The 71,606-nt window shown below is 42.1% G+C and overlaps 1 protein-coding gene and 1 long non-coding RNA gene across 6 annotated transcripts; both read right to left on the reverse strand.

The window, feature by feature from the left end:
* Nucleotides 1-201: 201 nt before the first annotated feature.
* Nucleotides 202-25,388, reverse strand: LOC147650943 (uncharacterized). 5 transcript variants are annotated; one of them, XR_015274935.1, is made up of 4 exons: nt 25,252-25,305; nt 5,332-5,564; nt 3,224-3,352; nt 202-3,066 (listed from the first exon to the last, which is right to left on the reverse strand). XR_015274935.1 is itself a non-coding variant. In XM_086845762.1 (3 exons), the coding sequence occupies exon 3, from the start codon at nt 16,819-16,821 to the stop codon at nt 16,030-16,032; it is 792 nt and encodes a 263-aa protein (XP_086701888.1). In that variant the 5' UTR covers nt 16,822-18,903; nt 21,346-21,426; nt 25,252-25,305; the 3' UTR covers nt 14,266-16,029. The 5 variants fall into 5 exon arrangements, 3 of the variants coding, with proteins under 3 accessions (XP_086701888.1, XP_086701890.1, XP_086701889.1); XR_015274934.1 differs by lacking the exon at nt 5,332-5,564 and having other exon boundaries at nt 25,252-25,349; XM_086845762.1 differs by lacking the exons at nt 202-3,066; nt 3,224-3,352; nt 5,332-5,564 and adding exons at nt 14,266-18,903; nt 21,346-21,426.
* A 4,579-nt stretch (nt 25,389-29,967) lies between these two features.
* Nucleotides 29,968-36,030, reverse strand: LOC147650944 (uncharacterized). The gene is made up of 2 exons (XR_015274922.1): nt 35,633-36,030; nt 29,968-33,411 (listed from the first exon to the last, which is right to left on the reverse strand). It is a non-coding gene; the product is annotated as an uncharacterized LOC147650944 (long non-coding RNA).
* Between the last annotated feature and the right edge of the window lie 35,576 nt (nt 36,031-71,606).

The raw sequence follows: 71,606 nt of genomic DNA on the forward strand, positions 1-71,606 counted from the left end.
TTGGATCAAAAGTCATGTAAAAAATTAATTTTTAAACTGAGATTATCCTTGAAATTGTTGAAGCTGTGGCTTAATTCCGATCAGGGTTTCCCAGAAGCCACCACAGAGAGCTCTGTGCCCATTCTGCCTCTGCTCCCAGCAGAAGAAACCTGAGAGAATCCCCAAATGTTTCAAACCTGAGCGACACAACATCAAATATTCGTTACTTTAATGCATTTTATTCACATTTTATTTTATTACCCCTTTAGAGCCTGATCAAAGTCAAATAAAACAAAGAACAAGAGGTGCAAAACACCCAATTCCTGCTCTTCAAAGTTCTGGAGCGCTTCTGGTTATGGCAAGGTAATCAAAGTTAGCACAACACTTCAGAATTGTTACTAACTCTGAGTTATTTAACAGGCTGGAATGAAACAGCAGCACTTTATCATCCCAAAAAAAACCCAGCAGCAGGAGGGGATCCTGCCAAGCCAAAGGTGGAATACAGATATTTACCAGCAATGCCACTGGGCTGCTGCTGGTCCTGACGTGATTAAACAGAAACTCGCAGTGCAGAAATTAATTACTGCCAAAAGCTGCAGAGGCACAGAGCCCTGCCATCACTGCAGCCAGGGATGGATAATGTGGATAATAAATGCTAAAGCAGCAACCCAACAGCTGGGCAGGGGAAGGGATTTTATGGGGAAGAGAGGGGTAGGATGTGATCCCAGCTTCCAAAGCCATAAACCAATGGATGGTGGGGTCATAAATGCAACATCAACAAGGCACACGTAGAGCTGCTGCCCCTCACTCCTGGGGAATATTTTTATTATTCCCAGGCTTAGAGCTTAGGGCTGGAGTTGGTGAATTGAGTAAAAGCACACAGCACAACGGAACCATCCATTTCACAAAATGTCTTTTTCCACAGGGCTCTGTATCACCTGACAGGTGCTTTGTCACAAGAATCCCATTACCTGCACGCTGCAATTACAGCTATTTTCTCTAGTTCTCAAAATTACATTAATTTCTTTTCATAAAGCGGAACAACATCCTGAAGGCCTTGTAAATAAAATGTCTTTCTTCTAAATAAATACCTAACTGGAGTCTTGCCTTGATGCATCTGGAATAAAGTACAACGTTGTTCAGTGTCTACTTAAAAATACAGGGAATGGTACATAGATAATGTATCATTTTTACATATTTTTGTGGTAAAAAAGAAAAAAAGAAAAAAGAAAGAAAAGACAAAAAAAAGACAAAAAAGAGAAAAATAATAATAAAAAAAAAAAAAAAGAAGAGGAGATAATTTAGTGCTGCTGTGTTAGAAAGAGGTTGTTCCCTCTGTGAGGGTGGTCCTGGCACAGGGTGCCCAGGAAAGTTGTGGCTGTCCCTGGATCCCTGGAAGTGTCCAAGGGAAGCTTGGATGGAGCTTGGAGCAGCCTGGGACAGTGGGAAGTGTCCCTTCCACGGGGCTGGATGAGATTTAAGGTCCCTTCCCTCTCCACCGTGAGCTCAGGATGGAACAGGAGTCATGGACAGGCAAAGAACTCTGGCCAGGATCCCGCAGGATCTGGCACAATCTGAATTCCCTGTCTCACCTCAAGCCCTCTTCATCCCACTGTTCTCATTTCCAGCTCTTTGCAGTCACGAAGTGAGTGAAAACTTGGCCAAAATTAAAGCTTGTGGCTGCACTCAGAGGACAATCGTGAGCTGCTCAGGCACGTGGCCTTTCCTTCTGACACCTCCTCATCTCCAGGAAAATGGATTAACTGAGAACACCTTCCCTGTTTCCAGCAGAAACAACTCCCAGAACCATCCCATTATTACTCCTGGAACCCATTTTCACACCAGCCATCATACAAATGTCATCCTCTGCCCATTTGCTGCTGGCTGATGTAAAGATTGAGAGCAGTGATTCCATAACAGAGCTGCAAAGACGTGGCAGGGGCTGGGCCATCCACGCTTTACATCCCATCTGCAACTGAAAAAATGCCTCAGTTTTTAAATCTAGCAGTGTTCTTCCTTCAGGAAAATAAAGGGTCTTAATCCATGTCCTGAATGTTCATAAATCAAAATGGAATTGCTACAATAATTTCATAAATTCAGGGGTTTATACACAGAAATATTTCAAATAACTGGTAAAGAAATATCAGTGTGTTTAGCATTATTGTATTTATGGTAGAATAAAAGTTCTAAAATATGCTGCAAGGAAGAATAAAAACCAGTGTTGGATAAGAGAAAAGCATTTTAGCGCTTTCCAAGGTTTTTCTTGATAATCTTGCCAACCTTCAATAGCATTTTATGGGGAAGAATTTTAAATAAAAACAGCTCCAGAATAGGTATGGATTGGGTTTTGAAAATTCTAGCAACGCTTTTTCTGACACTTCCAAAATATTTCTAATTTTTGCATTATAAACTTGACAAACTTATTGCTCCCTATTAAAAATTCCCTTTCTTTCTGGGTGAAACACTGAGTTGCAGCATCCCTGACCAGGGATTTACACCCAATCTGCAGAGAGTCACTCCCAAGTATTTGAAATTTCCTTTACAAAAAGTTCTAACCACCACATCAAAAAGAACTGATCAATACCTGGGAGAGCAGTTGCCATCATTTCTCACACGATGCAGACATTTGAAAGTAGGTTACATTTGTTTTTTTTCCTTCCAGAACTTGCTCAGTGCCAGGAGACCAAAGGAGTTGGGTTTGTTCTGTTGTTAAAAACCAGCAGCACTTTGTGGTGAAAACATTCCAGGAGGATTGGTGGGGTGAGGAACCACAGCACAGGAGTTGGATCCACTGGAATAACTGGAATCCATAAGAGAATTCCAAATAAAAGAAATTCAGATACTCTGAAGATGAACAGAGTTTCCTCTTTAGAGACTCAGAGCCTCAAACTGGAAGTTTAGGATTTAGTTTAGGAACAAGATTCAGAAACTGATGGTTTATTGGGGTTTTGCCTCAAAACAGCTTTTAAGAACAGAGCCTTAAAATGCCTGTTAAGTCTTGCAAATATGCAGGAATTGAAAGTTTTGTCCATTTCCCTCCTGTTTCCATCACAGATCCCACTCCTTTTACACATCAGCTGGGCAAATCTGCAAACAGCAAAAAACAGCATCAGGCTATTGAGTGGAAAGAAAAAGTGAGGATTTACAGGAGCTGCACATCCAGCATTTAACACTTCAGTTCAATTCTCTTCTTTTTATCATTCTTTCTCCATTTGGTATAATTTTGCATGTGTTCTCCTATTACCTGGTGAAAGTTAAAATGCATCCATAATTTCCATGCATCATTTCCAGTGCTAGCTGTATTATTCTTCTTTGGCCTAAAAGAACATTTTCATGGCTGTCCCACTTTTCCTCAAGTCCTTGCCGGAGCATTCTGTGAAAAAGAGCAACAAACTCCCTATTCTTCAAAACTCCAGTGATGTTGCACATTAAAAAATTATATGTGTTAATCAATAAAGTGTGAAAGGGCTGATGAAACAGACTGCCTTTTTCTGGGACAGTAATTTTGCTCCATGAATTATTTATCAAGGCCTACGAAGCAGAAGCAAAAAATTGGAAGGCACAGAGCTTACCTTATCACTCATCATCTTGCAAACAGCTACAATGAAACCATAATCATTTGCTACATGCTGGGACATCAAAGAACACTGGAATATCCTGGCATGTAAAAATGTATTTTAATATATTAAAGAAATTGGTCCCTGGTGAGTTTCTGTGTTTTTTTTTCCCTCTGAGAGCCAATACCATTTTTGCTGACGGAATGAGAGTTTCCTCTGAGCTCTCCTGGAGGAGAAAAGTTGGAAGTGAGATGTGGAAGGTCGACTCTGCAGATGATTTCAGGCTTGTGGTAGGCAAAGAAAGGGGAGATGGAAAATGACTTCCCAGATGTTGTGCAGCAAATGGCCACAGCTTTTAATCTTATTATTTATAAATGATGGAAACCGTTTGAGGGAACAAAATTAAAACGATTTATCATGGTTTGGACTTGGCTTATATTTTTTGGTAATAATTCTATATCTTTTGTGTTAAGGAGGAAATCTGAAAACAGTATATAGACTGCACATTGTTGATACAAATCCCTCATTTTTCTGACATCTCTAGTAAAAATTACCACCTGGCAAACTAAAACACATCTGAAGCCCTTGAGTTGATTAAATTTTTCTATCTATGTTGCCTGTGCTGGTTCTTTTTCCTCCCCACATTTCTCAGGTTGGAGGTTCCTGGATGTATTTCTTATTATTATTGACTTCACACTAAAGGCACTGCTGGATCTCCTAAATACAGGCCCAAAGAGGACATAGAAATGCTTATTTTCATACAACTGGCTACCTGAACAACAAAAAAAACCCAACAAAATACCCTTTTAATGCTTCTGTATTGGCTTTACAATAAGCTGGGAATATTCTCCTATTGATAATTCCTGAATCAAGCACTGCAAGTTTGGCAATGCCAAAATATCTCACATACGTGCACCGATTTTCCTTTAGAAACCCTGAAAGTGTTAAAAATATTGAAACATTCAGATTTTCTATCATCTAAATAAAATTCTTGAAGAAATTAAAAAGGCTCTGGGTTTGTAAGGATATTTGCTGGGCTTTATTAAGCAAACTGGCAGGGGAATAATATATATATATGTATAAAAAACTCTTCCAATACTCCCTGCCAATGCTTCATGTTGGATCAAGGATATCTTAACTGCATCTTTTTCTGTTGGAATTTCGATTCAGTATTAGTAAAACTCAATAAATTTTTTTTTTTCTCTGATATACACCTAATTACAAGGCACCAAAGAAATCAGAGAAGACATAAACCTGATATAATTCCATGTTTGGAGAGGCAAACCTCCCAATTTTTTGGGTGCATACATTAAATTCAGGTTAATGTAGGAACAGTGAAGTTTGCTGGGACTGTGTATGCACTCAGATTTGTCACTGTCACACACTCACATGCAACTCACTGCAAGAAATGAGCCTGCCCATAAAGAAAAGATAAATAAAAGCTGCAGCTGTGTGAAATCCATCCAGCTGAGGAGCTGGATAGACTGAATTGCCACGTTTCACTTCCCTCGTGTCACAGCAGCACCAGCACAGAAAATCCCATCTTTGGGTCAAAGTGGGTGAAAGGATGAAAGGAAAAGGAAAAGCTTTAGGCAAAAGTCCATGTTGGATTAAGGAAGGCACAGTCACAACTCCATCCACTGGAGGAGAACTGGGTTTGGCCCCAGCCTGAAGAACCCACTGGGAAAAATATCAAATATGTTCCTTTTAAGGGTGAAACCCTTGGCACACACAACAATCGTTTCATCTCCTTGCACCTTGTTCTTAAAATTGAATTTATCTAAGGAAAACCTACTTCAGACAGGAAGATAAAAAGCTGCCAAAACCATCTGAGGCTCTCCTGTTTGTACCTCTGTGCAACAGCCACACCTTGAACGTTCCCAGGGTTGGCATTCCTGAGGTTGCAGCCACAGCTGCCACTGACAGATGGAACACCTGGGACTGTGATCCTTCCACAGAAACATTCACAGAGCAAAATGTGGCAAATTCCTTGTCATTTGAATTCTGTCTCTTGCTTCAGAACGCTGCCTGAAATCAGAGGAGATCAATTAAAATCACCTCGAAATTACTGAGGACAAGTTCTGCCCAACCCTCCTGAGCTGTAAAATCAAGGCAGACTACCAGATTTATTCTTTTGGAGCAATGGTAAATATTTTTAGTTATCTTTAGAACCCTAAGTCTTTCTTGAGATCAGTTTTCCATCACAGCCACCTCTTTCTGCTGGCAAGGGCACAGCTCTAAAGTCTATTTTATTCTATTTTATTTCTATTTTATACTTTATTTATTTCTATTTTATTCTATTCTTTATTTTCTTCCTCAGTGGGACCCAACTTTCCCAAGTGGATTAGAACAACTGCCAGGGAAAACTTCTGCAGCACCTTCTGCAAGCTCATCAATCAACCCTGAGACAAGGCTAACATCACACTTAACCTTTCTTTCTGGTTTTTGCCATCCAGGAATTGTTTGCAGGAGAACTCCAGGTGTTATTCCAACAGGTACTGTCAGCCTGGGACCCAGGAAAATTCCTGCCAAAATGTCCCTGCTGCTGCTGCTGCCTTCCTGCCACGGTTTCCCTCCTGAGAAGCTGCTGATGGAGCTGGTAAAGGCTCTCATCAAGCACTGGATGTGCCTGACAGCAAAATTGGGCTGGTGACAGCTCAATGTCACAGCATGTGAACACGCCAGCAATATTTCCTCAACACCAAACCAGAAACAAAAGGGATCTCCTGAGAAAAAACACTTCCAAAGAGGGAGCAATTCTGAAGCAATCCCTGCTTAAGTTTCAGAAATAAGCACAATATTAAAAATATATATATATATATATATATAAATTAATACACTGGAAAGTGTGACTGCATTCCTGGGCTCATTCATCTTCAACAGCAAAGTGATCATCAGCCCTTAATGTGACAAGCTCTGAAAGCCAAACTGTCCATTTAATGTGATGATTCCAATAACTTTTAGCTGTACCAAGATAAAGTTGTGGGGAAAAGCTTCAAACGCTGCTTCAAGGATTTTTAGTACATAAACCCACCAGTTATTTTGACATTCCCTTTTATTTTCTTACATTGTTTGGGTATTTTTGCATTTATTCTTTGATTCTAAACAGATATTTAACATTTAAAGTGTCCCTACACCCGTTAAAACCTAAGCTGAAGTACTTTTATTGCACATTGATCCTTTCCAGCTCAGGATAATCCACGATTTTAAGAACCCACTGGCAATAGGAACACAGAACTACACATTAATATGGTTTTAATCAACGCTGCAACATTTGTTTTCCCTTCCCCATCATCAACAGAACTTTGTTAGTGCTGTGCCCTGCTTGGTGTTTTGATTTCCACCCCATATTTTTCACCAAGGATTGTGAACCACTTATTCCTAAAAACGAGCAACATTTCCCACTGGGCACCAACAAAATGCACAGAGACATATTTTAATTGCCTATGAATATTCAAGCCCTCATTATTGTTCCTAGTTTATAATTATCACATTCCCCTGACAGAAACATGCAGCACACAATAAAAAATGCAATCCATTAAAAATGTTGACATTCATGTTCAACAGTTTTCTGGAGGTTTTTCTTTTCCCTTTATTTATTAACTACCAGGCTCTTTATATTGGTTATTAAAATCATTCCTGGAAGGAATTTTGTTCCAAATTTAGCACAGTGAATTCCTCTTGTAAAAAGAGTTACAACAGTTTGGATAAGAATTAACAGAGTTGTCTGTTACAGCATCCCTTCACAATTATGCAATATCATAAAATTATGAGAAATTCTCTGGAAATCCACTTTTCAGGAACAGAGATTCTCCTCTGCAGCTGAGATTCCTGACTTTTCATTTTCCCAGGCTCCTAAATTCTAAAATAACTTAGAAATGAGCTGTATTTAAGATTCCCTCATGCACCTGAGGAAAAGACTGTCAAAGCTGCCCTAAAAACAGAGCTTGAACCCAAGTTTGAATTGTTTGAATTGTCAGTCTTGGTCAGTTTTGGGGTTGTCACCTGTACTGAAGAAGCTCATTCCTCCAGGAATTCCTTGCAGGAAACAGCTGCTTTTCTGTGGAAAAACTTGGAAAATGAGGATCAAATCTTGTCAACAAGAAAATCATCCCAATGCATTGGAAATCTGGAATCTCAGACTGCCACAGGAGGATTTGGAGGATTTACAGTCTGTCCTTTTGAGCTGGATTTTCATAGCTCAGGCAGCTGAAAGCAGGGAGGAGTATGGATATTTAACAAAATTTGGAAAGCTAATTAATGGCACAGAAATCAACTTCTAGTTGTTTCTAAATCAATGGAAGCTTCAAGTCCCAGAAGCACAGAATGGCTTGGGTTGGAAAGGACCTTAAAGGACATCTCACTTCAACACCTCTTGTCATGGGCAGGGACATTTCCACTGGATCATTTATTCAGAACCTTCTGTAGCAACACAAAATGCAAAACAATTGCAGAATGATGTACAATTTAGCTGAAACTGCATCAAAATATAGACCATTAATAGAAAATATTACTGGGGACAGATCACTCAATGAAAAGAGTTTGCTCTGCCACGTAAGGAACTGAATAAACTGTGTCTGCTATTCCCCAGCAAAACTTGGAATTCCCATTTGCACAATAGAAGGAAGGAGCAATGAGTGGAAGGGGTATTTCCATTGCACTGAAAATGAGCTGCTCCAAACTGAAATTAAGTTCACAATTTGGAAACGCTGGACGTAGTTACAGCAATGTTTCCAGGACCCAAATTAGGATGCAGAAGTTCAGGCAGCTTTCCCTGAAGTTTAAGTTTAGACAGAAATCAGAATGTGGCCATTATTTCCAGCCCAATAAGGTGAATCAAATCATGCCAGGATACTAAACTGTCTAATCAAAAAGGATGCAGAGTCAGACAATGATCCATATTTAGCACTGACAAAGCAGAGGATGATACCAGTGAAGCATGAATTAACACCTGAGGCATTTTATTTCATCGAAAATTGAAAATTATAAACTTGCTGTTGTTAAAAACAGATGGCAGAGCAAGAGAAAACAGAAATCCAAGGCAGCAGATGTGGCAAAAGGAACCAGAAAGCGCCTGCATTTCAAACAGAACTGAAACACTAATTTATTATGTCATTTCTGCTGAGTTCTACTAAAGGAGAGCAAGGCAGACTGCCTCATATTTCCTGAAGAAAAGCAAAGAAAACTGAGACAGGAATTTTCCCTAAACAGATTTCTGGGATGCAGCAATCACAGAGAGGAAAGAATCACAGCTGACTTTTTTAGTCTCAGGAACACTCAGAGGGAATTCTGAAATTATAAAGTAGGAGAGAGTTTAAAACCAAAAGTCAGGATGTTTGATAGGTTACTTTTCAGACCTTCAAAGGAATTCACTTCTTTTTTTAAGCATGGATAGGAAAAGCCACCAAAATACTTTGAAGAGACAACACAATCCAATGGGTAGTGGGAACTGGAATATTGAGCAAGGCTGTCTATAAATCAATACATCTTTGTATTAAATAAAATATTGGATATTTGCTTAAACATTGCAGAGCTTACAAATGTTTTGTAGTCCTTGTTGGGTTTCTCTTTGCCAAGACCAAAAAGATGTTTTAGGGTTGTTTGGCAGCTTTTCAACTCATTTCTTTCTGACCAGCCTGAACCCAAAGCTGTTGTGAGCAGGATCTCTGCTCTGGGGACCACCAGGTGGATTCTGCACTCTGTGCTTGCTCTTATTTTATTTATGTACAATTGTCTGGCTTTTTAAAAGAGGTTTCTGCCAATATTCATCCCTGAGCCTGTCCTGGGTGGGTACGAGCACAGTGACCTGCAGTGACAGCTGCAGTCTCTCACTCAGCTACTGAATTTCTCTTTGATAAGACAATAAATCTCCCTAAGTGTTCTTTGAGCAATCAATTGATTCATTAATTAGTAATAAATGCTCTTAAAATGCAAATTAAGTGCCAATCTAATGCACCCATTTAAAGTGTTACCCCTATTTTACAGGTGCCAAAGCACAAATTTGTATTTCTGTCTGTGGGTAAGCCTAGGTTTAAAATAAAGGTTTCTCACAGAACACACTGAGGTGTTATTGTGCACAGTTTCTTAATTATTTGTCTCAAACATATAAAAAAGGGGGAGAAAAAACCCATTACTAAGTGAATATGTCCCCTGCAATGCAAGAAACACTGACTTGATGCATTTCTTGACAGTCCCAAGATATTGGGACTAAAATTTGAAACAACCCCCAAAAAATACAACCCATGAAAACAAATTTAAAAAAAAAACCAACTAACCAGTCTCAATACATCCAGTAAGAAAGAACAAGGGTGGATCCTGACTGAGCTGTACAATCTGCAGTTGTCCCTTTCCCTCCACAGCTCCCAGCTGTGGGATGTGAAATCAGTTCTGGTAAAACTGATCCCAGCACTGAGTATCTTCATTTTTATTTTTAATATTATTTATTTTTATTATTTTCATTATTATTTTTATTATTTTATTTTCATTATTAATATTTAATTATATATTTTTATTATTAATATTCTTTTATTTTAGCTTCTCTTTATTTTAGCTTTTCTCTAAAGCAGAGCCAAAATCTTTTGTCCTTCCATGGGATTCTCCACCTTCCAGGAATGGAAATGTATGAAAAGGTCAGGCCTGGGGCAACTTTTGGGTGCTAATTCCTGGAATTCTGTGGCTGTGGTGCTAAGGAAAACAAAGAAATGAACCATAAATGTTGGTACTGCAGCTCAGCTGTGCCCCTCCAGAAAGGATCCCCCACATTCCTGTCCCGACATAAACAGTGATCAAAGGCTGATCAATCAGAGCAATGATTTTAAAAGCTTAGAAAACCTGAATTTTGAGCTGTTGAAGTGAATCCTATAGGATTTATATGAATAATTTCTTACCCACTACTGATCTCATAAATTTTTTGACAATAATGTTTTCATGCTACTTTGCTACTGCTTAGCTTTTCAAATAGTACACACTGAGTAAATTATTTACTGGTTTTCCAGCAGCTAGTGAATCATTTTGGTTGGAATAATTGTTTGCATGTATTGGCCTGTTCTGTTCAAAGGTGCTGTGCCTGACTGTGACCCCCATGGGACACTTCAGGGGGACTCCCTGGGACAAAGACTCCACATTTATGTCATTCATACAGATTCATACAGATCTGCCTTGAAGCACAGTGATGTCATCATTTTCTTTAAACAGATTAAGGATGGGTTTTCTCCCATCGTGCAAAAATGCAACCAAATGGCTAATGAATTGAAAAAGGAAAAAAAAAATAGAAATAAAACCCCAAAACCCTCTGATGTGTCACCCTCTGAACAAAGCTTTGGCATCAGCAACAGCATTGCTGAATCATTTCCTGATGAGGCAAAGGCATCGAGGGATGGGTGAGTGGGACACTTGGATTTTCCTTCTGTCACTTCCAAGAATAAAAATCTATAGAAGAACTTTATACCACAGTGCCTAATATGTATGTTAATATACAGAAATAATTTATCCAGCACAAAAAGTAAGAGTCACAGGACTTCCTAATAAATTTGTTTTTTCCCAGCAGCAGGTGCCAAGCTACATAACACTGGTGCACACCAAGCCTGGCAGGTTCCCCACTCATAAATTACCTGAGTTAATCTGGATGGTTTTAGCTCATCTGGAGCATTTAGAATTTACCCTGGAAGTTCCATTTTTATCCCCACATCACATTAGTGTGTTTATGAGGAGTGCCACAATGAGACTCAGGTTTTGCAGCACAGGTGAACTTGAAAAAAAGAAAACCAACCAAATATAAAAAGGGACTGCATGTTTAGAATATTACAAAGTGAATTTTGTACTCTCTGTTAGCACAGCATCACTTATTTATGTCACTCTAATGTGTATCAATAAACAGAACTAGGTCTGCTGACAGAGCTGTGGGATGTGGAGGGTGACAGTGTCCCTGGATATCTGTCCTTAAAAGGATGGAAGCAGCAGCTCTTTGAGCGTGGTGAGTTTATTTACCTGGTTTTTAACTCCTCTGGAGCAGCTGTGTGGCATCACACCCAGACCTGTGTTTCCTCACACATTATAAACAGAAACACCAAGCCACAGCCAGCCAGCCCTCAGCTCACTGTGGCCTCACACTGCATTAGAAATGTAGTTAAAAAAGCAGATTAAACTGAAGCTGTGCCATCCCAGTATCCATGGGAATTCAGTGCTCCAGTGGCTCTTTTCTCCTTTTGGACCATTATTCCTTGAAAGGCCCACAGTGACAAGGGCTACTGTGGTTTTTCAGAGAGTTCCATGGGATCTCATAGGGATGTGATAAATGAATATCCAATTCTTACAGGATTATATTAACTATGGGAGATGAAACGACAGGGAATTCTCTGGGTCCACACAGGAAAAGAAGTCAGGATAGAAGCTGAAAGGGAATAAGGGTATAAATGTTGGTGGATTTGAGCACATCCTTTATTTCACAGAGTCTGCAGTTTTCCTGAACTGTCTCTGTTCTCTCCAGTGTCACATTCCAGCTGCCCAGGCTGGAGGGGGCCTGGACCCAGCTGGTCCAGTGAGGCTGGAATGGGATGATGCTTAAGGTCCTTTCCAACCCAAACCACTCTGGGATTCTGTGATTACATCATTTGTTCTGTCATTATTGCAGACACCAGGACCTTCCCAGACATCTCCAGCCCTTTCCCTCCCATCCTCCCCCTCTGGAATCAGGATAATTTTAAGGACAGTCAGTACATTCTGTTCTATTCACTACCCTATTCCCAGGGTATCCCCTCAAGTGCTGGGGGATAATAACAATAAATTGCAGATAACAATCAAGTAAATTATAGAAACATGGCATTGTATTTATGACTCTAATTATGAAAACATGAAGTTGTATTTATTACTCTAATTATATTGTTTCCATGACTTAAGTGGCCATTAGAATTCAACATCATTTTGTACCTATGGGAGCAAACTGCTGATATTAGTCAAACAACACAAGGATGAGCTCATGAAATGGCCTAAATTATCAACCTGAACTTGAAATTATCTTTGTTCACTCTGCTCACCCTGCTCGAGATGTTTCTGTGCACAGATATTTTTGTGTTTGCTTATTGCATGAGTGCACATCCTAATTGTTTTACTGCCAGTTTAATACACACTGTGCTCTTCAGTGAATTCCTTTCTTATATCATCTGTGGTTTTCCTCCATTTCAGTGCTTTTGCTAACCTCACACAATCAGCCCAGAGATCAAAAACCTGATATTCCATCCAGGACAAATCATCCAAAATTACCCAAGAAGGAGGTACAGAGTCCAAGAGGTGCAAATGATGCTTGTCATGAAGCTTCCAGTGTCCAGCACATTATTTTGTTTAGCTTTTCTGGAGCAAATGTCTTTGCAAAAGATAATGAACATGTTTGCCATTATTCATATAAAACACTGGACATTATTTGCCAAGAGAAAAGATTGTTGATCCCTGCTGCAGGACTGAAGAGGGAGCCATCGCCTAGGAATGGCTTGGAAATGGCTGAGGATAAAGATATTCCCAGAAAGGTTTTTATCTCTCAACATCAGCTGTGATATTGATAGGCAATGACACACTTAATGATCCTGTGCTTCTAATAGACACAGCACTGGCATTCCCTGACTCAGGTTATGTTTAGAGATTGTTGCTAAAGTCACATTTAAACAGCTCAGAACATTAATTTTTTGTTTGATTGGTCTGAGCTCTCCAGCTCTGCCCAGCACAGACAATGGTCAGAGCAGTCATGCAAATCCTGAAGTTTAGGAAGCACTTGTATTTCAGGTGTATTTAAAACACTCAAAGCACACAACACCCTGAGCATTTCCCAAGCAGCACCAAGCCCTAACTGGGTTGTCTTTTGCACTTCAGCCCCGCTCTGGGTTTGATGGGCAGCGTGGGCAGAGCTGGCTGGGGCTGTTCTGGTGACTCTGCAGCATCTGAAGTGTTTTCATTCTGCTCATCAGCAGGCCAGGGTTATCCAGAGGGGATCCCACACTGCTCAGGGAAGGAGCAGCTGTAGAATTGCTGCTCAGGGCTCTACTTGAGGCTGATGGATTTAGCTTTTCTATTTTTCAGGTCCTGTACTGCTTTGGTGTATAACTCCAAACTCATCACATTGTGGTCAGACACAGCAATTCCTTTCCAGGCCTGGGACCCCAGGACACCTCAAGGGCTCAGGCCCTGAAAGTGTAAACAAAAGTGAATTGGGGAGGGGCAAACTTGGGGTAAATGACTTCATTACCTGAAGCTGGAACTGGAGGATTAACCCTGATGTGTAAATGGACCAAACTTAGAATTGACTGAAAAACTCTGCGCCCTCATGGGTGCAGCCTCAGAGGCCTTGGACTGCCCAAGGTGTGCCTATCACAGGCCTTTAATAAATACCCATTTTATTCTCTTAATCTTGGCCAGCCTCTGTTCTAGGCAGCCTCTCCAAGGCATCAAGATCATTGTCTCCTCCTAAATTTCATATTCCAGGCAAAACCAACTCATTTCCTTTGCCAGCTCATTTCCTGATCTTCTCACCAGGAGTTTCCTCACATCACTCACACCCACAGACCCGAGCAGACATTTGCTGCTGGGATTTTTTAAACAGCTCATATGAAACCTTTTACCTAAATTGTGGCATTTGTTCCTCAAACTGGTTCAGAAATTTTGTGTAAAACAAGTAAGGATTGTACTTATCTACAAGCTGCAGTACGAGGTACCACAGTAGGAAGCAATTATCTTTGGATTCTGATTCAAGTGTAAGAAATTATCAATTTAATTATCAATTAACAATAATTATCAAAAAGGGGTGAGGTTACAAATGGCAATAAAAATTTTTGAGCACAATTCATTTCTATTCATAGTGATTCAGCTAATTTTCTCTATGACATATTAAATTTTTATGTGCCAAATTCACCACAGAATTAGGTGAGAGACACCATAAAATTTGCAGCTAAGTGTGTAACTATTGGTAGCACCACCCTTCTCTGGAAAAATCCCTGAACTGATGGTTTAAGATATAAGATTCCAAAAGTATTGTCTGACCACCAGAGGGAGTTCAGATTGCTCCACAAATATTCTGATATTATTGAGAGTGATTTGGGAAAGCTAATTAAATAGAAAAGTTAATGAAAAAAAAAAAATAGTGAAAAATACAATCAAAGAGTGAAGAGATGCCCCCTCCTTATATCAGTAAATTATATTACAGAAGGAAAAAAGAAATAGGAGAATCAGATAAAAAATATTACACTTTGAATTCTGAAGCTGTGATTAGGACATTCCCTACTGATTTAAGGGAGCATCCCTTTGTATATAAACCACATATTTCAGATAAATCTGTTGCAAATTCACGTTGTGGTCCGATCCTATATGCTGCTTATCATTCCAGGCCTTATCTGCAGCTCGATGTGCTGGGATAAACACAGAGGTTTCAACAGAATTTACATTTTCCTCCTCAGTGCTTCTGGATTGATCCTTGGGGGCTGGTCCCTGGCAGCCTTTAATGTTCTTTATTTCTGTGGGAGTCCCAGCGGGGTCCCAGCACTCTCTGAACACCAAATTCCTGCTTTTCTCTCACTGCAGCCCAGCCATGGGAAGGAGGAAGCAGGAGACATGAAAAAGCTGATAACTGTGCTGGGGACATTGGGGAGGAGTTAATTCCTAATTCTTTTACAACAGTAGCAAACCTCATTTTCTTCCAGGGGCTGCAGCAGTGAGAGGAAACAGAAGAATACAGGAATTTTCTGTCAGCAAATGATGCCTTGAAGAGGCAGAAACCAAACTGATCCAAACCAAAACCCAGTTAAGATCTCCAGCCCCCAGCACACCACCCTGTGCTGTGTACAGGGCGTGAATTTCATGGAAAAGCTATTCCAGAAATGGTTTTGAAAGTTTAGGAACTATCACCAGTATGGACAGCTCAATACAGACAGATTAATAGGCTGTATTAATAAAAGATAATTCCTCTGTACACAGAAAGATCAAGCCTTCTGAACATTTATATTAAACTAAAGATATGGGAATTTCATGGAGTATTTCAAGGGGAAAAAATGTCTGATTTAATATGTACTCTCTCCTTTTTGATTATTTTTGTTTTAAGTTGCATGTCATTTTTTTGATCTCCCTCTCCAAGTGTTAGTCATCTTCAGGGTACCAAATAAATATCCACTGGCTCCTGAATAAGAAAATTATAAGAAAATTATTTCATCTTCTACCACATTTTTGTAGTTTCCAGGTCAGTGTCAGAGCAGAAATAAAGAAATAACTCATTTATTATACTGAGGAGGTACATTTTTACAGTCACAAAAGACAGGCCAGAGGGAGTACTGTAATTCAAGATGAAATTTCAGATGTTATCTCTTCCCCCAAAAACTAATCCTAAGCAAAGAAAATTAACAATATTTTTTTCTCATTAAGCAGCCTCATGGTACCTTTTTCAGTCCAGGTCCACATTGATAGTTGCTTTTAAACCCAATGATTATATTTTGCAATTTATTATCTATTTCCATAATCACTTTTATTCAGGGCAAAGAGAAAATGATGAACATTTCACTTCCACTTCTGGTTTCGGTTTCACTTTCACTTTCGGTTTCACTTTTGGTTTCACTTTCGTTTCGGTTTCACTTTCGGTTTCGGTTTCACTTTCGATTTCACTTTCACTTTCGGTTTCACTTTCACTTTCGGTTTCACTTTCGGTTTCGGTTTCACTTTCGGTTTCGGTTTCACTTTCGGTTTCACTTTTGGTTTCACTTTCGGTTTCACTTTCACTTTCGGTTTTACTTTCACTTTCACTTTCGGTTTCACTTTCACTTTCGGTTTCACTTTCGGTTTCACTTTCGGTTTCAGTTTCACTTTCGGTTTCGGTTTCACTTTCACTTTCGGTTTCGGTTTCACTTTCGGTTTCACTTTCACTTTCGGTTTCGGTTTCACTTTCGGTTTCGGTTTCACTTTCACTTTCGGTTTCACTTTCACTTTCGGTTTCACTTTTGGTTTCACTTTCACTTTCGGTTTCACTTTCACTTTCACTTTCGGTTTCGGTTTCACTTTCACTTTCGGTTTCACTTTCACTTTCGGTTTCACTTTCGGTTTCGGTTTCACTTTCGGTTTCGGTTTCACTTTCGGTTTCGGTTTCGGTTTCACTTTCGGTTTCACTTTCGGTTTCACTTTCGGTTTCACTTTCGGTTTCACTTTCGGTTTCACTTTCGGTTTCACTTTCACTTTCGGTTTCACTTTCGGTTTCACTTTCGGTTTCACTTTCGGTTTCACTTTCGGTTTCGGTTTCCCTTTCGGTTTCACTTTCGGCAAGCATCTGGAGGAATGTTTTCCTTTATCATTACACTTTAGGCCTGGGAGTTTCCTGTTTGGTTTTGGACAGCAAACATTTCACAGCCCATCTCTGATATCTGGGCCACTCTCAGCTCTGCAAATATTGACACCAACTGGATTTTCCCAGTAGAAATGGTGGTGAAGACCATGAAATCCTTATGAAACCATTGTCAAGCCTTCAAAAGAAAATGTTTCTGTGTCCTGAGTTTAACCTCTTCTGCCAGACAGGGAAATGGCGTTAGAAAATCAAACTGTGGTAGAATCCCTGACCTTGCTCTTGTCCCCACAGCACTGAGAGCGTGAACGTGGCACAGAATAACCCACGGCCTCAGGACCCAAAGGGTTCATTCCTGATTTGGATTTTGCCCCTCTAGGCGCAAAAGTCATGAAATGTTAGCCCTGGAATAGAACTCACAACTCTGTTGGGTGCTCAGAGTTGGGGGCTGTAAAATTTCAAATTTCCTCTTAGACATGGAAAGAAGAAAACCCTGAAAAATGATAGATTAGAGCTGGCTGGAGCTTTCCAGGGATGGGAAATGCCAACGAGGGACTGGGGCAGGTCCAGAGAAGAGTCAGGGATGTGGGGAGGGACTGAGGGAGATGGGAAGGGGCTCTGCTGGAGAAAAGGAGGCTCAGGGGGAATTTCTGGCTCTGCAGAACTCCCTGCCAGGAGGGGACAGCCGGGGGATCAGGATCTGCTCCAGGGAACAGGGACAGGAGGAGAGGGAACGGCCTCAGGCTGGGCCAGGGGACGCTCAGGGTGGACAGAGCAGGAATTTCCCCATGGAAAGGGAGCTCAGGCCTTGGCAGGAGCTGCCCAGGGGTGTCTGGAGTACCCATCCCTGGAGATGTCACCTGGAGGTGGCACTGGGTGCTCTGGGCTGGGGACAGGGCATTGGATACTCTTATCCTGGAGGGCTTTTCCAGCCTCAGAGATGGCCAGGGGTGAACTGTCAGCACTTCAATGCCACTCCAAAGTCACAGAAGACATCCCTAACACCTGCAAACATTCCTTATCTCCAGCTGCATGCACATCCCATAATGCTCTTGCCCATCTGTATTGAATGTTATCATGTTTACAGAAAATATAGGTTTCCTTAGACCCAGAGTCTGTTCTTAATAGAAATTTTTAAGAGCAGGTTTTGGTAAGCAATTCCTAACAAATTATTAGTTTCAGTCCTAAATGGCTCCGTTACAGCTTTCTAATAGTAGCCTTTCTTTCAGATCTTAGTCAAAACATGTTTTGCTACACTACCAACACACACTGGAAGGGAATTTGCATAGCAATAGGTCAAAGTGGTGGCTCCTTGTCTGAGACCTGAATTGTGCCTGTGACAACGGGATGGGAGCACGCTGCTGCTGCTACTGCCTGACACGGATGCTGGCCACATAAAAAAAAAAATAAAATAAAAATAAAATCAATGCGAGCAATGACTCATTTCTGAATTGCCAGTTTGGTTCAGAAATCACTGATTACTACTTCTACAACCAGGTATTATGGACTATTAGCAAGAATGTTTCTGACAGGTTTACAAGGCTTCAAGAGAGCTGATAGCACATGGTGTTACTGCTCTGTGCAGAGCTCCCCATTTTTCATTTTCCCCTCCTAGTCCAGGAATATTTGAATTACGCCTCCTTCCACCGCTGACATGTTCTGAAGGCATTAAAGGCAGCTCCAAGGAGCAGAAGGGAGGCTGGGTTTGCACTGCTCCAGACCCTTATCAGGCTGATCCCAGAGGTCAGATATTTCTCATCCCTCCAGGATTCACACCCAGCTGTGAGTGCAGAACTTTGCTGAGCCCATAAACAGCAGCTGCAATCACACAGTGACATGGGAACAGTGTCAAGCTGCTGCTTCTCCTGATGTTTTAATGAGATGGAGTTTAAAGTACACCTGAGCTTAAAGCAGGCCTGAAAATGTTTGTGCCAAGAGCATTTGAGAAAACTGCAGCTAATTACAGATTACAATAGGTAGATAAATGGGAATGAGATGCTGAGCTGAGCTCTGCCTTGGCTGCCTTTCCCATTTCCATGGAAAGCTGGATCACCCCTGACACACAAAAACCTGCAGAACAGAAACACAAATCAGGAAGAGAGGAAGAAAAAGCATCCACTGGACCTTCTCTGTGCAGTTACTTGAATTCTGTCTGAAAATTCATCTCACCAAAAATAACTGATGAATCACCTGCTTTTCAAACACAAAGATTGCCAAGATATCTTATCTTGCTATAAGAATGGAAACATCTGGCCATCACGTGGTCATATTTAAATTTCTGCTGATAAATACATGTTGAGTGTGTGGTTGTTATCAACTCTCATTTTATGACATTGTTGGACAAGTTTTCTGTTAACAGGTGGTAAAGTATCAACTAAAGACTAAAACCAGATATTTATTTTTCCAGAGAAACTGCATTTTAGTGAAAATTCTTTTTCAGCTAAAGCAAACTCTGTATTTACAGGTTGAGTTTTCTAAGTCCAGCATCAGTCAAGAAACAAAGGGGAAAAAATAGAGGCTGAAATGATTCACTATGTCCAAAATGAAGGAAAAATTTCTTTCAGAAGTGTTTTTAAGCTCAAAGATTTCATTCTTTAAACCAAAAAAGAATAAACACATGGGCCTACATTTTTGTCAAATCCACACAAAATTTTCTTGTTCCAATATCTGGAATTCTTAGGAGAGGGAAAAGAATGGATATTTTGGAGGGAGAGGGGTGGCCTACATTTCTCAATGAACCATTTAGGGCAGGATAATATTCAAGCACCCTTTGGAGACAGAAGATCACATCAGCAATAAATAGATTCTGCCTGCTCCCCCCAGAAGTAACACTTTGGCCAAAAACACCACAGCCACACAGCCATCGAGGCCCTTAATTACTATTTCCAGAAGTTTATTATGCTTGACTGGATTTGGCAAAAAGTTTTCAATCAAGCACAGAAGGACTGTGAAGAAAACCATCCAGGGAGAGCCCTCCATGCCAAGTTCCAACCCAGAGCAGATTTTTATAGCTAAGTAGGTCTAACTTACAAATAAATCTATTAAAGGCAGAATTTATATTGGAAACACTGACAAGCTCATCAACCATCCCTGAGCTGGTGGCCACAGCTGTTAGGAGGTGATGACGTTAATTTAGGGAGAGGATATTGCTTCAAATCTAAAGTGTGATGGATGGGGGCTCTCTAATGCAGCAGCTCCTCGTGGTGCCAGGGCTGGGCAGAAATACAGCTGCTGGTAAATGCATTTATAGAGGGTTTGCTGGCTATAAGATACAATTTCAGCTAATCAAAGGTAATAAAATAGTAATAGTGCTGTTCCACTATAGAGCATGACAGCTGCAGCTACTGCTCATCTATTAAATACTGGAGCTGAGAGCTTCAGGCCCCAACTACTTTAATATCCATTAGGGAGAAGCCTGGAGTTTCCACCCTGCTCTCTCCCCTCTCCTCCTGTTGGATATCCACCTCTTTAGATTCCCCAACTTTCAGCATCCCACTCTACAATTAAACCACATTAAGCATTAATCTCCTTCACACTGACCATTTCTCTAACTGTTGGGTCCAGAAAGAGGGCTGGAATTTGGGGTCAGTTTAAAAGTCAAGAAGCTTTCTACACCCAAACCTAAACCCAACATCATTCTTATACCCCAGAGACCAATATCCAGAAAAAATTAAATATGGCCAGCAGGCTGGGATGTGAGAAGACACCAGCAGCTTGCCATGCAGTTTCCTTGTTATCATTAGGAAAAACCAGACAGAAATGGAACACAGAGGGAGCCTGAGCACTTCTGAGGGCAGTCACTGTGAGAAGACCTGGCCATGCTTCTCTTCCTTGGCTCCTAACAATAAATAACCTCATTATTTAAATGCTGCAACTATGCCTGAACCACTGGTCAATAACTTCTTAAATCCATAAAGATACCAAAGATTTTATTCACAGCCAGTGCAAAACAGCTCAAATGCTGACATGATCTGAAGGTCACTTGGCAGCCTGACCCGAGATTAAACTAAAGCTCGAGATGTTCTGGTTTGGAGCTAGTGAAGAGAAACTCATTCAGCTCTCAGTATTCCATGTAACTGGAATTTTCCTGGGCCAGAAATGCCATTGTCCCAGGCCAAGCAGCTGAGAAAGCAGCCAGAGCTGCATTTCATCCCCATCCAGCAGTTTTGGGGATTTCTCTTTAACGCAGCTGCCCCTCAGAAGGACAAGTGAGGAGACTATGACTAAGTGTCCCTTCTGATGTGATTGAAAACCAAATTTAGTAAAACTCTTCCATGTTGTTATCTATCCTCATTAAAATCTCTTGGAAAATTTTAGCTTAGCCATTTATAAAATGCCTTTTTTTTCTTCACATTAATATGCACATATTTCCTTCCATCCATTTAAGAACGTGATAAACAAGCTGTGCTTCTCACTGATGAAGAACTGAACTGGTTGGAAACATCAATTATTTGAAATTCATAAACCACTGTGAGCATAACTCCTTCTCCCCTTCCAGCCCCTCACCCTCACCTCTGCTGTCACTCAGGAGGCAGCAACCAGCCAGGAGTGTCCTAAGTGGCACTTGGAGCTCATTCCCTCAGTCCTCAGGAGCTGGGAGAGAGAATTTCTTGTCAAAATAGATTTTCTCACCACCTACAAGGCTGTTAAACCTGAAGATCGAGGTCTTCATGTAGTATAAGTATTAATTCCTTTTTCAATAATAGGCAAATTGAAGATTTTCTCAAAGTATGTAAAGTTGTAAATTCTATTGCATTTAAAAGAATTAGGATCTTCATATTTATGTCCCTATCTGACAAGGAATGAGAAGAGGATGAGGAATTGTGCATCTCTTCATCACTGAAATAGTTACACCAGTGATACCACACTGGGTGGACAATACATTTTGACTCTGTAGCCCTCAGACCACGTGTATTGTAAATAACACAAATTACCAAGAATGCTCCCAGGATTGACACTCCCAACTCAGTTCCTCTTCCCAAGCTTCCTTCCTCTTCCCCAGAGGCTCCCACACATCTTTTCCTCCTTTCCATTGCACACCAACTTAACTTAGTGGCTGAATTTTCCATGGCACAAATAAATCAGCACACCCACAGATGTGGCAGAAAAACCATTCTATGATCCTACACCAAGAAAAAGATTGATCAGGAAAACCTTAAACTAAGTCACAAGTACCACGAGCCTTTGGCTTCAGGAGCTCCTGGTGCTTTTGCCAGACAAAGAAACATTTTCCAGGTTTCTGGAATTTATCATGGAATTCCAGAAAGGTCTGGATTGGAAGGCACCCTAAAGCTCATCCAGGCCCATGGCAGGGACACCTCCCACTGTCCCAGGCTGCTCCAAGCTCTGTCCAGCCTGCCTTGGGCACTTCCAGGGATCCAGGGACAGCCACAACCTCTCCAGGCAAATTGATCAAGTGCCTCACCACCCCATCAGCAAACACTTTCTTCCCAATATCCAGTTTAACTCTGCCCTCCTCTGTCCTCTCACTCCATGCCCTTGTGCAAAGTCAGAGCTTCACTTCAGCCCATTTTAAATGAGTTCAGCTTCTCTTGACCTTTTACTTAAAAAAGACATCGCACTCGCAGCGAGCACAATTAAAGCCAACTGATATTCCCAATTCCCTCTGGAAATGCCCATGGGCAGCACAGGGCTGCTCTGGATCCACAACCTCTGACATGGGACTCATCATTTCACCCCCTGACACAGCCACAGCTTGGCTGGGAGGAAAAAGAATGGTCAGAAGGCAAATTTTATATAAAACAGATCTAAAATGCAACAGTTGCAACTGATGCAGATAAAACACTTTAGAGTGGTTTATATGTGCACATCCCTTTCAGCACATTGATGGAAAAGCTTTCAGATTTATTCCTAAAGCAGATCTGGATTCATAGCAGCAATTAAAACTGAGCTACAGCAAGACTGAATAACAAAACTTAACACATTTGGCTTCTTGGAGTATCTGTTTCTATCCCAGCTTCTTCCCCAACTCACTCATCACTCCAAAACAGGGAAAAATTAATTTATTTCCCCTAAGGACTGGCAGAGTGGCTCAGTCCATGCTGCTTTGGGATAGCTGTGACAAAGTCATGCATTTATTTCCACAAATCCTTACACAACCTCAATTTTCCAATCATCAATATCTCCATGTGTGGAGGTATCAGGGTATGGAACCAGCAACAACCTAAATAATTGTCATTACATCACATCATCCCAATAACACACAAAACCCCCCCAGTGTCAAAAGAGCAACAAAATTAATTTCATTTAGTGTAAATTAAAGTTTAGATATTATGCAGGCTGCATACATTTTGATTGATACCTGCAAAACTAGAATAAATATTCAGCAAGATATATTTACAAAAATAATTTCCACAGGAATTATGCATCACAGATTTTTTGCTGCTTTTTCTGAATTTTCTCAAACCTACAAAATAAAATCCCCAAAGCCACCCCAGCACCCAAACCCTCAGAAGCCCAGCTGAGACAATATTTTTCTTGCCTGTTCTCTATTTATTCTAGCCAAGCCATCAGATGCTGCCAGTGCTTTCCACACTGTTATTCCAGCAGGAGTTTAACCCTAAAAACAGCATCAGCCTTAACCCCTGGAACACAGGGAAGACATGAAATAGGTGCAGATGAGTCAAGAAAAGGTTTGTAAAGCACACCGTTGGGTGTGTGTCCAGGAGAACACCACTCCTACTGCAAGAAGAGCAGCTGTTGGGCCCCCAGCATCCTTCCAGAGATTTAGATTTGCTTTCTCACACCATGAGGGCACTAAAAGGGTTTAACTTCCCTGGGCAGCCTCACCTGGCTCCTCCCCAGCCCCATTTCAGGGGGAATCCTCAGCCACACCTGGGCACCCTCCTGTGCCTGCTCCTGTTGCTGACCCTGTCCCCAAGCCTGGCTCTGATGGCCCAGCTGGACCCTCCCCTTGTCCCTGCCTGTGGCCAGGGGATGTGGCTGGTTCTCACCTCTGGGCCTGCTCTTGGCTGGAATCCTTGCTGAGCTGCCCCATCACTTTGATTTTTGGCTTTTGGTTGCCCCAGGAATGTCCTTTGTGTGCCACAGAGCCTGTTCCTGCAGGAGCAGCCAACCCTCCCAGCTCCCTGACACCTTCCCCATAAATTTTCATTTGCTTTCAAGCTGCCAGAAATCAGAACAAACAGAAACCTTGGAAGAGCTGTACAGAAATCCCTGTCTAGATGCACATCTCCTCCTCAGCCCTCCACCCCACAGCACTCTGATATATGGCCCTGGCTGCCTGCTTTGCTGTATCACCACGTCCCAGTAAATGAATTCTCTGCTGGTCCTCTGTCAATGTTTCCTAATGAGAGCTTTGTTTGAGTTTCTCTTTTCAAGTATGTGCAGAATAATGGATAGACTACAGTGAAATATGTCCCTCGTGCTCTTTGATGGAAATCATAAACTCTGACTGCAGAGCTCCAGTGATTTACAGCCCTTCCAAAATGCAAAGCAGAATTCATCCTGTGCCAGCCTGCTGCAGCTCTCATTTGTTTTTACCTTTAAAATGCAATGTATAGATTCATACACCTTTTATATCAATGAAATATATATGTAAGCATTTCACCTGGCCATGCAATTATGCAAAATGCAATGTTAATCATTTATCTGTGGCATTCACACGAGCTTAAGGAAAGCTCTACTTCCTTAAGTAGGAGAATTAATAATTTTAGATCTGAGGAGCACTGGTTTTAAGTCTTTAAAAGGATTTATTTCTTACAACATAATGAAAGCCTGTTCATCTAAAGTAATCATGGGTGAAAGCTAAGCTTCATGAATAAAGTTTGTATTTTTTGACAAACATCTAATGAACATACATAAATTAGATTCTCCAAGTTCCTGAGTAGGAGCATGATTTGCTGTTGAGTAGACCCACAGAAGGACTGTAGGAGGATTCACATTATTGTAACTGGACACTCAAGAACATAAAATAACCCACAGAGACTTTAGGAGATGAAAGCTCATGAGTTTTTCAATATTGTCAGCCTGCCCAAACTTCCCAGGTTGACAATTCATATAAAAATTTGTTCCTTAATAGACATGATTGTGTTATTTATCCTACAAACTAAGCAGGACAGATGTCTGTAAAAGAACACCATTCAAAATGAAGCCCCTAAATGTGTCCTTACCATAATTCATGTTATTTATCTTGCTCTACAAACCCCACTCTATGCATTTACAGTCAGGTGAGGGCACTTCTCATCCCTAAATATTTTTTAAGTCTAATTGCACACTAAGAGGAAGGGAGCTGAAGAATTAAGAGGGGAAGGTAAAGAAGGCAAAAAGGAAAATTGAAGCAGGAAGACGTAAGCTACCCAAATCATACATTCGAATACATGGGTCCAGCTCTGGAAATTCAGGACAGTGTTATGATTTTGGCAGGCTCCTACTCACCAAAAACAGATGTGCAGGTGTTAGCAGAGCAAGGTCTGGTGCTCACATGTGAGTAGCTGACACAAACAGGAGTTATTTAAGTACTGCATGCATTCCACAAGAAGAGGCTTCACCTGGGATCTGACAGAAATAGTACTGAGGAACACCTTCCATGAATCCAAATAACATGAACCAGCTGCTTTGCAGGCTTAAACAACAATCAGGCAATGATAAAAGCTGCAAATGCAGCAGAGTGGGCTCACCTGCAGTGCCATGCTTGCCTTTAAATCCACCCTTTTGCACAGGTGTGCAGTGCAAAGCCACACCTCATGCACTGACTTTGCTGGGACTGTTTTTGTGAACACACCATTATGCAAGGAAAAAGAAATCAAACATGAAAGCAATGGCAATTAAAGAAAGGAAATGAAATTAAATTCTATTCCGAACTTCTTCAGCCTCAGTTTGTTCCTGCATTTGATGAAGTGTCTCTGTGTTTACTTACCTCAAGCCCCAGTAATGAGGGTTTGAGATATTCAGTGTCCTAAGTTTATTAGTGCATGCAGAAAAGAGTAATCTTATCTACTTCTACATTTTTTTTCATTATGAAAGTGGAAGGGAAATTTGGACAGTTGTGTTTTATCCCAAGAATTGTTGGAAGCCAATATCAAATGTCCAATGCCGTTGGAAGGATAGAAAACATCAAGAAACCCATTTGTACTCAAACATAAAAATATCCCTTCCAAATCCCACTTCCTCTCCAGAGGTGTTTATTAAATTGGGAAAGAAGGCTCAGTGGGTTATCCTTAACTCCAGAACCATCCTTCTCCCCATCCAAACATTTCCATGGGGATCTGCTCATCACATCCCTGTGCTGGATACTCTGCTCTGCTCCCAGCCCCGTGCAGATCCAAACATGAGGTTTTCCTGAAAGCTACGCCTGTCAAACACTGCAAAAAACACCCCGAGTTTTGCTTCCTTCCTGACAGCCTTTATTGCATTTCAAAGTTTACATCTCCCAGTGTTCATCAGCCTGTTTTTCCTCTTGACAGTGTGTCACACAGTGCTTTATCTTCATGCCTGGATCACCCACTGACCTGCTTGGGCTGTGGTGATTTATCCTCATCACACAAATAAGAAATAAGGTGTGGAAAACAGAGATTTCTGCTTCAAATTCAGCCAGTCAGTCCCTAGGAGCAGCGCTACTCTGCTTGCTTGCTCCACTTTTTATTAATAAAATAAACATTTTCTGTGTTCATGCTAATTTATACACAGCTCTCCCAAAGTGATACGCTAGGACTTCTAAAATATTAAACACTGCAAATATTCAGAGCAAATTTCATCTTCTCTATGGTATTTTTGGCTGTGGAACAGCAGACTGTGATATGAAGTGACTTATGACTCAGATAAAAGTCCTTTATTTGTAGTTCTTCTTGGTTTTCTCCAACAGAAACAAATCGTTTATGACTATTAACAAAGGGTGGATAATACAGTCAATCAGATTGAGCCTTCAGGCTTCTCAAAACTGTTTAGGTTTACAGCTGCTTTTGTTGATTTGTTGAGAAACCATAGGAGCTGGGGGAAAAAAAAAACAAACAAAAAGTACCCCAGCACTGAAAAGAAGATCCCATTTTGGTTATCATTTTAGTAGATTAATGTTGCTTGTGGCATTTCTCCTCTACACTTTATAGATTATGAAATCTTGTTTCTTATGGCAACCACAGCTGATGGTGTTGACTCATTATTCACACTTCAGTGCAATCCAATGGGGGTTTGTAGCTGGGTTTTTAAATGGGTTTTAATTCACTTGATTTCATGCAGAACAACGGTTCAGCCAGCACGGGGTAAATTTTGAAGGTGGTGAGTAGGAGGTACAGTGCAAGCACAAATCCTGTTATTTGTTAATAGGATTTGTCTGCATCCCTGTGTTTATGGCTTGGGAAATGCAGGGCTGTGCCTCATTTGCAGAATAATCCCATTGGGTTGGTTTTGAGCAGCAGCTCCAAACAGACCTGGAGTGTCCTGCTCCTCACAGGATGGAGCAGCTCTGAGCAGGACCTGACCTGGGGTTAAACTCCCAAGGAACTACCAGGGACTCCCATTCCTTGATTTACTCGGGTGCCCCGGTCACTCTGCTCTTTATCAGTGAGTTTATCAGCTTTAGAGGCAAAGGGCTGGCTAAAAGCTCCCCTTAAAGGGTGATTTTCTAATTATTCACACCATGCTCTCTTATTAGTGTGATAAAATGTGAGGAGTTCCACTAAAACAAAAGTGTTTTCCACAATCCAGCACCTAAATAAGTGCCAAAGAGGGCTTCACAAATCATACATAGAGAGCAGCCCCAAAATGAGCTTTTCTGCCACTGGTGGAACTTCCACTGACCATTGTGGCTCAGTAAATTATTTTATTTTATTTTACCATTTTCATCCCCCTCCCTCTTACAGATCCTGAGCAAGGAAATAGTTGTTTTCCAGGACCACTCTCCTCAAAAGCATAGAGATGATGCTTGAGCTCCTTCCTTGCTCTCCTACCTCTCTAAAAAGGAAATCAGGCAAAACTTTTGATGGAGGAGGAAAAGACCTCCCAAGGGTGATATCAGCAGAGAAAATGGGGTGCAAATCACCAAAGAAAAGGAAAACTAAAAGCAACTTAAAAAAAATAACCCCAAACCCCTTAAACCAAATCACTGCCTCTGAAATTTTCATGACTTGATGTGCACGGGGCGTGTGTTCATGGGAAGAACCTCGTCTGTAAATAACAATGAATTTTTTTTCACTGGTGGGATATTATTTGTAGTGAGAGCACCATCATCCTTAAATCATGCTGACAGCCAGGTTCCTTAAATCAGATCCCGGTGCTGTGCTCTGGGAGTGGGAATTGTGCAATAATTGGCATTTTTGGCTCGCTCTGAATCCTTCAGATTCAGAGTAAAAGACCTTTCTTCTGTCTTTCATATCCTTGCATATAATTAAATATTATAGAAAAAGAACAAGTCCATTCCTCCTCAGGGTCATAGAAAAGGGTGACTTTATATTAAAGTGAGATTCACAGGTTTAAATATTTTCTAATATTTTTCTCCTGCCTGGTATGACACTGAGGTTTTTTTTTCTAATTAAAAGAAAAAATTGTATCTTTGCAGTGTTTAATTCCAATTCTCTTCCCATCTTGCTGCATTCTTGAAAGAGGAAATCATGTCAGACCTTGGTGCCGTACCTCCAAAGAAAGAAAAAAATCATATTTAAATCAAGTTAATGAGTCACTCTTCCCATTCTGTGCATTTTCTTCCATTACACTTGGTCCATTGGTTCATCCATTTTTAAAAGGTTTAATTTCCTGTTGGATCATTGACTGAATTTCTAACAGGTTCTCCTTGCACTGTGAGATCATGAGGCAAGCAGCATTCTGTTTGCAAGCACACAGGAGTGCCTGCACTAAAGGCAGGAGCTTTTCTTGTTGGAGACCTGCTGATAAATCATTTCCACACACCAATAAAATGAAATAATTATTACTTTGGATGCTGAAGTCATATCAAGGCCTTTCATAACACCTCTCCTTCCTCCTCACAGGTACTTCCCCTGTGGTAGCAGTGTTTCCAGCCGAGGTGGGTGTACAGAAAATAAAGCTAATTTTGGATTCAGGTGCTGGAAGTATTTATGGTGGCTGTTTAGAGCCCCTGCTGCCCTGAAGTGACAGGCTCAAGATGCCACCACAGTGTGAGCTGGGCCTTAGAGGGAAATCAGGGATAATTTCTCCCTCCATCCTCTGGTGTCACAGAACTCCACTCAAGATCATGATGCATTTCAGAGATGATGCCATGCCTGAGCTTTTTGAAACATGGAATTATGGAATAGCCTGAGCTGGAAAGGACCCACAGGAGCTTCAAACCCAGCTCCTGGCCCTGCACAGGATAACAATCCCACCCTGAGCACCTCTGGGAGGGTTTTCCAAAGGCTCCTGGAGCTCTGGCAGCCTTGGGAATGTTCCCATTCCCTGGGGAGCCTGGGCAGTGCCAGCACCTCTGGGGGAAGAACTTTTCCCTAAAATCCAACTAAATCAGCCCTGGCCCAGCTCCAGCCATTCCCTGAGGTCCTGTCCTTGGCACCAGGGACAACAGATCAGTCTCTGCCCCTCTTCCCTTCTTCAGGAAGCTTTAGATAGCAATGGCTTAAGAACTTCATTGGAATATCCTGGGGGACAAGGTCTGATTTTCAAGGCCATGGAAATAAGTTTATGAGACATTCTTTGTGATGCCAAGAGGTAGCAGAATATCAAGTAGGCCAGAAAACAACGTGCCAGGTGAAGGAGGCAATAAAGAATTGCTCCAGACCACAGATACCATCTGAATAATGATCTTCATTTTTGGGAAATAAGGCCAGAGCTTCTACTGAGAATATGTGAGGACTTAGCAGCTGCATTTTAAAAGGAGCAAAGCAGCTGTAAGGCACAGGGTGGGATTGTTGGGGTGTCCTGTGTAGGGCCAGGAGCTGGAATTGAAGATCCCTACCAGCTCAGGATATTCCATGATTCCATTCCATGGCAGTTTTTCAGCCTGCTGGGTTTTGGAGAGGGAACAATTGAGGGAAAGCAAGGTCCCTGTGCCAGTTTTAAATGCACATTCCTGGTTCAGTACTTTTGAGAGCCATCGGGAGCTGCCATCAGGCTCCTTTTGATAAGAGAAAGCTCAGAAGGGTTTTCACAGAAGCTGTAAGGATTGCACAGGCTCATACCCTGAGAAAGGTTGGAAAGTTAATCCAATTTGGTGATCTATCATCTTGTCAAAGTTTTCTGATTGTGTTTGTAGCAGTTTGGTAAACAACCTATGTCTAAAATCAGAGCATAGACGAGGCAAATTTATCCCCCAATATAAACCTGAGTGACACAACACCAACATCTGTGGGGGTTATACACATTAAAACAGCTACATTGTTTTGGCAGCTCACAGGCTATTCCTGACCAAGGTAACCCTGGATTGCAGGAAATCCAGCTCCTCTGCAATATTCCAGATCATTAATGCAAGAAAATATGCACAGAAGGCCTTCAAAGGGGCCTTTTTATTCTACATTAACCAGGAACGCGATGTTGGTAACTGCAGCTCTCAGTGCAGAACTGCAGCTCGTGTCAGACACTGCACACTGACCTGGAAAAGAGCGAGGGAAATGGCACAAATCCCTGAGAAACCTTGGAGGAGTCACAACCACAGTCAGCAGATCAACACCTCCACAAGAGGCTGTTCCCAGTGGGATCACCCCCTCCTGGTGGCTGAGAAAACACTTCAGGCTCTGACCAGGAGGAGGAAAAGGAAGAACAGAAAAATTTGTGTCCATTGCAGTTCACTTGGTTTTGTAGGCATGGAAAAGATGCAGAAGAGCCAGGTTCCCATAAGGAGCACGCAGGAGAGTACTTCCCCACCCCACTTGGATTTGGGGGATTAATCTCTGGAACCTCTGGATCTGCAGCTCCTCTGCAGGAGCTCAGAAGTGGCTCCTGTGCCACCTCCTGTGCTGCTCAGGTGTCCAGCAGCAGCAGGGTGGAGGTGCCAAGGCTGTGGCTATCCAGAATCCTCATCTGTGGCAGGATTCAAGCCAACCAGAACCTGCTGGTGCCAACATCAGGCTGGCCTGAAAGCCACCTGCACACCCCACATATCCCAAAACACTGATGGAACAACACTGCCAGTTTTTCTCACAGCCTGGCTCCAGCCAAATGAAGATTTAGGATTTTGGAAGAGGAAATTTTGGGTTTCCACAGCACTCAGGCTGTGCCAGGCACCAGTGTTGTTTTTCTTTTTCACCCTATGTAGGATTTCTTTTGGGTTTCATTTACATCAGCCACACTTTCCCTGAAATTATTATTTAATATATGCAACTCTAATGGTTATCTTGATAAAAAATCTGGGGTTTTACCCAACTGTGGCCAGTGCCTTGAGCAAGGGCCTCTCACAGCTGGTGGAGCAGATCTGCAGTGAGAACCACCCTTACTTTAAGGACAAACTGAATCATAAAAAATGGCAATAATTATTAATAATTCACGTAGGAAAAGGGAGAGGAAGAGGCAAGGTTTTATTGTTGGATCACTGCCTCTTTCCTAGCAGGATTTAAAACAATGAAAGCAGCCAAGGCTACAGCCAGGTTGTATTTCTTCCCTCAATGGCTAAAATCACAGGAAGAGGGACTGCAAATATTGAAGAAGATTCACAGTTACGCTCATATTTGCATAATATTCTTCACTCTCTCTTTCCTGGCTCTCTTGAAACCTGAATTGCTTTTCACAGCACTTGGGAAAGGAAATACGTTATAAACACTTTTATAAATATTTTTTTCTAATTTAACACTGAGGCAAATCTTCATCCATTTAGTTGAACACTGACTGCAAAAGGATGATAAAGACATTTGTTTAAAGTCTAATGCTCCTACAGTGTGAGAACTTTGACTCCATGCTCTTTATTAGGGGGCTTTAAATAAAACACTGAGCAACTGCAGAAAAAAGATACTCAGAGCAGAACTCGGGGAAAATGTAGAACAAATTATGAAAACAGGCTTTAAAAATATAAACACATATTTAACACTGAGGAGAAAAAAAGAATGACAGTCATGCCCTGTATTAGTCACAAATCCTTAAAGCTACTCAAAATTATGGGCACAGAAGACACAAATATGTGACTGTGACTCATATATTTGAAAAACTAAAGTAAACAGATTAATATTCCCTTGCACTCTCCATATTTTAAGGACTTTGAGAATTTAACATAACATTCTAATGCTAAAGTCCAGCTAAAAACACCATTTTCGTGTAAAACTCCTCCTTCTCTAAATTTTTAAATTATCTGCTCAATTTCATGGGTGATATTTGGTTTCTAAAAGCTGGAACAACTTTCACATTGAGTCTTCCTTATTGCCTTTAAAATATTATTCTAGGAGCTGCATATTTTAAAAAGAAACTCTTGCCACCAGCAGGTCCTTTTATCACATTACAAACACAAAAGCTGATTTTTAAGAAAAACTTCAGTTGTTCTTTTGCACCCTATGTAGGATTTCTTTTGGGTTTCACTTACATCAGCCATACTTTCCCTGAAATTAGAATTTAATGTATGCAACTCTAATGAGCGTCTTCATAAAAATCTGGGGTTTTACCCAACTTCAGTCAGGGAATAATGTTAACTTTCCTGGGTTTTAAAGAAATGCTAAAGTTCTCTGCTGTCGTGATGAGCACTGTGAATTTTTTTGTCTCGTGCAGGTTGAATCAGCCTTTTTCCTCCTTTGAAGCATCAAGGTGGGCATTGTGATGGTGGAAAAGTTGTTTAAATTTGCAATGTAGGTGCACTGCAATCAAAGGAAATTATCCATTCACCTGTTACGCTCCAAGGAAGGTTTTCAGTAGAGCTGGAGCTTTTCCAAGGACACCCAGGACCAACCACCACCTCCTTCCACATCCTTGAGACACGTGGGAATCACAGCCAGACATCAGCACAGCTTCACCCTCCCCTTTCCATCCATTTTCCATTGACAGGGAATGCTGGCTAGGAAAATATTCCTCACTGAAAGAGTGAGGACAGGAATTGGAACAGACTGCCCAGGGAAATGGTGCAATCACCATCCCTGGAAGTGTCAAAGAAGGTGTGGATGTTGTTCCTGGGGACAAGGTTTAGTGGTGGACCAAGAGTTACCTCCCAGGAACCTTTCCTGTTCCTTGGCTGATGATGGTGCAGCATAATTCATTCAGCTCATTCTTTCCCTCAGGTGTTGCTGCTGTTCAGGATTTCCACAAAATTCCCCCCACACTGATCCATAACAGCTGAGAAATGCAGCTTTCTACAGGGGGTGAAATTCCCTTTAATTTTGGGGCTTTATCAGCTCTGTGCATGAAGCTCTGCTATAGCCACATTTGGAAGATTTTAAATGGATTTAAGACCAGGGATATTTCTTGCACTTTTTTACAGAGGCTTGAATTGAACCTTCAGGTGGCTGCTGAATTGAATCCTTTTTATCCTGATTTTCAGAACTCTGAGAGTTCCTAAGGTAGGAGGTTTGTAGACAGAGCAGATGGTGCTGTCTTTTCCTTCAAGGACAAGAAAATAAAAACCACTGCAGTCAGATCTGGGCTCCTGAAATGGAGATTGTGGGGCCTCCCTGTCCAAGGCAGAGCTGTCGGGAACGCTCTCGGCTCTGAGGATAGCAAAGGATTATCCTGCAGGGAAAAAACCTTACAGCATTTCAAAGATAAAAAATAAAATTATTTCATCCTGAGTACAAAGCAGAGGAAGACAAAAGATTTTTCAGGAAGGAGTGGAAAAGCTGTGTTCATTGGAAATTTAGGCTGGATATTAGAATGGAATTGTTCACTGGGAAGAATTCCCTGGTGCCCAGAGCAGCTGGGGCTGCCCCTGGATCCCTGGGGGTGACCAAGGCCAGGCTGGACACAGGGGCTGGAGCACCTGGAACAGGGGAAGGTGTCCCTGCCATGGCTTTAAGATGAGCTTTAAGGTCTCTCCCAACCCAAACCATTTTGGAATTCCATGATTTTATGAAAATTGCCGAGCAAAAATTGTTGTAGTCTGAAAGTAAGGGGAAGCTTACACCAAATAAATAGAGCTTATTAGATTTACTTGCACATATAAATGGGTGTCTATGAGGTTTTCCTGAGCTTCATGCAGGAATCAGGATTTGTGGAATATGGAAGAATCAGGATTTGTGGAATATGGAAGAATCAGGATTTGTGGAATATGGCTTTTTATTTTTAACTACTTCCCAGAGTGCTGCAGTAAAGTGCCAGTTGTGTTTTTGGTTTCTGGAACAGGGACACCAAGCCTTTTTCCAGTAGATATTTTTTTAAAGTTCTCACCAGTTTTGGCACAAAGAATTGCATTAAAACCCAACAGGACTTCATAAATTTGGCCCCAGTTCCATTATATGAAATAGGGATTACAGAACTGGTAATTTTCCATTATCCAGGAATCATGCTGACAGATATTTAGGAGAATGGAGATTTTCATGCATAACTCACCCTGAGTTAATATATCTTGAGGCAGTTTTAAGCCCCTGATGATTCACTGTGCACACCTGGCTCATTGATTTGTCCTTACTCTGCCCCCATGAAGCTCATACATCACTGGGGAAAAATACAGAGCTCCATATTCAGGAAAAGAGGAAAAAAAAATATGAATTTCCAAACCTGGAAGCATATATGAATTTTTTGTTTGAAAACCAAAGTCCTGTAAATATAACTAAGCACTCAATAAATAAAAGGGATTTTTTTTTTTTCAGATACAAGGTTGTACAAAAACTTTTGCATTTACCCAGCTGCAAACATTCCTGACAAGGTAAATCAACCAGAATCGATCAGGTTTTTATGAGAAATTAGATGTAAACTCAACCTCCCATTATCTGCCTCAATTTGAAACATTTCATGTGGAATTTGAGCTTTCCAAGAACAGAAAGAGTAAAAATTGTAGGATTAGTCTATTTTCTGTTTATCATTCCTGAAAAGACAAGGAGCACTTCAACAGGCTTCAGTTCTTGGTTATTAAATCCCAAAACACCAATAATTGCATTGAAATAAAGCTTTAAAAGCTTAACTCAGATTTTATATAAATCAAAAATCTATACAGACACTTAACTAAGTAAATTAAAAGAAACTTGTAAATATTTGTCAAAATTTCCAAGTGAAGTTCAAGAACAGAGGAATTTTTTTTTGCGGGCACAAAAAATATTCTGTAATGTCTCACTAATTAAATATTAGGCTTCAAATGAAGAAATTAAAATTTTGCTGCTCATTTCAGTGAGAGCAGGAGACAAGTCCAATGCTGGAAAAGTAAACCAATGAAGCTGAAGGTAGCAAGAAACACAAGTTAAAATTGAGTGAGGGCTGTAATTCCTTCTATAAATTCTGCACATGCTCCTGGCTTGGGAAACTTTTAAGCAGGACAAAGGATGCTGATGTTGAATGAGCTGTTAAATTTGAAAGGAAGAAGAATTTCTGCTTTCATGAGATCAGAGAAAGAGCTTTTTTCCTTGAGTCTTGTTGAAATCATAGCAAAAGGAAAAAAAACCTTTAGAAGCATTTGTGCTTTTGGAAGCGAAGTTTGTTTAGTCCTGCATAATTTCCCCTAAATTAAATTTTTCTGGGGATTACTAAATCCTGGAGAGAAATCTGACAAGGAAAAGGCAATTTACTGAAACTTGGTACCTCGGGGTTTTTTCCTCCATCTCCAGCTTTGGGTTGGTTGTTGGGTTTTTTTTTTACTCATTTGGGGTTGAAGGTGGGTTTTGGTTGAGATTTTTTTTCTGCAGTGCAAAACATTTCCTGTGAAATTTAATTTAAAAACAAAACTCTAGATGAGCACTCTCTGTTGAAAAATAAAACCTATGATTAGATATTTTTTTTCATCAAACCACACTAGGAACCCTACCTTTCGGTTCTGTGTCCAATTTCTATTTGCACTAAATCTGTTTTAAGGTTTGAGCTGTTGAGTTGCTTACCAGAAATTTCTCAGCACCAGTTTACACATGGATATTTTGGAAGTTTCCACTTCCAGCATTTCCTGTGATTTCACCAACAGAACCTCTTCTTTAGAGGATGAGGAGAGGCTTCAGGTCCCAAGCACAAGGTGAGCTGCAGGAGGTTTGCTCCTTCCATTCCCTCATGGGTGCAGAGTTGGAATTTCCATGGAGGAAAGAGATCCTTTGGTGCTTTTACCAAAATTTCCTTGCTGGAAGGAGGAGGGAACAGAACCAGGCAAGGCCCTCAGTCCCAAAAAGCTCCTTGATTTTCTGTCTTCCCAAAAACTCCTGAATTTGAGCCTCCTCCACACCAGTTCTCACCTTCCCTCTTCGCTGAGTTTGAGGGCAGCAGCTGAGCCCTGTTTATTCCAGGGATAAGCTCAGCTGCTGATTGGGTTGGGGAAGGAAAGGGAGTGCTGGCTGATGAGCTCCTCCTGACACCTCCAGCTGAGGCTGACATTTGTTTTCCAGCTCTTATTGGTTTCTAATTATGCCTGGATATTCAGAGGATCAGCTAATTTGCACTGTAAATTTTTGGAGGCAATTTTTAATTCCCTTCGCTCCGTTCGGAAATCGATGGTAATTTCATGGAATTAATAAATAATCAAACAGGATGGGACTAAGCCTTTTGGGATGCCCTGGAGATTCAGCTCAGGTGTGGCTGTAGCACTGCTCTGCCTCAGAAATCCAAACTTCCCAGTCCTGCAGGTGGCACAGACAAGAAAAATGAGGAGTTTTTGCTTCTCTTGTATTATCCCACTCACTGCAGGGAACCAGTGGCTCCTTTCTGCTGTGGGCAAGGGCAGAGAAATAAGGAATAGACACCAAAACTGGAGTGTGTGGGGAAACTGATGCCCTTCTCAATTATTGAAATCATGGAAAGCACCAATATCAGCACCATGGAAGCAATTAAGGCACAATGCTCCCATTTGTGTTTCATTTTTCTTTCCATTCCGTGCCAAAAACAAGAAAAAAAACCCCACCAAAACCTTATCCTTAAAATTCCAGATTCAGTGGTGTGTCAGGGATGATTTCACAGGAGCAGAGGAAAAGGATGAAGTGATTTTGTGTTGCTCACTGAAAACACTTCCAGTGTTGTTTCCAGAATGTTTCCAATAAACACATCCCGAAGTATCCCACAGGGGTATCCCTGTATAGAAATATTCCAGTTATAGATTGGAGTTGTTATTGCACCAGCAAGAATCCATCAGCATTTCAAGCTGTTTGTAACATTTAGCTTTCTACATATTCCAATAGAAATTCTGTATATTGGGAAGCTGTTCCCTTTTAAACATCCAGGCAAGCTTGAAATAATCGAGGCTGTTTAAAAAAGTTCAGGTAAGACCTGGGCACATGAACTGAGGCACCATCAACTGCTTTGCAACTTTATTTTTTATAGGAAAACTAAGATTATTAATATATTCACATAATTCACAGTAATCCCTTTATTTCCTTTGCAGTTTCAGTCCACTCCCTTCTCTCTCAGTCTCTTGTTTAAAGGGTGAAATCTTTTGTTGTTTGCAACCAAAGAGCTTTCTCCTGACCACCCCAACCTTAGTGAGACCCTACAGTGAAAAATCAGTCCAAATAGATGGTTCACTGCTAAGGAAAAAATGAAATAACTTTTTGACATCCATAAATTTAAGCCAAATGACTACAGTGGCACTCTGAATAAAACTCACCCAATTATTTACTCTTCTTTCCCCACCCCTTCCCTAATGATCTGCCTTAATTAGGTTCTCTGGCTTCATATGAAGATTTTCCCTTCTTTTATTCACATTTGGTGTAATATCATTGGTGTTTGGAGCAGAAATACTGAATTTAAGGGATACAGAATATAAAATCAGAACATTAAAATGAGCACTGGTTCCAGCTGAGTATCCCAGCTCCCTCTCCAAATCCAAGTGTTAACCAGGAATTATTTGCCACAGGAAAATATCAGGTCTGGTTTTGTGGGTGAGGACCTTCCAGACTGGTGCATTTGCACTACACAAATATTTGGGATTTTCCTGGTTCCTTCTCTGGTTCAGCCAGAGATTTGAAACTTTAAAACACCAGAAACTTCCACAGAAAAATGATTAATTAACAATTAATATATTCATTATCCCTAAACAGAAATAATTAATTAAAATAAACTCAGTTTTCCATGAGTGAAAACACCAACCTGATAAAAGCTTTTGTAAAATGGGTTTTTTGAGGAGCTGTGGCAATAAAGAAGTTTCTGTCTCTGTTGTCCTAAGCTCTGTCACTTCTGTTTAGATTTTAATCTATAAAAACATATAAAATATAAATGTTAATATAAATATAAAATAAAATATATAAAATATACAGCAAACTGATGTGAGCGTGCCTGAATTCCCTTTACCCTCCCAGAGAGGCTCATGATTTTTAAAGCAGGGTATGACAGCAATAAGGTCCATTCCTTATTCCACCTCCTCTCAAGAGAGCAAAAATCCCTGGAAATATTTCTTATTGCCACTCAGCAGATGGCAAAGACACAGAGTGGAAGTAGCTTGCCCTGAATCAAGTCCCTAAAGCCTGAGGAATCTGTTGGGGATTTAGAGAAAATGGAATAGGTTTAAGAGAGAATTTGCTGGATTAGAGCCAAACAAAAGCAAAAAAAAAAACCCAAAACCAAACCCCCAGAACAACCAAAGCCAAACCAACTGAGCTGTTCAATTGTCACATCTCTCTTTTTGCTTCAGTTAGAAATAGGTTTGAGGGTCTCTAGATTTTGAACCTGTCACTTGAAAGTCCCCCAAGCTGCCATGAAGAGGAGTAAAGAAATATTCTTCTTTTTTTTTCTCCCCAGCACCAGCTCAACAGAGCCTCAGTATCACAGGAACAATAGGTAATAGTACTCAAAAATCAGATTTTATTCCCTCCAGTCAACTTTCCTCTCTGGCAAGGCTTGGATGCACAGAGTGGGATGTCAGCCAGCAGGTGTGATTAAAGTAATAGGATAATTAAAAAGAGCTACATGTGGGCATAAAAATTGGGGTTTTTTTCAGGCTGGTTTGACTCAGGAGCAAACAGCTGCCGCACATCTTCTGCTGCTGCTTTCATGATGGAGTTATTTTTGTTTGCCTCAGTTGTCTTTTATTTTAAAGGGGATTTTCATCATGAAAGAGGGAATTTTATTGTCACAGACAAGTCAGGAGATACCAGGAGGAAACAGAGCTCTGTCCCATGGCCCTGTGGCACGAGGAGGATCAGTGTCAATCTTTGAAATCAGGAGTGAACCGAAGCCTGGCTGATTTCAGAAGCCATTCCCAGATATCTTGAACACAGCAGGAATAAAACATGACCTGTTGGGCATGGTGGAAATGGAAGAAAAAAAGTGGCTAAGCCTCCAGAACAAATTCATTGAAAAAAATAGTTTCAAATTATACAATTTTTAGAAAAAATATTAAGGAAAATGCTGATAATGAACTATTTATATTTTTTTTTATTCTGGACTAGCTCATATTACCCCTGTCCTAATGAGACAATAATATTTTAACTCTATTAATATGATTAAACAATATCTTATCTAAAAATCTGATTCCTAAGTGTGCTTAAAGAGGTATAAATTTTATCCTTAGATCCAATATGACATCTATACAAGAAGTTTTCTGTAAAATATTTTCTTTCCCTTGATATGATTGTTTTTGTAGGTATATTAATATAATTCTGGATGTGATTTTTTGCCTTATTCCATTCTTTTCTGCCTTACAGACACGCTGTTTGTGCCTAGAGGTTTATTGTCCCTGAGTAGTGGCAGAACTTATTTCAGCAGGAAAATTTTAAAAGTAAGGAGGTCTAATTTTAATAATGGATCCATTAAACCTCCCCCATTCTCCAGTGGCTTCCTAAGCAGGGGGAGAGTTCTCAAATACCCCAAAAAGGAAGTAACTGCTCAGCTAATTTCATTTACAAAGATTAAGGAGGGTGGGAACAGACTCCAGGATGCTCCTGCAATAATTCCAGTGGTGCAGTTTCTTTTTCACTGTTATTACAGATCCTGACTGAAAAATTACCCAGTGTGTTCATACAGAAAAAAATCCCATTGTCAGAGCACTGGATGTAAAATGTCCTTTTTATTGACAGGGACTGCAATCTGTCACATCCAAAGAGTATGTGGAATAAAAACACGATGGAGTTTGGGAGATTCAAGCCACTGGTAACAACATAATTTGTATAGAAGCCATAATGTCTCCAGCAGATCATGAAAGATCCAAATTGTGGAGTTTTTTGAGGTTAAAATCTGTTTAGAAAGAAACAGTGAAAATTACCTTTCTTCCTCTACCAAACTGTAATGATATTTTGAAAATTTACGAGCTAAAATCTTTAGTGGAAATATGAAAAAAAAACCATTTTTATTTTGTCACTGAAAGGAAAGAAAGACCAATGCAAACAGCAATTGCAGGAGGATGAGAGACCCAATGCTGCACCAAATTAAAGAAAAAAATTGGGGATGGAGCAATAAAATTGCAGATAGATGTGTGTACCAAAAATGAACTTAATGTTCTCTTTCCTGTTCTGATTTCCCTTCCACTCCCCCAGACAAAAATAGTTCTGTTCACAAAGTCAGTTCATGGAGGTAATTAGGTTATTTACAAAGGAAGGTCATTAAAATGGTATCCACCATGTTCTACTGACACAAAAGAGCCACTAAATAGAAATATCTCTCATTGTTTCAGTGGCTTTGAATTTTTCTGCTTAATGACCAAAGACAATTTATTGCAAAATATTTTTGTAGATAATATAATATAATATAATAAATATAATAAATATAATATAATATAATATAATATAATATAATATAATATAATATAATATAATATAATAAATATAATAAATATAATATAATATAATATAATATAATATATATAATAAATATAATATAACATAATATAATATAATATAATATAATAAATATAATATAATATAATATAATATAATATAATATAATATAATATAATATAATATAATATGATGTAATATAATATAATATAATATAATATAATATAATATAATATAATACAATATAATATAGTATAATATAATATAATATAATATATACAATATTATACAATATTATACAATATTATACAATATAATACAATATAATATATTACAATACAATGTAATGTAATATAATAAATATTACATTATTTGTAATAATATATAATATTATAATATATAATGTATATAATATATAATATTATATATTATAATATATAATATATAATATATAATATATAAAATATATAATATTATAATATAGTATATTTATTATATATTATATATATTATAATAGTGATATTATTATATATTATAATATATTATTATATAATAATATATATTATATATTATATTATATAGTGATATATAGTGATATTATATATCACCATTATAATGATATAAATGATGGTGCATATAAAGCATATTTTAGTATTATTCAGCATATTTTAGTAGTTACATTCTATTGACTCAAGTTTGTGGGCAGAATACATCCCAAATATCCAACCCCACTCCTGAATGAGCAGAAGCAGAAGCATCATTCCGAGCAGAAACACTGCCTTAATTCCAGAGCTCCTCTCTCCAAGCCAAGAGATGGAATTTCCTCCCAGGTTTGGTGTGCAGGTTTAAAATCCAGAATGTCCTGGTGCGTCCTGTGCCGTGAGCTGACTTTGGAGATCTCTCCCAGCCCCAGGAAAACTCAGTGCCAAACAACTCACAGCCAGAGCCAAGAGCAGCCTGGCAAGAGCAGTTATTTTTTGCTTCATTATTTGCTCCAGGGAAACTCCTTCCAGAATTTGGGCACCTCTCTGAACTTCTGCAGCGACTGCACTGGGTGGGAACATTCTGTTTTTACCAGCACAGAGTAAAATATCCCCAGGAAAATCTGGCATCTCGCAGCAGGAGCGAGGAGCAAAGCATTGCTTCCCATCCTTGCATTCAAAAAGATTCCAGAGAAAACCCAGCAACCACGTGATGCCTTAGGATTTTAACTTTTATATTTTTCAGATCCTGTACTGCTCCAATGGATAACTCTAAACCCCACAGCCTGTCAGCTGCTGTTCTCCCATTTTATTCAGACACAGAAATTCCTCTCTAGACCTCAAGGACACCTCACTGCCTCAGGCCCCAGAGATGGAAACAAAAGGGAGTTGGGGAAGCAAACTTGGGGTAAATGAGTTCATTACCTGGAGTTGGAATTGGAGGATTAACCCCTGACATGTGAATGGATCAAATTTATAACTGTCTGAAAAACTCATGACCATCCTGGGTGCAGCCCCTGGGAGGTCTCTGAGTGCCCAAGGTGTGCCTATCAAAGGCCTTTAATAATAATAAACCCATTTTATTCTCTCAGTCCTGTCCAGCCTCTGTTTCAGGTCAGCATCCCAAGGCATCAGAGACAAGCTGGGAGCTCTTTGCACATCTGCTGAGCATCTGGTCCATCACCTCCCCTGCAGAAGCCCCAGAGGAGCCTCAGGGATGGCAGAGGGTGGGAAGGATGCAGGGACAGCTCTCCAGGGCTGGGTTCTGGGTCAGGACAGAGCCAGGGCTGGGTTCTGGGTCAGGACAGAGCCAGGGCTGGGTTCTGGGTCAGGACAGAGCCAGGGCTGGGTTCTGGGTCAGGACAGAGCCAGGGCTGGGTTCTGGGTCAGGACAGAGCCAGGGCTGGGTTCTGGGTCAGGACAGAGCCAGGGCTGGGTTCTGGGTCAGGACAGAGCCAGGGCTGGGAGCAGCAGGAGCAGAGAGTTCCCTCCTGCAAACTCTGCAAAACAACATCAGGGAATCAAACTGTGCCCATGTGTGGGATGGGGAAGAGCAGGGCTGTCCCTCAGCTACCAAGGGCAGATTTAATTATATTCTGCAAAGCAAACTTGGAGAAAGATGATACCAAAACCGCTCTGATTTTGCCTGGGAACTTTATTATTTGCTCTTCTATTTGACTTAAGTTGTTGTAAATCAGAGCAAAGGAAAGTGAGTAATTACTTTTGCCTTATCCAGTGTATTTCTCTATTACCAATATTTTTGACAGATGGCCCTGTTAAACCCAAAGATAGAAAGGAAAGCATAATATGCACTAGATACCACAGTAAATACAATAAGGCATCACTTTCAGGATCTCTAACCATTCTTCCAAAACAAAAAACAAAGATTCCTTTATTGATAAAGCCTTCTTTAAAAAAAAAAAAAAAGTGTCTGTTTGTATTGTTTCCTCTCCCACTCTGCAAACAGTGTCTGAGGATCTCTTTTTCTGAGGTGAATTGCCACAAATTTAGGGCTTAGTACCTTTCCCCTTTTTTCCTCCTGATAAACAGGAACTCAGCAACTGGATTCCCCAGGACCAGGGTTTTACCAAACTCCAAAAAAGTAGAGATTACTCTCCAACGTGGATCCCTTGATGGTGAAAAGGGATCTGAGTAAATTATTAACAGCAGGGAGCCTGATTTTAGCAGGATAAATCTCAGTCCAAGCAAGTGGAATAGAGTTTATCTCAGCACAGGGCAGCCTGGAGCCTGGCCAGGAACACTGGTGAGAAGCACCAGATAAATGATGGCCCTTCAAGCCTGCCATGCCAAAATACTTTATTTTTGGAGGGTGTCAGGAGGACTCTGCTGCCAGGGCATCACCTCCCCACAGACCCTGGTGGTGCCTCTTGCAGCGCTGCTGCACCAAGAGAAATGTGCCACAAACCCAGGCAGTGCTCCCTTAGAAGTTGTGCAAAGACTGCCTTCAGATAAGTGTGGCTTAAGTGTATTTTATTTTGAGAATACAGGTGAAAGAGTAAGAGTTCACACCTCCTATCCTGCAAACAACAGGTAATGAGTAAATAACAGAAGTAAGATATGAATGAAGGTGTCGTTGTTTGTTAATTGGAATCAAGTGTTGAATGTGAGATGGAGCAGCAGAGGGACATTGCCAACCCCACTGCCCAAAACAGCTAAACACAAAGGATAAAACAAATACTCTCTTCTAGACAGGTAGGAGCTGGCTGTAGGACATAATTTAGAAATATAAATACAGTCACAGTGATGTGATCAGAAAAGAGAGAAGAGATTTAGACTCTTCACTGTGGCTGTAATCCCTGTGCTTAGTGCAGCTTTCCATGCTCAGCTGAATCTCACACAAAAGTGATGAGAAATCTCTATCAAAACCTCTGCAGATCTCTGTTCATTACCATACAGAGCTCTGACATCTTGCAGCGTGAATGGAACCACAGAAAAACAGGGTTAAAAACTCAGTGCCAGCCCAACTCCAGGCTATGAACCTTGCCAGCATAAACACAGTGGAAGCTACATGGAAACATCCACAGGAATGACAGGAAACAAACTAAAATCAGACCTCAACCTACCTGCAGCCTCGATGCCAGTTCTGATCCCATTTTCCACTAACATTGGAAGGAAATAAAGGTTGGAGTACTGGCCTTGATTCCCTCAATTCAAGTGCTGGATACCCTGCTCCATACAGGAGTGGATGTAACTCCAGGGATATTCCCTTCCTATTTCTCTTTATCCAAAACCTGCTGAGAGTTGTGAGGAAATTCTGTTTGCACCAGCCAACACTTCCCTTCTTACTTAATTTCTTTTCTTACCCCTTAATTGACTATTTTAAAGCCCCAAACGCTACCAGTGTGCTTTCATTTCTTTCTGCCTTCAACTCAACTTTTAGCATTACCATTGCAGTATCTCCTTGGAGATTATCCCATTCCAAACCCCTGCCAGGAACAAGGACACCAAGAGCTGACATTTCCTTGTATTTCAGACGTAGCCATAAGTTCTGTTGAAGAATTAACCTGGTACTATTTAAATAAAAACCCATCTCTGCCTTAAAATATTTTTTTCTCAGAAAGGACAGGGAAAAAAACCTTTAAAACCCAGCCCATCCAAGGCAGCAGATTTGCAATTTTCATGACCTCCTTATTCCATTTGCCCCAGTTCAATTCTTAGTTTAGCTGCAAGAAGGTGAATGGAAACTTTTTCTGCCTGTTCAAACAGCCTCTTCGCAACTGTATTAGCTCTTTAACTAACACATAATCAGAAATTAAGTTCTCACTGCCAGCTGTAGAAATGCAGCTCAGGGAAAAGTGGGAAGTTTTAATTTCCCAGGGCCCCCATTATGCTGCAGCTGTAACAGCCCCGTGGTTTTGTCAAGATCCACAATTTTCTTGTTCTTTTTTTTTCACATTTGATTCCAGGATGTTGTCACAGCAGCGCATCCGGGAAGAGAATTTAGAGAAAACCATTGCAAGAAATGCTCACTTTTATGGGTCTCTACTCTAAAATCTTTGCAGAGAAGATTGCAGAAGAGAAAAAATTATATACATATTTATATGTCTATGGACTTCTCTTTATGCTAATACCATGTATGACTCTGCATTACAAAAAAGAAAGACTGTGTTGCATTTATACTCAAAAGAGTTCCAATAAACATAAAAAAATATGGCTATTTAAAATGACAGCAATTTTTTAAATCTGTAATTTAGAAGGGTAACTTTATAATTTTCATATCTGCAGGAAAAGCTGTTTGGGCAGTTTTAAAAGCTCACTGTAACTGCAATTGTAAACATGTAGTTGAAAAGCATAAAGATGAGTTGCTCATTTGCATTTTTATCTGTGTTGTCTTAGAGCCATTAATTGTGGAAATTAAACAGAGAAATATGTATTAAACCTCAGGCTACTAGAAATTAATATACACAGAGAATAAAAATATCTGGAAGTTAAGGATGACCTCCATGTTTCAGAGAAAGATTAATCAAAGCCCGAGTTATAGTTTCCAATTTACTGCAAAACAACAGATCCTATTTCATAATAACTCCAGGAACACCATCCCAGCTTTAGCAGCTCTCAGATGAGTGGATAACAACCAAAGCCAGTGCTCGGGGTTCTGGAGTGGGAATGGCTCAGCAGGAAAGGCAGGAGTGTGGTTGTTTAATTGCAATGAGCTTTAATCAGAGCCTTGGGCTCAGCTCCCACCCCAGCACCGCTCCATCCACGCTCATTTCCAGCCCCTTTGGGACTCGACAGGACACGGGAGCCGATGTCAATTGTCACAGCTACACCACAGGCAGTGAGGCCAATGCAAATTTACCATCCTGGATGGGCTCTGGGCTGTTTGGAGCCTGACTCAGCTGGATTCCCTGGCTCCAGCCCAAAGGGCAAGGCTGAGCCCCCAGGAGCTGCACTTTGGGCCCAACAAGCCCTGCAGGACAGGGACAGGGTGGATGGACAGCGGCCAGGCAGAAAGGGGCAGGGATGGACAGCAGGCTGGACATGAGCCAGCAGCTGGATCAGGAACGTGTGGCCAGCAGGAGCAGGGCAGGGATTCTCCCCCTGTGCTCGGCACTGGCTGGGCAGCACCTCGAGTGCTGTGTCCAGTTCTGTCACCTCAATTTAGGAAGGACAGGGAGGGGCTGGAACGTGTCCAGAGAAGGACAATGAGGCTGGTGAGGGGTGTGGAGCACAAGTCCTGTGAGGAGCAGCTGAGGGAGCTGGGGTTGTTTATCCTGGAGAAAAGGGGGCTCAGGGGTGACCTGTTCTCTCTCCACACCTCCCTGACAGGTGACTCTGGGCAGGTGGAGTTGGTCTCCTTCACCAGGCAGCAGCTGACAGAAGGAGAGGACACAGCCTCAAACTGTGCCAGGGGAAGTTTAGGTTAGACATCAGAAAAAAATCTTCACTGAAAAAATAATCTGGCACTGGAATCATCTGCCCAGGGAGGTGGTGGAGTCACCATCCCTGGATGTGTTTAAAAAAAGACTGGATGTGGCACTCGGTGCCATGGTTTAGTTGAGGTTGGGTTGGACTCAATGATCATGAAAGTCTCTTCCAACCTCGTGATTCTGTAATAAAAAAACAAAACAAAACAAACCCCAACAGGACAAAGCTGTGCCAAGTGAGCTTCAGGTTAGACATTAGAAAAAAGTTCTTCACAGAATGAGTGATTGGGCACTGGAATCGTCTGCCCAGGGAGGGAGTGAAGTCACCAACCCTGGAGGTGTTGAAAAAGAGCCTGGAGGTGGCACTCGGTGCCGTTGAGGAGGGCATAGGTTGGACCTGATGATCTCAAAGGCCTTTTCCAAGTTCATTCTGTGATTCTGTGATTCTGAGCTGTCTCAGGGCACCTGGGAGCAGAATTTGCCTCCTGGTTGTGTGCACCCCTGGAAGGGATGTGGGAACTGTAAATGCAATCATCTCAGTCTCTGAGGCTCGGTGAATCAGGCAGTGAATTCTCCCCAGCCGCACAGAGCTGCGCTCCCCGAGGAGCGTCATTTTAATTTAATGTTCTTATGTTAATACCTAGGAAATGTCATGGCATTTAAGCTGCAGGACTGCATTGTAACCAACTTCTTCATCAAATTTAAGGCTCCCTCTCTCCAGCCAGGGGATGTGGCTCAGACGGGGCGAGCAGGAGGCAAAGAGGGCCAGATGCTCTTGATAATTAAAGCAAAGGCTGAGGCTCTGTGCTGACATGGGAGTGCTGGGCTACAGCCCCGCTCTTACCAGCAGCCAAATTGGAAAAAAGATCGATTGGGGAAAAAAAAAAATACAGCACACAGCACACCTATCTAAATGAATGTGATGCAGTCTTGTATAAATCAATACCCAGTCTTCTCAGCTGAGGAGCGAGGAGATCTTTCAACATGCCTGACATTTTCCCTATCATTTGTGAGTCCAAAAATGCCTCCCAAATTCCCATGGAATGCTCCAACAACTGCTGAAGTGCAGAAGTGAGAGCACGGGGATCTGTAAGCAAATAGAGCTGCTCATTTGAGCATCCTCATCACTTGCCAGCTCCACTGAGGCCTCATCAACAATTCTTTTATATTAGTCATGCAATTATTGTTGCTATTGTTATTATTATTATTCTTGGGTAGCAGGTGTGTCCTGATTTTACTTTTCAGGACACAGGAAAAGTTTCCGTTGCAGCAAATTTACATTCATTAAGAAGTAGAGAAGAAAGGGAAAAATAATCTCTTTTTTGCTACTTGAGAACAGAGGCAGACTGAGGGAATTAAGAAACTTGCCCAGTAAATCCATTTTCAGCAATTTCTCAAGCCCCTTCCTGGTTACATCTCTTTGCTGGAGTCTCAAATCTGACCCCAGACAAAGCTGTAGATGGCACAAAGTCAAGGAAATATCCAGAATCCAAGTCAGAGATCAGTTTTCTCTACAAATTAAATTTATACACTTTGAAAATAGAGAGCTGCTCCTCCTTTTTTGCTTCTGATAAGAATTAGAGACATGAATAACCAAGATCGTAATGCCCTTAATTTTCAGTAAGACCAATCTCTTATATTCTGATTACACCTGGCTCAAAATTTTTCTTTCAGTCTCCATTTCCATCTCCACCCTCTCTAAAAATATTGATTCTCAACCTCTTGCAGATAGTTCCAGACTTCTTGCATGTTAAGATCACTTGCAGTGACCTGTTACACATCAAACTCAACTTTCAGAATGATCAGAAACTGTGGCTTTGCTTAGAAATATAAATTATAATAAAAATAAAGCTTCAGTGATACATTTTAAGTGTAAAAAAGAAATATTTTGTTCACAATTCATCACCTGACCAGCTGTAATTCCCCATATCCCTTTTTATATAAGGACTCAGGTTTCCAAATCACCTGAATGGATGTGAAAGAATTGTCCTTATCTGTTACTGTATATTGGAATATCAGGGAATTTTGCCTCTCCATGTGCAAGTTAACAGCCAGTGTTCACTCAGGGGTCCTCATGGCCTGAAACAGAGAAATATCTTTAAAAAAAATCTGTTTTCCTTCTAAAAACCCTAATCTAATTTACACTACTTCACACAGGTACTGAACAAAGTGAGGGAGACAACAGCTCTGTGAGGATATTCAGGATCACCGTTCCCACAGGGAGGGTCCTTGGAAATCTGCTGGGAAGGGAGGATCAGATCCCCTGGAGGGATCCCACTGATGCCTTTTGGGGCTACCTAAAAACAGAGGCCAGGCAGAATTAAGGGAATAAAAAGCAGTTCTGTTCATTGAAGGCCTGCAGGGACATTTAGGGCAGACAAAGCCCCCCAGGGCCTGCACCCAAAAATGGTCACAGGTTTCACACTTTTATAAGTTTGGTCCATTTGCATTTTAGGGGTTGATTTTCCAATTCCAGCTGCAGGGAATGAAGTCATTTAGCCCAAGTTTGCTGCCCCCAAGTCCCTTTTGTTTCCATCTCTGGGGCCTGAGGCAGTGAGGTGTCCTTGATTGCCAGGCCTGGAGAGGAATTGCTGTGTCTGCCCAAAGTGGGGAAGCAGCAGCTGGCACTGGGTGTGGAGTTTGGAGTTCTGCACTAAACAACTGCAGGGTTACAAAAGTATGAAAAATAGAAAAGCTGAAATCCTGAGGCACCACCACAGAGCCACTGCTCCTCTCCTGCAGAACACTTCTCATTCCGGGCATGCACAGCCCCAGCACAGCAGCTATTTAGGGCTGGATCACCTGTATGATACCACTGAGGAAATGAGTAATAAGTATATTAATGACACCATTATTAACCAATTAATTAGTTCCTGCCGTCTGCACTGGAATACTCTTGCTTTTCCCTGTCTAAAGGGCAAAATACTTCTGTCCACATGGGCCAATATCCCAGCTCACCTTGCTGCCAGGGAAAGTAGCAAACATTGCTCTGTGTTTGGAAATGCTTTCCATCAGCTCTTTGGGCTCATCTGGCAGCAGTTTTAGATTTTTTTTCCTCAAGGAGCACCAAAAGGAAAACATTGTTCTGGTTCTGAGCCTCCGAGCCTGTCCTCCCCACAAACACAGCCCCTTCCCACTGCTGTGGGCTTCTCCCCACGCAGAGATGAGAGGACAGAAAGGGCAGGCTGGTGATGGATGGCAGGCACAGCTCAGTGACATTCCCCTTTCTCCACAATCCCAGCTCTCCAGGCAGCAACATTAGGACTGAGCCTTCAGAAACAAACTGTCAGCTGTGGGATCCCACATTAGCAACATCATTAGCCAATTCACTGTTGGATAAAAGCATTCTCATCTTAAACACTCCTACTTATATTGAACTTCACCCACCCATGTTAGTCATTTAATTTTAATGTTTCATTTCACCCAATGTGGGGGTTTTTTTGTTTTTTGTTGGGTTTTTTTACTTTAGAATTTTAATCTCAGGCTTATTTTCCTTTTAGTACAAAAGCTGTCTTTAACCTTGTTGTACTTCAGCTCTTCAGCTCAATACAATGGTTAATGTCGTTTTCTACTGAGGTTTAGAAACAGGGAAAAAAATGCAGTGTTGGTGAGTACTGTATTGAATAGCTAACTTCTCATTATTCCACATAAACTCCATCATAATAGAGAGCAGAGATCACCTTTGGGCTAATAAATGAATGAAAAGAAGGATCTAAAGCTGGACTCTTGCTCACATTACAAAGATTACATTTACTTCATGTTTCACCTTAGGCTCTCCGCTCGTGTTTACCAAGACTTAAATATCATAATCCCCGTGAGAAGACAGAGGCACAAAGAACTTAAATAACATTTATTCTTTAGAGCATTTAAGAACAGTGCTTAGAAATACCAATTTCCTGATCAATTGGATGCTACTCTAACCCAAGCCCAGATGGAGGGGCTGGAATTTCACTCTTATTCCCTGGGATTCACCTGTGAGGCTGCAGTTCTTGTCTCTCTCCTATCTCAGCTCAGACCTGTGCTCATCTCCTCCTCCTGCTACAGAATTTCCAACCAAAATCCACAGGCAAGGACACAGGTGGAGGTGTGTGCTGTGCTATCAGAGTGGCTGGGCAAATATTTATTGTTAGTATGTATTATCTAGCTTGGGATAAGCAAAGTGTGCCCAGCCTCCTACTGTGCCAGGATCTGGAATCACACAGCGGGATGAAAGTTCCTTCTCAGAAAATCTACAATTTCCTCCTGGTTCTGGTGGAATTTTCTGCACAAAACACCACAGTTAATCCTGTGTTTCTTCAGCAGTAACTTGCCCTCCTGTGCTTTTGGCAATTTGGGACAACAGCTCGGTTTAGGTTTGTAATTCCCACAGCTCCTTTTCAAAAGGAGCTGGAGCTGCAGAACAATTATGGCAGCTGAAGAAAGATTTGCAAGGCCCTGTGCTGTTCATTCTTCTCTTTCAGTGACCTCCAAGATCTAACAGAGAAGGTGAAGATCCAGGACCAGGAGCCAATGTGACCTTTTCTCTCAGGCAGACAATAAACAGCAAAGGGTATTGTTAAAACTGTGCACAGGCATTTAACCACATGTCTCATTAACTTTAATGGGAGCCTCACCTAAATATCCAAATATCACTCCCAAATTGTATCCTCCAGTGGGATGTCTGGGGGAAAAAATGCCCAGAGAACATATGAAAAGAAAAAGAAAAAAAGAAGTACCAAAGAGGAAGGCAGACACCAAAGTACACTTGTGGGTAGAAATTAATGAAGTTATTTGTGTGTTCCCTGTGAAAAGAGGGATAATTTCCCAACCAGACAGGAAGGGGCTTTGGAGTATTCAACAGAGGGAGAACACTTTTTACCAGGGGAAAAGCATCCAAGGAATAGTTCCATTAGCTGCAGCAGGGATAGCTTTAGGAAAGCATAAGGGGAATCCATAGGGAAAATCAATCTACAGACCCCAGTGTGACAGTTTTATGGTTCCCCATTATTTAATATAATAGAGAGATGTAGGCATTAAAGCATTCAGGTTAAAGTATTCATGAATAATAAAATCATATTCATTTTATCTGGTCACATTCTATTCAAAATTATTTTATTACCTTCCAAAGGGTAAATCTGGCAAGGTTTTTGAACATGTTAAGATAATTTAAAAGTAACTGCTTAAGTTGTTTAAACCTTGAATGGCTCCTTCCATTTCTGTCTTTCTGGAAGCTGAGAATGAAGAGGGAGGAGAAGAAAAATAAAATGTGCATCTAGAACAGAAGGGGACAGGCTGTACACAACAGGGCTGGAGAAATGAACTTGCTTACAGAGAACTTCGCATGTAAACATGGAAACGTTTTATTCAAAATGGGCTTTGAAACTAAAAATGGCACCGAGCATGGGGCTGCTCTTTCCCACACTCAGAATTATCACAGCTGGTCCTACTGATAAAAGTGAGCATTAAGATCCCTGCTGATAAAGGCATTTAGAATTACAGAACTCAGATTTTATTGCTCTGTCGGAGCCTCTGGAGGGAAGCAGCAGGATGCTGGTGGCACTGGTGGCACTGGTGGCACTGGTGGCACTGTCCTGTCCCCTGAGCCCGTTGTTCCTCCCCTGGCACTGCTGCCCCAAGTCCCTTTCTTCACCCCATTGTGCTGCTTGGGGCTGGGGGAGTTCCTCCCCCTCACCTGGGGCTGTGGTTTGAGAACAGGGTGGTAAAGGAAGAGGTTCTGCTGGTCCTGAGCAGGGCTAGCAGAGCCAAAGGACTTTTTTTGTGATTTTTGTGCTGCCAAAAGGGCACTGAGTGGGAAACTGGGAGGGCACACAGCCAGGAGAGCTGGTCCCACATGGCCAAAGGGACATTCCAGAGCAGGACCCCGTGCTCTGTGTGAAGCAGGGGAAGAAGGAGGAAGAGGGGACACACTTTCCCAAATAACCTTGGCCTTTTCAGCCCTGCAAATCAAAACATGAATACAAGATATTTTTATTTTTGGCATTTCATGAGTTTATTCTCCTGTGAGCTTCAAGCCTGACGCAGAGGAGCTTTGGGCACGTGCTGACAACACATGAATAACCCAATGGCTTCGAGCTGTTTGGTTCCTCCCTTGCACCCAGGGATTTGGCAATTTCCTGCAGCCAGGCAAAGGAAACTGCAAATCATTAACTAAATAATCTTTGCCCATGACAAAGACATTAATCAAAATGTCTGTATTCATGTTCCAGAGGGGCATTTAAACCATCATCCAGTCATTCACTCCAGTACAACCCAATGTCACTTCCACTGAACAGCACTCAGATTTCCTTCCAAAAGTATGACTGTGTCTAAACTAATTTTAGCTTTATGGAACAGCTTCCATTTCAAAAACATGCAGTATTTATGGGATTGAGAAAAAAAAAAAAAAAAAAAAAGAAAAAAATCAGTTGTGAAAGTCAGTTTTGTGTCAGGCAAACAGAAGGAAATATTCAGCATTTGAGCATGTGCAGCCTCACCACCTGGACAAGGCTTTTTAATAAAAAACAGCCAATCTTTTCTCCTCACCAGTGCAAACCCCATTGTTAAATTCCCAGGTGCCCCAGTACCCCCTCACTCTCATTTCTCACCAATTCTAATACCTCAGTCCTAAATCCTTCAAGAGCAAATCTTCAGCAGTGCACAAAATGTGAATTCTGCAGGCAAACATTCCCCCAAAACAATCCCCATCAAGCCCATAGCACCGTGCATTTATTTCTCCTCACAACAAACTGGTTTTGTCAGGAGCTAAACAAAACACAAGACAATAAATCCAGAAATCCTCTTATATTACACAAATTATTCCATAATTGGAAACAAGGCTGTTTTACCTCTCCAGCGAGAGCAAGAAACAAATGCTTAAAAATAACTTTCCAGGAAATATTTGATTTCTTGATTGTTTTGCTTTTTAATAGGAAACCGTGGAGAAACAAATGGAGTTGATGCTTTCATGAAATCCCTGCTAGAATGTAAAATTCCTCCCTGGGAGGGTGGTGAGGGGCTGGAATTCCCAGAGGAGCTGGGGCTGTCCCTGGACCCCTGGAAGTGCCCAAGGCAAGGCTGGATGGGGCTTGGAGCAGCTCTGGGACAGTGGAAGATGTCCCTGGTTGGTACTGGATGATTTTTAATGCCCCTTCCAACCCATTCTGGAATTCTCTGATAATTGTGGTGCTTTTCTTTTGGCAAAATAAATGAAAAAATGCCTTTCTATTGGAAAACACAATAATCAGTAACTCTGAAAATGCAGTACAAAACCTTGGAAAACAGAGGAATTTATATCATAAATTATGGAATGGTGATAGTTTTTAGTGGAAGTCCTACTGGCTTTGATGGAGTATTTTAGGATCTCAAAGAGTGCCTGCAGAGAAGGTGAAATCAGTGACAGCACATCCTGCCAGGGGCTTGGGAACAGCACAGCAAAACATCTCAGCCCAGGGGATCAGCCCACAGGAAAAGGCTTCCTGAAGGAAAAAGCCACATTTCCACATGTAACAGAGGGCTCCTGTAACTAAATCCTCGTCATTAAGGCAGATTTCTGATGTACTGGTCCAATTTGATTGTGTTTCCCATCCCCTGGGTGGGAAGCTGGAGGAGGTGTGAGCAGTGCAGGTCTCCAGCGCTCAGCAAGGCTCCTGCAATCCCATCACTCACAGAGCTGATAAATCCTAATGGGTTCATGGCTTCATTAACAAAACTTGTGGGGAAAAAAAAAAGATGTTTACTTCAATGGCAGGATGGTGTAAATACAAAGAATTTTTTTAATGTATCTCTTGATGACAAATTGGTACATTGCTATATTCTGAGACACATCCAGGCAATTTATTCTTCTTTCTTCAGCCCTAATCAAGACCTTGGATTATCTAGCTGTTCCTTACACAACAGCAGAGCAGGACCAAGACATATGTACTGATCTAATTTACAGCTGATTATTTCCTAGCTGCTGTTTCCAGCTGCTGTTTGTAGTCAATCATCAATAAACACGACAACAAAGTACTTTGCTCTTCATTTCTGGGCTGCTGGAAGTTAAAAGCATTGAGAGGAAAACCTTGCAAGTGTCTGGGTTGATGTTTGGCCTCCCAGCTGTGCCTTGAAAGTTCCCAGACGGGTGCAACATCTCTCAAAATTCAGAGAAATTAACATGTTCCTCAGAAATGTTCATTAAGCACGTGCCCTCCCACAGCTGCTTTGGCTGCCTCTTGCTCCAGAGCTCATTCCTGGATCAGTTGCTCAAATTCCCACACATCATCATTCAGCACCCAAAGCCTCTGACTCCTACTCCTGTTCTGTGGCCTGATCCAGCTCCTGCAACAGCCAGGAGGAACAAGGAGGTGGATGCTCCAGGAGCTGAGGAATGAGCAGATGAAGTTTGGGATTGCTGCGAAAGGAGAAATTCAGAACCCTGAGCACAGCAAAGAGCAGCTCCCAACCTCTTGTCAAAGCAGGCACAGAGAGAGACAAACATCTCAGAGGGTCTGATTCCCCTTTTTCCCCATAAATTACTGCCAGCTCCACTGAAATCACCTGTCACAAGCTATTTTTTCCCCATAACAGGCACTGTGGCTCATGCACTCCATCAGGGACACCGGAGAGGACAAGAGAACGTGGGTTACCTCTGTGACCTGAAGAGCCAATTTTATTGCAGATTTGAACCTCCCTCATGTGCCATGGCCACAAAACCAGGCTGTGGGACCTTAACCAGCACCTTCACAGCTCATTTCACCCCTGAGTTTCACCACCCAGATCTACACTGGGGCATCCACCCAGCTTCCATGCTGGTCTCCGTTTGAATCCAAAATTCAGCCCAAAAAGTCCTTGAGAGGAGCAGGCTGAATATTTGGCTGGAAAAGGTGGAATCTCCAGGGCTAGGAGAGGTCTGTTCTTTTTGAAACATCTAAGTGTTATTGTCTCAGCAGTTCAGAAGGCTGTGGGCAGTTGGGGTGGGTGGGCTTTTTGCAGGAGAGCTCATGCACTATGAAATACAGTTTTAGGGAAGAAAATCATGAAGTATTTGGCAGGTAGGTCACGTCTGAGTAATAGTCACTTGACAAAAAAACCCACTAGAGTTTGACTCTGATTTTCTTAATTTAGAATATTTCCAGAACTCCTAGTGCAGAGTTTGAAAAGGTGTTAGAAACTCAAAAATGAATGACACATTTGAATTTTCAGCAAAGAAAATATTTTAAGTTCTAAAAAAAAAAAAAACAAACCAAAAAACAAAACCAAACTCTTCACTGTGGGAAGAAAACCAATAAATCATTTCTGCATTCAACTCTAATTTCTCTGTCAACTTCTCTTTGATTATACACCCAGGAGCTTGATGAGGACTAAACCACAGGCTCCCTCATCTGCAGTGTGCAGCAGTTCCCTGCTAGAGATGCTCATTATGGCCACAGGCACCAGGCCAGTGGAATAAGGCTGCTAGATAGTTACTGCTAGGTTTGAAACATAAAAAAACCAAAAAACAACATTAAAAGTCAGAGTAATCACCTCAGCTGTGGGAATAGCCCAGGGAAAAGAGGGCTGGCTGGGTGAGGGCAGCCTGGCTGGGCAAGGGGAGCAGGGTAAAGCCACAAATGGAGAGCTGGGAGTGCCAAGCCAGGGTTTGGAGGTTGAGCTGGGAGTTGAGGGAGTTTGCTGGATGCTCTGTTGGCAGCAGAACCAAAGAGAAGGCTTGCAGGGGTGTTTGCTGGGCCAGGCAGCCCTGGGTGAGCAGAGAGGTGCTGTTCCTGCTCGCAGGGCAGCAGCAGAGCCCGCTCAGGGCTGCACTCAGGATCTTTGGAGCAGAGACAGTGGGCACCTGCCTGCTGGGAGAGCTTGGGCAGAGCAGCTCCCGGTGCTGCCTTTGGGACTGCAGCTCTTGGTGGCCCTGGGGGTTTCTGTGGCTTCTCACCACAGCCCACCTCCTCCCACCAGCCTGCAGCAGCTCATCCAGCTGGGATATCCAGCCAAAAACTCCCTGAGGGCACTTGGCCAGCCAGGGAAAGGCAAAAACCTCGGAATGGGCACAGGCAGGTGCTGTCATGGAGGGGAATTGAGAAAGGGGTGTAAAGAGACATCCTCTGCCAGGGGCCTCCACTCCACTGTTCTTTACAACAACCTCACATCCCCAGCAAATTCTCTCCAGGAACATATTTCCTACTGGGCTATCCTGTATTTTATTTATTAAGCTTAGCAACAGGGAAGGGTGGGGAAAAATATAGATTACAAAAGGCACGGTAAAGAGATAAAGCAAACACTGCTCCTGCAGCAAAGCACACTGCGGGGCTGGCAGAGGGAACCAACATTTTAGCAGGTTTAGAAAGGAGGTTTTACCTTGATGGATGTTTCTGTTACATATAGACATTCTTAAATTAAAATGAAGCTAAGCCAAAAATATTTATCAAAGGTCATAGACTTCTTATTACCTGTGTAATAGTATTGCCATCACTTTGGCTCACAGCTCAGTGAAATTCTACTCATTGGGCTGAACAAGGTTGTGCCAGGTAATGTTCCCATAAAACTAAAGGACAGTTCTTGCCCTAAACAATTTACCTGTACAATAGCATATATTGCCTCTGCTACTGCCTCTCTATTTTTGCTTGTCCTAACACAATGGGAACACACTGATGTTCCTGCAGAAAAAACCGGGATCTCATCTATTGGGTCTTAAATCCTTGTCTCCCCAATCTCTTTGGCTTCCATGGGAAAGTTGCAGCTGCTTCCCTTCCTGCTTCCTTCCCTCCCCCAGGCCCTCCCAGCTCCACTCCTCATGCAGAGGATTGGGAAGAATGAGGTTGGGTTTATGTTAGGACAAGGGTGTTCTACTTCAGTTATTTATTGCAGTAATCACCCCATGGAACTGTGCTTTCCTCAAATTGCACATATAAATTATCAGCTATTACTCCCTCTCGCAAAGGTTAATGCAACCTCTTGTTTTACAGGTAGAGTGAAATTTAGAGGTTAAAACATGCTTATGACTTGATTTTTCCTCCCTGCTTCACCAGCGGCAAGGTAAGAGGCGAGGAAGGCGAGGCATTACCCTCAGAGCAGCTGATCTGCTAAGTGCAATTACAGAGGGGTTTTGTGAAGCATTCTGCAGCACAGTACACGAGCTCTGAGATCTGCCTTCCCTCTGCTATTCATTTTTCAATTTTCAGCTTCAAAGATCTTGGACATTCTCCTCTAGGCTCATCTACAAGCAGGAATCCAAGGTCTAATCACGTTGGATGATTTGCTCAGACACAGGATTTGTTGCAGCAGTCGCGAGACAAACCAGCAGAAGGCAAAGAAAAAAAAGGCAGGAAGTTCATGCAATATTAGAGTTGCTTTTATTTTCCCCAAATGCCATGACAATCCCATTGTCCTTCAGAGACGTGAGCAAATTTACCTCGTGGAATTTGAGCAGGATTATTATGGGGTTTGTACTCGATAATCTGCTTTTTTTACGGAGTCTTTTGTGCGGAGCTGTGTTCGCCGTGGTTCCATTGTTGGAGACACAAGAGCCCTGCTGATTGCTGACAAACAGCACCCCTGGAACGAGGCCACACTCCCACAGGAGATGGAGGAGGAGGAGGAGCACAGGAGATGCCACCTGGTGCAGTCAGTCCCAGGTAGAAAGAGGAAAACTGCTGTCAAATGTTGTCTGAGAAGGGCAAAAGCCTTTTAGTGATGAGAGTGGTGTAAAGTCACCATCTGAACAACCCACGTCTAAAACCTGGGGAGTTCCGCTCCAAAAACAGGGGAAATAAGTACTGACACTCACATTGTTTCCTACACATCTTGTAAGACTTAAGTAGAAAAAAAAAATTAAAAAAATTCAGAGCCCATCAGTACAGGGTTCCTCCCCAACACAGAATCATTCAAGCTGGAAAATTCCATTAGCAGCACACCCCAAGGGGCCTCTGGGTTCTTCCCAACATGCTGGTGGTGGCAGTTCCTTCCAGGGAGCCCAGCACAGGCTGGAGCTTCCCCCCCAGAGTAGTTCCTGAGCAGGGCAGAGCCAGGGAAACCGAGGGCTGAGACCACCAAACCGACCTGTGGTGACCAAGCAGGTCCAAGGCGCAGCTGGAGAAACCAACCCAGCTGAATTTGGGTCACAGCCAAGGCAGGGATCACCTCTGCCTCAGCAGAGTTCAAACCAGATTAAAACCCCAGGGCTGAGCTTAGAGACCCCAGAGGGAGACCCAGATGAGCTTGGTCAGGTCCTCCAAGGGCTCTGAACGTCCTTGGGGCCCCCACACCCCTGTTCCCTCTTCCCACTCAGTAGTCAACATCAAAAACCACCCAGAAAGGACACACCAGTGAAATCTAGAAGTGTTTTTTTCATTCAGAAATGCTGTGGGGCTGAGCCCTCAGCTGCTGCACATCATTTGGAGTAGAATCAGTTAACAGCAGAGGAGGATTTAGCACATGATTTTGTTCGAATAACCTATCACATTGACCAGTCCTTTTATTAATCTGAGCATTTAAATGAGTTCTTATTAGAAAAAAGTAACTAGAGCTGCAAAAAAAGGAACAAGGTAAGGCAAGGACAAATACATAATTATCTTGAATATGAAAAAAATGGTGCAGCAGAAGTTCATGTTCCTTTGTGTGGAACACAGCCCAGTTAATGTACAATTTAGATGCAATAGTTTTCTCTGGCTGGGAAATCAGCTTGATTTTTTTTTTTTTTTTTTCCCTTCAGCTTATGCTTTTAACATTTTCCCAAAGAACAGAATGATGATGGAGCTGAACTGCTGCAGCAGGCTGGACAAATTCATTAATGTCATTAGCCAAATAATGATCCCAAACACGTGTGGCAGCACAGGCACCACACTTCCACTGAGGCTTCCAGCACTCCACCTCTCCCTTAATGGGAACACACAGCTCTGTCATCCCTGCTGCAAGAAATACAAGGTCTTAAAAAAGCTATATTTGCCACGTTCCTGCACGTGCTCTGCTCGTAATTTCAGGTATCCAGGCTTGATTTGGCAATCAAGCAGCTCCCAGTGCCCTCCAGGAGAAGCTGGGAAAAGGGACAATCTCCTGAGGTTAATTATTAGCCTTTGTTTAAGAAATTTGCCATGGAGATGAGCAAGTGAGATGATTCTTCTCTTACTAATGAGACACCCTGAGCCAGACCCACAGCTCCTCCAAACCCTGTGGGGTGAGAGCAGGCTCTGTGGCACTTGTGCCTCCCCTGAGGTCCCTCCCAGCCCAAACCATTCCATGATTCTCTGTATCTCCCATGTCTGATGCACAGGGAGCTCCAGCACGTGCTGCTGCCTTCCCTCTCATGGTCAAAGCCTCTCCTTGCCAGCTCTGGAGCCCTGGAGCTGCCAAACTTGGGTTCTGTGCCCACAGCTCCCACAGGTGTGGAATTTGGATGGGAAATGCTGTCTGGATCTAAAATGGAATGTTTATAGCCCACCAGCATCCTGCAATCTGGGAGAGCTTTGAAAAGCTGGGAAAAGGAGCTGCTGGATCGGATCATGAGAATGCAAAGGGAAATGGTGAACGGTGCCAGAGTAGCTGGGGGAGCAGCAGGAGCAGGAAACAATTTTAGACAACGCTGCTGCCCTTGGGGCATGAGTTATTCATCAGATTGGACCCATCCAAAATCCTTTACAGCTTCTAGACTGATTTTTTTTTCACCTAAACTGGCTGAGTGCTCACAGCAACCCTCTCTTCCTTTTTGGTTTAGCTTTGTGAGCAGTTAAATCCTGCTGGAGCCAGGTCCTGCTCCACTGAAATCAAAACAAAACAGGAAAAATGGGTTTGCTGCAGGATCTCACTGCTCCCTGTGTGAGTCCCCTGTCCCAGCCCTGATGTTGTCCATCTAATTCATCCTGAGACCTTTCTGCCAACTTGTTTTTGGCTTTTTGCCATGTTTCAGGTCTCTTTTTCGGTTTTCCAGTGCCCAGCACAGCCAGGTCTGTGTTCACTATGGTAAAACACATTATTTATTTATTATAAAATATAATTTATATAATTAATTACATATATTATTATATAATTAAGTGAATGGTGGAGAATTCCAATGGAGGAGATGTTGGGAAAGTCCAGCAAAGCAACCAAATCAGACAAATGCCCCCAGCCCTTCAGGCCAAAGGCCATGGAATGAGACTTGCAGGGCAATGGATAACACTGAAACATTGAATATATAAATAATAATAGTAATAGTAATAATAAAAATAATAATAATTTTAATGACTAAAGCTTTGGTTTTTAGAGCTTTCTTCACAAGTTCTGCTGATGCATTGCAAAAATTTTAAAAGCTCAATGGGAAGTTTTAATAAGGGGTAATAAACCACACTCTTCATCCACTGAAAGTACCTGATCCTGACCTATTTTATAATAGGGTTATTCAAAATAACTGTACTGACATCACAACCCAGTGGGGCAAGAAAAAATAGAACCAGTCCCTTGGTATTCATAAAATAACCTTCCTGGGGTACACAAAAGAAACATGAGGGGAAATCTGAATAAATATCCTCATAATTAAAAAAACGCTGGAGCAAGGATTTTTTTGATTTTTTTTTTTTTTTTTCAATTTTCTAATTTGGAAGCTTCTTTGATAACACAAAAAAAAGTTCATAACTGAAAGATCTGGAGCAGCTAAAACGCAGCCATGGATTGAAGATGCAGTGATAATCTACATGTTTGATTGCAGCATTTATGGCCTAAATGCAGAAATAATGGTGACAATACAAAGCCCTGATTTCTCTTGTGGAAATTCGTGTTTCTGCAGGCTGGGGGAACTGGGGGGATGTTAAAAACATCCCAAAACTGGGCACGGCTGTCAGCAGCAGAAAGCAGGATTTGCTGTCTCAACCAGATGAATTATTTAAGGATAGAGGGAAAGAATCCAGGAATAAAGGATGGGGTGCAGAGGGATAGCTCAGCTTAGAGAGGGGTCAGGGCTTTGCCTTTGGCTTTGGGGTGTCCCCATTCCAGGGGTGCTGGAGTCACCAGGGTGCCACAGCTGAGCTCTGGAACGAGGCTGAGGGAGGCTGGGATGGGCCAGGATCCATGGGATGGGATGGGATCCATGGGATGGGATGGGATCCATGGGATGGGATGGGATCCATGGGATGGGAAGGGATGGGATAGGATCCACTGGATGGGATCCATGGGATGGGCTGGGATCCATGGGATGGGATAGGATCTATGGGATGGGAAGGGATGGGATAGGATCCACTGGATGGGATCCATGGGATGGGCTGGGATCCATGGGATGGGATCCATTGGATGGGATGGGATCCATGGAATCCATTGGATGGGATGGGATGGGATCCATGGGGTGGGATCCATGGGATGGGATGGGATCCATGGGATCCATGGGATCATGGGATGAGATAGGATCTATGGGATGGGCTGGGATCCGTGGGATAGGATGGGATCCATGGGATGGGATCCATGGGATTGGATCCATGGGATGGGATCCATGGGATGGGATCCATGGGATTGGATCCATGGGATGGGATTGGATCCATGGGATGGGATCCATGGGATGGGATCCATGGGATTGGATCCATGGGGTGGGATAGGATCCATGGGATGGAATGCCTTCCAAGCTGTGTCCTGGGTTTGGGTGCCATCTCATCTATTCCTCACACAATCAAGGCTCCCTCTTCTCAAACACACAGGCTGTGCTCTCTCCAGGCGGGTCAGTCCTGAGGGGAAAAAACCCTTTTTTCTCTGTCCTCTGAAAAATAATTGAGCACAGAAAAGGAATAAAGCTGCTGTCTTGTGGCAAGGTGTCGGCATTTTTTGGGTGGGTGAAAACACAGCTGAATGAGGCCTGCAGGCCACCAGGGCACTGACAACACAAAGCCATCAAAGGCTGGGAATCTTCTCTCTTGATTCACTTTATCCTTGCTGGATGCCTGTGTTTACAAGGTGATGGGAGCAGGCACTGAGAGCTAATCCTGCTGATGAGAAATCCTAAATTAATCCTGAGATTGAAGGCACGACTGGCACAGATAAACTGAGCCAGGTTTAGCTAAAAGAGGCAAAAAATGGGGGCAAGTGCTTTGCAGGTCTGGGACAGCCTGTCCTGGCTATGGTTCTTGTCTCTTCCACCTGCACACAGGCTGACCTTGAAGGACTGAAATGAGGAGAATCATTAGCTTGAAAATCAGTTTTCTATGGAGCATTGAGTCTGGGGTGGTTGTTTTATTGCCTCTCAGGAGGCAAGTCCTTTTACAAAGTGTTTTTCTATTGTCTTTCCCCCTCCCAGGTACCACGTTACTGTGGGAAGTGACTGACACCTCTTTTCCATCAAACCTTTCTTCCTCCTTGAGCTGTTGAAGTGCTTTTGTCAACAAGCATGAATAGATCAGCCACTGCTTTCTCTTATGAAGCAAAACAAAAGTTCACTTCAGGCTCATAAGAAAGGAGAGAGGAAAAAAAATCCGCAGTTTAAAAAAAATAAAACCTCACATTTGTATTACTTTTTAATTACTTTAACTGTTCTTTCATGTAGCAATCTTCAGACTTTTTTTAAAATTTGTGAGCTCCACTTCATTTGTTAAGGTTTTTAAATCCTCAGTTGTTTGTTTCAAGTTATTTTCTTTTGTTTTTTTTTTCTAAAAAGACATTTTTATCATGAGGAGAGCCAGAATGCTCTGGCTACAGCACTTACATGAGAAGAAAAGCATGATCTCACTTTTCATGATTATAACAATATATTATATCAGCTGATCCAAAATTAAACTATTTAAAAATAAAAACCCACATTTGTGCCATGTTTCAGCAGGTCCTGATGTCCAGGCAGGATCTAATAAGGGTTTAAATTGAGGGTTGAAGTTGTAGGAGGTGGTAAAAATGAATTACCTGTCTACAAGGATTTACCTCCTCTCTCTCCTCTGACAGGAATTTGCTTAAAATTCCCCTCTTGCAGCTGTTCCTGTGAGGATCCCACTCCCTGACCTCTCTGTTATTTTTTATTCACCTTTTTTCCTCCCGATGCCCTCAGCCTCTTCACCCCCTCCTGTCTGGTGCATCCCAGAGGCTCTGGGGTCTCTGTTCTCCTCTTCCCCCTCATTCCTGTCCCTCTGCATGCAGATGTGCTGGATGAGCTCCCAAAAAGCTCTGGGGGCAGATCTGCCTGGGGGCTGAGCTCCCATTGTATGGAGTAAAGCTGCAAGGTGTCCTTGTCAGCTCTGGTGCCTTAGGGTTTTAACTTTTCTATTTCCCATCTCTGTGTAACCCTGCAGTTGTTTAGTGCAGAACTCCAAACTCCACACCCAGTGCCAGCTGCTGCTTCCCCACTTTGGGCAGACACAGCAATTCCTCTCCAGGCCTGGCAATCAAGGACACCTCACTGCCTCAGGCCCCAGAGATGGAAACAAAAGGGACTTGGGGGCAGCAAACTTGGGCTAAATGACTTCATTCCCTGCAGCTGGAATTGGAAAATCAACCCCTAAAATTCAAATGAACCAAACTTATAAAAGTGTAAAACCTGTGGTCCATTTCTGGGTGCAGCCCCTGGGGGGCTTTGTCTGCCCTAAATGTCCCTGCAGGACATTTAATTCTGCCTGCCCTCTGTTTTTAGGTAGCCCCAAAAAGGAATCAGCTCCTGCCTGAGCTTGTGGTGGGTTTGTAGTTGGGACTACTTCCTTCAGTCTCCATAAGGATGTGGAGAAGAACTATTCCTAGGAAAATTCTGGTTTCCTCTTAGTTCCTAATCCAAAGCTGTTTTTGGTGTTTCACAGATGAGCACGAGTGGAGTGTTTTGGGATAACCACACCTCTCTTCCTCACTTGCTGCAGACATCCTTCATTTCCTGGAATGCTGTGGGGTTTTCTCCTCTTGCTGAGGAGGCTGAGGGTGCAAACAACCCCTTGCAAACCTGTGGGATCCTGTGATTCCCAATTTGTGTGTCCTTCCCCACCCAGGAGTGCTCTGCTTTGCCAAGCCAGCTGAACAGGTCACTGCACATTCCTTGTTTTCTCTGGATCACTTTGGCTTTGTCCTCTGCTCATCAACAGCTGTGGCTCCAACAGAGGGAAAGGAGTGGCTTCCTTTATGTTAAATACTTGCACAGACTTTTGCTTAATACATGTGGGCACTTTCAGTATTGTTTCATGGATTTATTTCTGGATATTTTTAGCACTAAAAGAAAAATAATTCAAATTGTAAACACTGAAGATTACTGCATTATGCACCTCTGTTGAATCATGCTACTCTGTCCCTTCTTAGCCAGAGTGAAACACAAACAGTGTGCAGCCAGGAGAACCTACAGAACAAGGGTTCCCCATAAAACCTGGTTTTTATCAAATGAAAGGAAATATCAAACTGTTTGCTGTTCTGATTTACAGCTGGGAAGTTGAAGTTACATGAAGGACTTCGAGTTTCTCTGGTGTAAAGGGAGTGCAAACCAAATCAGAAACACTTTCCTCCATTGTTTTTCTGTGGTTTAATGTCTGTACTGGGGAAACAGCTCCCAGAAAACTCCAGCAGAGGATTACAGGTATTTTCCTCTGATTGGCCTGGAATGGGGTGGGTTTAATGTGTGCCAGGTCCAGAGGTCCTTACTCAGGTAAAGCTGCCCAAACCAGCATTAATAATGGCAGGAGGATGTGATAAAAACAACAAAATAAAATCCTTTCAGTGAGAAAGTGTAAATCACCTCCAGCCTAGCCCAGACAGGTGTGTTGGCTCCAGAGCTGAGGGGTTTTGCCCCAGGGATGCTCTGATCCCAAAGTGTTCCGCTGGCAGGGGAGACAGCAGGGCATGGGAGTGAAGTGAAGTGTTGGATGTGTGGTAGGAGAAGAATGAATCCTCCTTCCCTGACCATCTCTGCTTCCATCCTGGGCAAATTAGACAGCAGGAAAACACATGGAATCAAAACTTTCTTTCCAATAAACACTTTCAAAAGTGTATCTGCGAAGGTGATTTAGGAGGACAATGACACAGAAGTGTATAATGAATCTGGACCTGTGCTGCTGCATTTGTATGGACTTTGCAGCAATAAAGTAGGTTAAAAGACAAATTAATTGTGTGCTTCCTCTCCAAGAGAAAGAGACCAATGGTAGTTTCTATGGCAACTACTTGCAATTCATCCTATTAACTTTCTTATTGCAGGAACAATCAATAATGATACAGATCGCTTTAGGATAAAATATACATGAAGACTTTAAAAAAAATATATTGTTTGCTCTACTTTCAAATCAAATCTGATATGCTCTTGAAAAAGCAAAGACAGTGTTAGAGAGAAGCACAATGTGGATTTGCCAGGAGGGAAAAAAACCAGGTGAGTCAATTTGTACCAAAATCCATCTTAGCAACTCGAGCAAACTGCTCAGATTAATTATTTTCTGAAATGTTTTGACATTTGTGTTCACTCTGATTGTGAAGGTTATACCTTATTTAAAGGTGTAATTCTGTGTGCTGATATCTCTGCTCAAACCAGTCGAGTGCATTCACAGTCCCTGGGAGGACTGGTAACTGCTCCAAAAGGCTTTTGGAAGTGTGGAGCTCTCTGGGAGCAGCGTGGCTGATGCTTCACCCTCTCAAAGAGCTGCCACAGAGCTCTGTGCACTCCGATTTTCAGATGTGCAGCAGCAGATCCAAGCAGATCCTTCCTGCCCCCTGTGGCCCAGCAGCAATGACAGCCAGGCTCAGCCCTCCTGCTGATGGGTTTGGTCTGCAGGACTCTGTAGAATTCTCAATTCCCCCCTTTGATTTCTGTAGTTGTCAGGAGATATTGATACCCTGAGGTCTGCATCCCCTCCGTGGGATGTGCTGACACCCCACTGGCTTCTGGGGCACTCAGCCACCAGCAGAACGTTCCTGAATCTGATTTATCTGCCTGAATCTGGTTTCTGGCTGGGCTGAAGGGGTTGGACACCTCACAAAGGATTTGAAGTTGCATGATTTGCCAGTGGAAGTTGGCATGTAAGGACATCTGGGTGGGCAGCAGACAGTAAGTTAAGAACAGAGACCAGGACACTGGGCTGGGTCTTTAAAAATGTTCCTTTTTTAAATGAGCTGAGACTTTTCAATGAGACTTTATACAATAACTTGCCCTATCTTTTTCCTTGTCTCACCTGGAGTTATTTTGTCCTTTCCCTGCAAATTCCAAGTGGAGTGTTCACTATTCCAAGGTGCCTGGATGTTTCAGAGTGAAGCAGGTGTTTGATCTGAAAGTTGTGCCCTTCTCAAGGACATCCCAGGGCATTGAATTATTATCCTTATATTGATTTTAGTGTTTCTTTCTCAAGTCTGGGGGAGTGTATTCCTGTCTTTCAGCAATATTTGACTTAGACTCCCTGAAAGCTGCATGAATAGAGAAGTTCTATTCCCAATTTTTCCATCCAAGTCACTGTTCCAAGTCCCCTGTCACTCAGTGTGGCCTTGTTGCATCAGGAATTGATGATTCAAGCTCTGGTTTTGCGCATATGACTGTAAATACTCAAGGCACTGACACTTTACAGTGGATAATGTGTAAAAATCCAGCTCTGCTTCGCTGCTGTTTCACTTGCAGGTGTGAATCATAAGATATTTTGGAAAATTGGATGTGGTGAGGGCATTGTCTCCTCCACGTGTCAGTCTTCCAGGACAGCAGAATTTCCTGAAGATGCAATCCACAAGAGCCAGTGCATAAATCTGAGCTGCCTGGCCAGGGGGAATGCTAGAACAGGAACATTTCTCTGTGTTACAGAGAAGTTTGCACATCTTAACTTTACACATCCTAACTTTACACATCTGCTGCATTTCACACGCCACAATTCTGCTCTGTTTCTTCTGGCTTATAGAAGTTGGTCTTTCCTGTAATCATTCTAAATTCAGTTCATCTTCAAAGGAAAAATGCAAAATACTTTTAAATAGAATCGTGGAAGATATTGCACAAGTTAATTCACTTCAAACTGAGGCTTTTGATCACTTCATTATTATAAACACAACCAGAACAGTAACATCTTAATTCTCCTTCCAGATCTCCCCTTCTACTGAGTCTTGTTTTTCCCCATGTCACTTGAATTCTTGATTTTTCAAGTCACCTTTGTCTCTCCCCACTATTGCTTCAAACTTTGCATGTTTTACTCATTTCTCTTCCCAGCACCCCTGAAACACATTTCCTTGCAGCTGCCCTTCAGCCATAACAAAAAACCCCAGCCCTCCTCATCTTGTCTCAGTTATTTCTGCCTTTCCTCCTTTTCATTTTTCTTCAGGCCATACAAAATCTCTGTCTGGGTCATGGGGTTTCTCAAAGGAGCATCTCAGTGTGGCTGCAGACCCAGAGATGTCTCACCATACTTTTGTTTGGTTGTTCTTCTGTTTATGGTTTCTAAAGCCCAGCAAAGTTAAGCTTTACATAAACATATTTTTATTATCTGTTTGGTCACTTGCTTTTTTCCTCCTGTTCCACCCCTTATTGAAAAAAATATTTAAAAATCAACAAATACAAATATCATTAATCAGCTTCAAACTTTGCCTTCATTTAAAGAAAGTGCTGGTGAGAAGGGAATGGAGCTTCTGTGCTTACCAAAAAATGCAAAAAAAACCCAAACCCTGAGTACTTTTTGGCTGTTCTTGCATAAAAGAACAATAAAATAACCAATATGAGAATCAACCTGTAAGTTTGGGGGTTTTATAGAGAAATGATGAACAGAAATTCCCAGAGGATGTATTTAAAAGGTCTACACAACTCTCTACTTTGAGACTTGGATTTTCCTGCCTTTTTAGGCTTTTTCCCTGCTTTTATCTTCTGAAAATCTTCAAGGGAAAACTGTCACAGTGTATTTGTGAAGCATTCCATGAGATAGGAAGGCTCTTCCAACATCAACAGCTCTGTGCGTACTCGGAGTCTTCATCCAAGCACTTCAGCTGTGACGTACACCCAGTCAAGGTGCTGTGAATCAAAATAATCTCATCATAAATTGGATTTGGGGACTGCTTGGAGTACGAAACCAAGAGCTGGGGCTTCCCAAGGCTTGTTCTGCTGTTAGAGGAACCTGTACAGGGTGCCTGGTGATGGCTCTGCAGGGATCTGGGTAGCGGGAAGCACTCGGAGCTGGAGAACGGAGCTGGCAGAGGTTGGAGAAGAAAACAAGACCTGGCAAGGAAAGCCAGGGCAACAGAATGCCATCAGCTGAGGTTCTTGTGCCTCAGCTGCCATAGCCCAGGCTCCTGGGTGAGGGTTGTGACTGAGAGATGTGAAAGGAAGGAGAGAGCCCGAGCAGTCACTTGGAAAATGTCTGAACACGCTTTGATGTTTGTTGCAAATGGCATTTCTCCTGTGGAGAGGAACTTGCTCCTGAACTCCATCCCCCCGAGGGGCAGCCCAAGAGCCAGCCAACTTTGCTCTAATTGAGATCACAAACATAAAAAGGCTCTGAAAATCCATGTGTAGCCATTTCAGCTGGCAGGAGCTGCTGTCTGCATTGCCACGGTGTGAGTTAGGGCAGCTCTGAGCAGGGAGTGTGAGCACCCGGGTGAGAAAGGTGGGACCAGAGCTGGGAGCCCACTTGTGTGGATTTCATGGTCAAACACCCAGATGTGCTGAAGGATGGAGGGCTGAAGCCAGGCTTAAACCCCAAAATGATAACAGCAAGGGGAAAATAAAATGCCTCTTGCCTCCTGTTTGAGATTTGCATTTTGGAATTCATTCCCTCTTGAATTATTGTGCTCTCGCTCTATAAATTTGATGACCTCTGACCAGAAGAAATTAAGTTCAATGATTTTCTGATTTGTTTGAACATGAGCCTCCCAGGGAACTGAATGTCATGTTAGGCTGCAATTTTTGACATGCTAACTTACACCTTCTCAAAGCAGGTGGCTCTTCAAATGATCATATTTTAAATTATGTCTGAAAAGAATTATGTATCCAACAAATTATATAGCAGGTAAAAATTCTTGTGATGAAGGTCATGCCTTGGCTGTAATTTATTCAATAAGAATATTTATTTTGCTTTTTTGATCAATAGTAGTTGTACCTATCCCTCTATTATCTTTAATTCAGGTCACCATTTTTTTCTTCCAGTTAAAAATGGGAAGAATTGATTTAAAAAACATCCAAATTGAATATCCATTTGGTTCAAGCTGCGTGACGTCAGTGAAAACACAGCTCACACTCGGTAGATGTCGAGTTACACCCACACCTTGGGATATTATCTCAGCTTTATGCATCTTCTGTTTTCTGGTTTATCTGAGCTCAGGTTTGCTGCCCTTCCTGCTGCTCCCACAGAAAATTCTACAGCCACTCCAGCACCTGGGATGATCCCAATCTCCTCTGTATTTCCTTGAAGCTCCTTCTGTGGTTAAATAATGTCAGCTTCAATTGTGCTTGAGATGAAGGTAGAGGAAAAGTGAGGGATTGACTCTCTGGTCTCATGGTTAATGCACTCCGATTTGGGATGAGGAGAGGTGTCAAGTTCAATTCTCTGCTTCAAATAAGGAGGATAGATTTGAACTTAAATCTCCTCCAGTCCCATGATTAAGCCTGGGCAGCTGAACGATGGCTTTATTTCTCCCTCTTCCCTTCTGGTTCTGTTCTGGTCAGGAGAACACTCAGATCTCCTGTCAGGAAAGGCTGAGATGTTTGGCCTGGAGAAGAGAAGGCTCCAGGGAGAATTTGTTGCAGATTTCAGTACCTGCAAGGGATAGAGAGGGACTGGGGACAAGGGATGGAGTGTATGAAGTGAGGGAAGTTGCTTTAAACTGAAGAGGGCAGGGTTAGAGGGGATATTGGGAAGGAATTCCTCTCTGCAAGGGTGGGCAGGCCCTGGCACAGGTGCCCAGAGCAGCTGTGGATGCCCCTGGATCCCTGGCAGTGCCCAAGGCCAGGCTGGACATTGGAGCAGCCTGGGACAGTGGGAGGTGTCCCTGCCATGGCAGGGAGGCACTGGATGGGGTTTAAAGTCCCTCCCAACCCAAACTGCTCCATGATTCTGTCATTCCATGAGTTTTTATGAATGGCATAAGGTCCCCTCCAGCCAGAGGTTAAAGACAGCATCTCCCAAAAAGCAGGAGGGAAGCCGTGATGAACTTCACAGTATCTCCTTCTGCAGGTGCAGATGGTGCCAGTGTCAGCAGCTGGAGCTCTGTGGGACCCCTGCACCCCCCAGGGCACTGCAGATCCCAGAATCCCTCCAGGAGCTGCTTCCAGAGGAGGGAAAACAAAGCAGAGCCAGCATCCATTTTGTGGATTTCAACCAACAGCTTTTAGCCGAGTTCCTGCCACGGGGATGATTTCAATCCCTGTTCCAGCTCAGACCTGTCTCCATGGGAGCGTTGGATGTGGAGCCTGTCAGAAATTTCAAAGGAACATGACATCAAGGGTCTGTTAATGTTTCCTCTTCCCTGACGCTGCCAGGAGCAAGACTCCCACTGACATCACCCCGCAGCCCCCAGCCTGCTGCCAGTGCAATAAATATCTTTTCTCAGAGGGTAACAACTGTGGGAAGGTCAGAGTGTCCCTCCTTTGTCTCTGAGAGAGAGGACACCACGAATTCTGCAGGTGGTGGAGCTTCCATGCTCAAGCACTACCCAAAATCTGCTCTAAAGCCACGTGACCTTAATGTGCTATGAACCATTTCCAAAGGAAGCTTGACTGCTTTCCAGATAAAATATTGTGACTAGAGAAAGAAAAGAAAGCACACAGGGGTTAAAAATGTGGTGGGGTAAATAAATAGTGCTTGATAAGATAATGATCTGAGACCAGCTGTTGCTGAAAAAACATTTATTATTATAAATCATCAGAGGCCTTATAAAATATAGACTTGCCAGAACAATACCGAACAAAAATGCTTCTGTTATAATTAAATATGCAAAATTCACAGCTCCCTAGAGAATTCAGTTTTTTCAGGCATAGGTCCAAATCTATTTCACTTTCACAAAAACCACACATAGACAGAAGTCCTGAAAATCCTATGTCCTTGCTAAGATTTATTTAATCATTTAAATCATGATTTATATTGAGACAATGAAGATATAATTGTAAGATTATCCTGGTTTGTAACAGAGCAGTGGTAGAAAATTCCAGGTAAATTCTCATATTCTTTCTTCTTTCTACTGGGAAAAAAAGTGGAATTATGAGAAATGCTGGACATGCCAATCTGCACCTACAGGTGCTGGGGTAAACCTTAAATTTCTTTCCATGATTTATTTCTAGCAGCTAATGCACACCAATATTGCTGGAATTCAGCCCAGATTTGGAAGGACGTGGAATAATGCTGGTGAGGAAGCTGGGAAAGGACAGAGGTTGGGGAATATTTTCCATGTGGAATGTGTGTGTTCACACAGCTGAGAGGAGCTGAGTTGTGTTTTCC

The sequence above is a fragment of the Cyanistes caeruleus genome, chromosome 11 (genome assembly GCF_971803275.1).
Source record: "Cyanistes caeruleus chromosome 11, bCyaCae1.hap1.1, whole genome shotgun sequence".
Classification (NCBI taxonomy): domain Eukaryota; kingdom Metazoa; phylum Chordata; class Aves; order Passeriformes; family Paridae; genus Cyanistes; species Cyanistes caeruleus.

Coding starts and splice junctions, on each gene's coding strand:
- LOC147650943 (XM_086845764.1), bottom strand. CDS start 16,821: ATGCTTGCCGAAAGTGAAACCGAAAGGGAAACCGAAACCGAAAGTGAA.